The 72,089-nt window shown below is 44.1% G+C and overlaps 1 protein-coding gene across 1 annotated transcript; it reads right to left on the minus strand.

The window, feature by feature from the left end:
• Positions 1-21,599: 21,599 nt before the first annotated feature.
• SLC22A5 (solute carrier family 22 member 5) lies at positions 21,600-47,979 on the minus strand. Its single transcript, XM_061422843.1, has 10 exons — positions 47,310-47,979; positions 40,404-40,507; positions 32,867-33,021; positions 31,499-31,670; positions 30,250-30,376; positions 28,416-28,516; positions 26,360-26,574; positions 24,679-24,861; positions 23,408-23,543; positions 21,600-23,051 (listed from the first exon to the last, which is right to left on the minus strand). Exons 1-10 carry the CDS (start codon positions 47,700-47,702, stop codon positions 22,964-22,966), a joined length of 1,674 nt encoding a protein of 557 aa, XP_061278827.1. The 5' UTR covers positions 47,703-47,979; the 3' UTR covers positions 21,600-22,963.
• Positions 47,980-72,089: the final 24,110 nt, after the last annotated feature.

Raw genomic sequence — 72,089 nt, forward strand, 5'->3', positions numbered from 1 at the left:
TGGACAACTAACTGGTTTCTAACTTCATGATAACAGAAGTCAGACTGGGAGGAACAGCCCCATCTATAAGAAAACCTCCTCACTTAAAATCTGTGTCTGAAGCTCAGATTATTTCTTAGGGTCATGTTTCACACCTTTCAGCCATCCATACATCACTATTATTTTCCCATAATTAAATGTCATATATACTGTACTTAACATTCCTCTTTAAATCAATTCATTTCTACCCTTAAATAAATGTTTTAAAAGCAAACCTTATTTACTACTATAAATGGAAAGCCAGCATTAAATGTCATAAATGAAGACAGTCATAAGAATAAATACAATGGAAAACACAATGGTGTCATGAAAATATAGTTGATATTGCTATCCCTTTGCTCATCCTTTCATATCAAGTGGGATTAGGAAGGCTTAACATGGTGTTAAAGACATACTAGTCCCAAGCTGAGATTTTTCTCCTTCCCTTGATCAGAAGATTGGAAAGGAATCGACCAGAGGAATAACTTTCTCGCCATGGGAGTCAGTGTTATGTGATGCTGCAAATATACCCTACCTAGAATTACCCTGTACCACCTGAAAAAAGCCCAAAGGCAAACATGTTTTAGGATACATGCTGAAAGTAGAATTACTGGGATAAAAACATATGGATGCTTTAAGAAGGTTTTGATAAACTCCATCCAAGTTAGTTTTACCATAGTTTTACTATTAGAGTGCCTGATTTACTTCACCCTCAAATACTATCATAAACAAAAATGTTAAGCTTTGTAGTGTAAGATATTCAGCAGCTGAATTTTCAAAGCTATTTTCATATTCCTCTGGCCAGTTTCTGACGCTTCGGGGAAGGCAATTATATAAACCTTCAGCTAGTGATATTGCAAAACTGATATTGCACTTGGTTTAACCAAGCTAAAGTAAACTCAGTAAAATATGAGGAAGTGACTTTAGCATTTGCAAATATTTTAGAATGCTTTTGTTCTGGCAAAGGTCAAATAAGGATCAGAATAACATGGATTCACATAATACTTCTGAGAAATAGAGAGACCCAGAGAGGCACTACTGTTGAGACACAAATCACTAAAAATTTTCAGTATGTCAATCAAAACTCTAAAATAAATATATGGTCAAGCCTTCCTGTCTTGGTGTGATAGGTAATTGCAAATATGTTACAAATTAATGCAATTCTTAAGAAAAGACTTCTAAAATAGAAAAATAAAAATGTATTTTGAAGCATGAAGAGTTAATAACAATCAGAGGCTTCCAGATTATTTCAATAATTCTCAGGCAGACACACACATGTGCCTGTGGGAGAAGAAGAGAATTAAAAACATGCTAAAATGTTGCTTATGCTTGGGATGAAATTGCAGATTTTAATTAATTTTTAGCATTTGTAGGAAAATGTTTACCTACGCTTAGGGCTCCTAATAGGATACAGAATTCCAAGTCACTGAATGAAATGAAGGAAGGAAAGAATGGAGCCAAAGACACCTTGATGATTTCAGATGTCATAAGAAAAAAGAAATGATATATAAATAACACAACTCAGTAACAAAATACAATCAAATTTTCCAAACAGACATGAACAGACATTATTCCAAAGAAGATATACAAATGGTTAATAAGTACATTAAAAGATGCTCAATATCATTAGTCATCCAGGAAGTGCAAATTAAAACCACAATAAGCTAGAAATTTACACCTGCTAGGATGGCTATAATAAAAAATATACACAAGTGTTGGTGAGAATGCAAACAAATTGAAACACTCATGCACTGCTGGTAAGAATGTAAAATGTTGCAGCTACTTTGGAAAAGTATGGCAGCATGGCAGCCCCCTCCAGTATTCTTGCCTGGAGAATCCCATGGACAGAAGAGCCTGGCAGGCTACAGTCCATAGGGTCACAGAGAGTCAGACACGACTGAAGTGACTTTGCATGCATGAACCGGAAGTTTAAACACAGACATACCATATGATCCAGCAATTCCACTTTTATTAATAGGTATATACCCAAGAGATGGAGAAGGCAATGGCACCCCACTCCAGTACTCTTGCCTGGAAAATCCCATGGATGGAGGAACCTGATTGGATGCATGCAGTCCATGGGGTCGCTAAGAGTCGGACACGGCTGAGTGACTTCACCTTCACTTTTCACTTTCATGCATTGGAGAAGGAAATGGCAACCTGCTCCAGTGTTCTTGCCTGGAGAATCCCAGGGACGGGGAGCCTGGTGGGCTGCCGTCTATGGGGTTGCACAGAGTCGGACACGACTGAAGCGACTTAGCAGCACACCCAAGAGAAATGAAAATATATGCTTACACAAAAATTTGTATGTGGGTGTTCACGGAAACATTATTCATAATAGCCAGAAAGGAAAAACAATCTAAATGTCCACCAACTGATGAATGGATAAACAAAATGCAGTATAGCCACAGGATGGAATGTACTGGGCAGTAAAAAGGAACAAACTACTGATACATGCTATAATGTGGATAAACCTCCAAAAGATTACTCTAAGTGTACAAAGCCAGTCACAACAAACCACATATTGTACAATCTCATTTATACAAAATGCCTGAAAAAGGCAAGTATATAGAGGCAGAAAGTAGATTAGTGCTTGTCTAGGGCTGGAGAGGGGAATATTAAGGGCTGCTGGAGAGTGATTGCTAATGAAGTAATACAAATGTTCTAAAATTAGATTATGGAGATAGTTACACCCTCTGCAAATATATTATAAACCACTGAACTGTATCCTTTTAATGGGTGGATTTTATAGTATGTAAATTATATCTTAATAAAGGTGCTAATAATAAATGAAGACCATAAATGAAGTTAACAGATGGGTGACCAGACTAGGGGATGATTTATAACATTGCCATTCCATGAAGGATTAACAATTTAGTGAGCATACCTATATTTAAGGATCAAAATGACAACCAGACAGAAAAATATCAGAAACCTAAAGGAAGACAAACAGGCAATTCACAAATGGCAGAACACTATGATGTGATGCTCAACTAAAACAGAAATGGAGTTCTGCTTCAACCTACTAGTTTGACAAAAAAGTTAGTAAATTAGATAATAGTAAGTGCTGGCAGTGGAGAAGGCAATGGCACTCCACTCCAGTACTCTTGCCTGGAAAATCCCACGGACGGAGGAGCCTGGTAGGCTGCAGACCAGGGGTCGAGAAGAATCGGGCACGACTGAGCGACTTCACTTTCACTTTTCACTTTCATGCATTGGAGAAGGAAATGGCAACCCACTCCTGTGTTCTTGCCTGGAGAATCCCAGGGATGGGGAGCCAGGTGCGCTGCAGCCCATGGGGTCGCACAGAGTCGGACACGACTGCAGCGACTTAGCAGCAGCAGCAGCAAGTGCTGGCAGATGATGGAAAAGGGAGCCTACACGCACTCCTGATGGGAGAAAACTGATGAAGCCATTCTGCAGCACAAAGCAGCAGTTTTTAGTAAATGACATCATACACGTATTCCAAAATTAGCATCTATCTCTCCATCTATCTGTCTCAGAGAAGTTCTTGCTGGAGAACACATGGCTTTCTGGTGCAGCACTGTTTGTGGAAGCAAGGAGATGAAGATCACCTAACGTCTATTCCCAGGAGACTGGTTAAGAACTTGTGGTGTACACTCTTGATAGAAAAGTACACAACAGCCAGGACTAATGAATTAGACTCACATATATCAAGATGGTTTGACTTAAAAACATGGAAAAAAATCAACAGTATGAGGGAATTATAGCAGTCCAGTGGTTAGGACTTCTCGTTCTCACTGCCAAGGGTCTGGGTTCGATTCTTGGGAAGTAAAATCCCACAAGCCACACGTGTGGCCAAAGAAAAGAGAGAAACAGTATGAGATTTATAGCACGATGGCTTTTGTTCAGATAAGTACAACAAGAGCAAAACATGACATACCTTTCAAAGACACACATTTTCTGAGAAGATATAAGGAAAGATGTAAGAACAAATGTGTCACCATGCCTGCCCAAGTATGCAAGCATGGGAGGGAGGGTGTTGAGAAATGGAAGATAAAAGGAGGAAAGAAAATAAAACAAAATGACTCTAAACAGACCAAGGATTATAGTGTGCACCATTAACTGAAAAATATGAGCAATTTAGTTCTGAAGTCCTGACATCCTATGGAAAATAAAATCCCACGCTTTATTTTCTTCTGAAAAATGCAATGAAGTTCATCGCATACTAAACCAATGAGTAATAAAGCCAGGAGGAAAGAAGGCAGTGGGGAAGACAGAGGCTTGCCTGATCTTTAGTGGAGTCATTCAGTTTTCACCATCATGGAAGCAAGAACCTGGCATGGTGAAAATGCTGTGGATGGTGTCTACTACAACCCCCTCCCTCTCCAGCCACAGACAGAAGAGGAAAGGGAGAGAACCATGCATTACAGCTTAAATTTACTTAACAGGAGAGAGAGAGGAGAGAGAGACATTATGGAATTCCAAAGAAAAGGAACAGCTTGTTGAAAGTACATCGCACAAATCAAAGAATCTGATTTTCTGGCTCATGATAAAGGTGGTATTTTCTAAAAGGTGGTGAATTCTCACCACCATCCTGAAGCAGAGTACAAAAGAGGAACTCCATGTTTTAAAAATTAGGAAGGACCTATATCTGTTTTCAAAATTAAGGTTATTCAAGTTTTCTTTCAGTAATGGGTGTTATGATCAGATACATGTGATTAGACTAGACAGAAGTTGACTAAAATGGGGGTGGTGTTCTTGGTATTGCCTACAGAAACCATCTTCACTCAAATGTTAAATCAAGTGCCTACAGATTTAGTCACTTTACTCCTAACATTTAGTGTCTTCCCTCATCTACACAACTGGTTTTGCATATATATTTTGTCTTGCCAGGGAATGGGGGGCACCCAAAAGCAGAGACTGTCCCAACAGCCTTGAGGAGGAGTCCAATTCTGAGCGGGCATACAAGATCTGGGCGTTCATCTTTCACCCTTCTGCTGGCGGACTCTGCACAGAAAGCGTCCCTGTCTGGGATGCACTGACTTCCTCCGTGCACACATCCCTGACCGTTTCTGCCAGCCATGGATAGGGGCTCCTCTAGAGTCAGCCCCTGTTTTCACCTGGACAGAGCCTTGGGAAGTGGGTGGCATCCTGGCCTAGCTTCTCTCCATACCTACGACGAAAAGAGACTAGTCGCAAGCTTCCCGGTTCAGGGCACGCTTGCCAAGTGCGTGCAAGTGCACCAGATATGAAAAACTTGGCCAGACAAGCGAGGTTTGGGGCCGCGTGCGGAAACAGAGGAGTTTGATAGGTAATAAGGGGTAAACTATGAATTCCTCCCTGCTGGGCTCAGGTGAGACACTCTTCTCAGCATTTTATATACATCCTCCCACTTTGATTTTCATCGAAACTCTGTGGGGGTGGGGGTGGGGCGGGACGGGGGAGGGTCGGGGCGGCATTTTACAAAAAAGAAAATGTGTGCTGGGAGGGGTGGCCTGGCTTGCACCCGCCCCACCTCGACCTCAGGCTGCCGGATCCTTGGCACGTTAGTCCGAGGCTCGCCCAGGTCTTCCAGCCCGGCCTGGAGGACCAGAGCCCCGAAAGCCCCAGTGGTGCCGCATCTCAAGCCCTCCCAACCCCGCGGCAGGAACCCCCAGCCGGGCCCGCCACGTCCAACTGCCTCCTGGCGTCCCGCCCGCGCGGTCCGCAAGGAGGAGCCCGCGAGGCGACCGCGAAAGGGGCTGCGCTTACCTCGCCGGGTGCGGGCTGAGGCTCCGGCTCGCCCGCTCCAGGCTGGCCGCCCCGCACGGTGCGCCCCTCGCCCCGACGGCTGCCGCGCAGGCTCTGGACACTGCCACTTTCATTTTCCTCAACGCTCTCGGCAAGAAAGCGAAAGCGAAAACGGCCGAGAGGCGGGCCCGAGTGCGCGGAGAACGCGGAGCGCGGGCCGGCAGCCAGAAGCGGGGGCCCCAGGCCTCGGGTCTGCGTACGGCGGTCCCGGCGGCGTTCCGGCTGGAGCCGCGTCCACCTGAGACGCCGATAAGCCAGCCCATGGCGCTTGTCGCGGCGGCGCAGCGTGCCCTCGCCCGGCTACGCGGCCCGCGGCGCCTCGGTCCCCTGGCGCTGCTTCCCTCATCTGCCTTTCGTTTCAGCACCCGCCGGGGCCTCGCGGCTGCAGGCGGGCCCGAAACCTGACTGCCCGCGGCGCTTCGTGGGTTTCTGGCCTGAGCAGGCGGGTGCCGGCCTGTGTGGCCGGGAGCACGTCACTGAGGGGTCCCCGTGGGAGGCGCTCAGGGAACTGGGGCGGGTTTCGCTCGCAGACCCCAGGGGTCCGGCGCTCCCCAGCCCAGACATGCGCACTGGTCCCTCGGCCGAGCTGGGGGCACCAGCAGGGCTGACAGCCGGGTCCTGACCGTGAGGTACTAGGCTCTTCATCCTGGGTCAGCGGAGAACGAAAAGTCAGTGATGTCTGTGAAATGAGGGACGCTTCGTTTGATAAGGAAAACTGAAACCGCAAGTTTAAGGTTTGGACCCCCTGGCCTAAGTGGTGCCCATCAATACCCGAGGATTTAGAGATTCCAGGTTCTGTCAAGCACAGATTCTGGCACTTTTTGGCTGTGTGATTTGAAGCAAAATATGTACTCCTTTTAGCCTTAGTTTATTCTCCTGTAGGATGGGGATAAAAACCATACCTACCTCAGGGTTGTGGGAATTAAATTAAATGATATAAGGGAGAAAATACTTGGTATTTTCTATTAGGCCCTAGGTGGGTTCTGTGAGGGCAGCGATCAAGTTGTTTTTCTGGATGCTTGATAGACATTCTCTAATGGTCAGCTGAAAAGCGATCGTTTTCAAAGTTTGAACCGTGTTATCTTGACTTAGAAGAACTGAGGGGGAGGGGGAACACTGCAGTCTTTTTGGAGGGCACCTCACACTGAGCCTGCCAATTAGCCCCTGTAGTTATGCCACTGCTACAAAGTTTGACAGAAGTCTCTACAGCTTTGTCCAGCATCAGCCACTAACATCTGAAAAATAATTCTGTAGGCACTTCCATGACGGAGAAGGCAATGGCACCCCACTCCAGCACTCTTGCCTGGAAAATCCCATGGTCGGAGGAACCTGGTGGGCTGCAGTCCATGGGGTCGCTAAGAGTCGGACACGACTGAGCGACTTCACTTTCACTTTTCACTTTCATGCATTGGAGGAGGAAATGGCAACCCAGTCCAGTGTTCTTGCCTGGAGAATCCCAGGGATGGCAGAGCCTGGTGGGCTGCTGTCTTGGGGTCACATAGAATTGGACACGACTGAAGCAACTTAGCAGCAGCAGCAGGCACTTCCATAGAAACCAAAAAACACTGTCAAGACTCCATACTCTAAACACAATTTACCATGGGTTTCTTTGGTGTTTTTGTCACAGAGTGGTCTGATAACTGGAACAGAAAAACAAAACAAACTGCTTAATCTGCCAGAGTCACTTTGGTTTGCCTGTGTGTAATTTAGGCAGTTCCCTGCACGGAGGCCTTCATCTGTGACTGATGTTGTGGCTTTTTATGTGTCCTGGCAGTGTTTCCCTCAACAGCATGTGGGGAAGTGGGGCAGGCCAAATGATGACCTTAGAAAAACATACATCTGCCTCCAGAAGATGATGCTTTTGGTGTGTGCTGCTGCTAAGTCACTTCAGTCATGTCCGACTCTGTGCGACTCTGTGGACGGCAGCCCACCAGGCTCCCCTGTCCCTGGGATTCTCCAGGCAAGAACACTGGAGTGGGTTGCCATTTCCCTCTCCAATGCATGAAAGTGAAAAGTGAAAGTGAAGTCGTTCAGTCATGTCCGACTCTTAGTTACCCCATGGACTGGAGCCTACCAGGCTCCTCTGTCCATGGGATTTTCCAGGCAAGAGTACTGGAGTGGGGTGCCATTGCCTTTGGTGTGTAGTATGAAGCAAAAAGAAAAAAAAAAAAAAAACAGCCTCGGAGCCTCTCCCTTGTTAAAGGGCAATGATTCTTGACTCTGTAACAGCAAAGTAGACCTAAATCTTATTCTGCATAAGAAATATGTCTGGGAGATAGGGGTCAGGGAAAAGAGAAGAAAAGACACTCAGAGATCCTGGTTACCTTTTATAGATGTTACCCATGGAAACCGGGAGGTGCCAGGAGGTGAGGGCTAGCCTGGAGTCTTGGTGATTTCCCAAGGTCTAGATCTGGCCCTTGACCTTGTGGGATCAAAACTTTCATCTTTTCAGTGTTCCAGCTTTGATTAAAAATCAGTGAAGTATAAAATCAGAATGCAAACTTACTGATTTCATTAACTACTTGCTAGACACTTATGTTAAGTACATTACATCTATAGATGTAATGTATACATTACATTATACATTAATATAATGTATACTTATATATAGTATAATGTATAATTAAATGATTTAATTTAATTCTCTCTACAGTCATGTGGTACCTTGTGATCTTTTTTCATTTGGAGAAAAAAGATGAAGGAAATCCCCAAGATCCCATAGTTAGGGTGTATATAAGTGGTAGAGTCAGGGTTCAAATAAAGGTCATCTGATTCCAAAATCTGGAGCCTAACTGTTCCTGTAAGAAGCAAAGCTGTCCAGAGAACTGGACTCTGGAGTTTTCCTAATGAATGCATTATCTTCTCCTAAGTGTGCAATTTGGAGCCTAATCATTAGAAAGTGGGTTCGAGAGCTTGACAGAGAATCAGAAGAGTGAATTATCTGCCTTAAATGTTTGATGATAACAGCCTTGGGTAGTCTCCTATGTCTTCTTCCACACGAAAGATCATATGACCTGCTGGGAGGACTGGGCACTCATTCCTGCTGGCCTGGCTGGCCCTTCTCCTTGGGGTGGTGCCCGATTGACCCTCAAATTTTATTTATGCTTCATGGGCTGCTCCTTCGCAGATGCACACGTTCCTTTTTTAGATAAAATAAGGCCCTACTGAATAACAGTATTGGTAGGCCTTTTAGGTCCTGGAGTCCTCCTTTCTTTTTATGGAAGCGTATCTTTGCTCTGATTGACTTGACTTATAATCTAATTGTGTGTTCCAACTCTTTGGGGGTAACTCACTTTATTTTCTTACCCTCCCTGACCTTCTAAATCTAGAATAAAATATTATGCAATAGCAAGTTCTGTAATAAGCACTTTATCCAAGCCTGCAGTGCTCATCAATGAAGACCCAAAAATCTAAGTCCAAGGTGAGAGCTCAGAAATTTTATCATGGTCAGAGAGTAGGAATGGAAGTGGGGATGGAGATAATGCAATGTAGCTAGCTGCTACTGCTAAGTCGCTTCAGTCATGTCCGACTCTGTGCAAGCCCATAGACGGCAGCCCACCAGGCTCCCCTGTCCCTGGGATTCTCCAGGCAAGAACACTGGAGTGGGTTGCCATTTCCTTCTCCAATGCATGAAAGTGAAGTCGCTCAGTCATGTCCAACTCTTTTCGACTCCATGGACTGCAGCCTGCCAGGCTCCTCCGTCCATGGGATTTTCCAGGCAAGAGTACTGGAGTGGGGTGCCATTGCCTTCTCCATATGTAGCTAGAGAACAATATAAATGGAAATAGATGGTTAGAAAAGAAAATACCTGGTGTGTGATTCAAATAAAAAGTGAAAAAAAAATTTTTTAATCTTATAGATACTTCAGTCATTCAAAAAGTGTTTTGTGGCAACTACAAAATGCAGCCACTCTGCTAATCCTGGGGATTCAATAATGAGTGAAAATAGACAGTCTCTGCCCTCAGGAAACACAGTTTAGTGATGTAGTCAGACAATCAAATGGTCAGTCAATTATAGAACACTGTCCTAAATGTTACAAAGGGAATTTGATTCTATGAGTAGGATTTGAACTTCCCTAGGGGGAGGGAGAGAGTCAGAGAAGTTTGCTTAGATGAAGGGTTGTTTGAACTGGGAGGAAGAATGAGGATTAGTTAACTGTAAAGGGGGATGGGGTTGGAGAAGAGATAATCAGTGAAAGAAAGCATGTGCAAAGGTCCCAAGGCAGGAAAGAACCAACCTGGAGCATTTGAACCATTATCTATCTGATAGCCCAAAGAGTCAATTGAGCAGTTAGGAGAACCCAAGTCCCAGGAGGCTGGAGAGCAAGGCAGAAGCCGTATCAAGTAGAGCCTTGAAGGTCATGCTAAGGACTTAGGTCTTTATCCCATGAGCACTGATGTTGTTTAAGCAAGGAGTTATATCATCAGACTTGTGTTTTGGAAAGATTGTCTGCTGTGTGGTGAATGGGTTGAAAGATGGTCACCAGTTGGGAGCAAGATGATGGTGGTAGTGGTAGAGGAGATGGAGAGCAATAGACAGATGTGAGACCTGTTTAGTAGATAAAATGGTCTAGGAATATACCAATGGATTGGGTCACAGAGATAAGAGAGAAGGAGACACCAGGCATGATTCTCAGGTTGCATAATTAAATAAATGATTCTGGCAGCCATGTAAGTATTCAGCTCTCTCTTCAAGAGCCCCTTCTAGGGCTTCCCTGGTGGCTCAGTGGTAAGGAATCTGCTTGCCAGTGCAAGAGACATGGGTTTGATCCCTGATCCAGGAAGATCCCACATTCTGCAGAGCAACTAAGCCTGTGCTCTAGAACCCAGGACCCACAAATATACTGAGCCCACATGCCTCAGCTACTGAAGCTGGGTGCCCTAGAGCCTGTGCTTCGCATAAAGAGAAGCCACTGCAGTGAGAGTAGCCCCCGCCCTCTGTAACTAAAGAAAAGCCCTCTCAACAACAAAGACCCAGCACAATTAAAAATAAATTAAAAAAAAAAAAAAGCCCCCTTCTACGATAAACATAGCTGTGAGCCTGCAACCACTGCACCTTCAGATCCACTGAAGCGTTCACACAAGGCCTCACACTCTGGTTGCTATGCAGATGGTTCATTGCAGTCAGTGAACCATCACAGGGCGGGTTCCAGAGCCAGGCCATTTCTGCCCAAGGTGGGACTTCAACAACAAATCTGTATTCTGGGACTTCCCGTAAGTGTAGCCAACACTTTCCCAGAACTGCTTTGCAGTCTGAGGCTCTTTCTACCTAGTCCTCCTTCCTTTGTTCTCCTCTTTCATAAGGTGACATACCTGCATGTCATCTGAGTCTCTCTGCCTTTTCTTGCTCCCTCTCCTCTTAACCCTTCATGAGCACTTTCCCCGTTAAGCTTACATGTTTAATTCCATCTTGCCATCTGCTCTAGGAGGACTCAAACTGATACAACAGTGCCCTTCACTGAGCTGGAGAGTCTGGAAAAGGACCCTATTTTGGAGGACTTTGGTTCTGCCCATGTCCCGTGAGGTGTCAAGTGGGCAGGGGACCTCTCTCTCCACTTTTCCATTCATAAGATATATTTTACTCTACTATTAAACTATCAGCTGTGTCCTCTGTGTGAGCTGGTATCTTCTTTATAAAATGTTTATTCCATGGATAATCTCCAAACCTCAATTTAGAACTCAGTCCTGTAACTATTGGTCTCTACAGAAATCTGACCAACCAACAGCAAAAATATCTTTCAACCTTCTTGAGGAGGAGGCAAGAATCAAAAAATAGAAAGAAGTGAGCAATTAGTCTTGAACAATCTAAGGTAAATTGTTTTTCTATAGGTGACCCTGGTTTTCTGGGAAAAAGAAGTCTTTTTAATAAGTGTTCCCAAAGGGAAAGACATATATTTGGCAGTACAGATGGAAATCTCTCTCATTCTGTGCGAAAAATAAGTTAGCACACCAAAAGTCACTCTTGCTCTGATATCTTTCTCCCTGAGCAAGTTTCCCTTGGAGAGCTTGGTGGCATAGGATGACCTGGCCATTGAGAATGCCTGTTGGAGTGAATCACCTGTCAGAGGGCAGAGCTCTTTAGGTCCAGCACTGGCTTATCCTACTGAAGCAGGCTTGAACACAAATCATGACTACTACTGCACTTTCTCAAAGGACAAATAATTCCTTCACTAATCCCAGACCCCAGAAAAGCCATACCCATCTCACTGTGAAATGTGGAGGCTGACAGCAAATAAGTTTACATGTTTTGTTACCTAGCTTTTGAGAAGCCCAGATACCATTAGTCTGCTTGGACTAAAAAGAAAAAAGTCTGTGTGAAGTATATGTATTTCTTGAAATATATTTTCCTGAGAGGTCTGTCCCTCATTAAGGAATGAATGAATAAAAGTATTTGTTGAAAAACAACCAAATGTAAAGTGAATGTACTACTTAAGTACTTTAGGGTTAGAAGATTTGTCTTTTTCTCCCAAAGGTAGTTATAATTCCCTTCATGAAACCAAACAGAAAATAAAGATTATTTGTAGACTCAAAAATTACACTGGAGGGAGGAGAAATAGCAATATTGTTATCAGCACAAATTTAGTTCTGCTACTTACTTTACATGCATGATCCAGTTGAATCCTTATAAAAACCTAATGAGACAGGATAAATTGACTACCTATTCAAAAACTGGGGAAACTGAGTCTCAGAATGGTTAAGTGAGTTGCTCAAACTTACAGAACTAGTAAGTGGAGAGGCCTACTTTTGGATCTCAGGGACCACATATCTGCTCTGGTGTGGACACTTAGCTGTAGCTGTAGTGCCTCCCAGGAGAGGATGTGCTTTAAAGTAAACCTTGAACATGGGTGGAATTAGGATAATCAGAGAGGAAGGAGGACAATGTATACATGAAGGCAGGAGTGACAAAAAGAAATGTAAAACTGAAAGTGTCTCCTATCAGGAGTTGAAATACATTAAAATTTGTGGAAGCTTGGGAGTGGGTGGGAGGAATTCAAAAAATACTGAAAAGTACACAGAAGAAAATAATCCATCCTCATTTTCATCTTGCACATTTACTTCCAGTTTTGTTTTTTAACTAAAAGTACTTGAAAATTTGTACATGCTCGTTATAAGAAATATAAATGCTGTAGCAAATACAACAATAAATGTGTTAAAAGCTCCACAAATCCTTCTCTCTAAAAAGATTGCTTCTAATATTAGGAAAATATTATTAATTTTGCACTTATTCAGACAGAGGGACGAATGGACAGAATAGTTTTCATTTGTACTTCTCTTACTAGGAGAGAGGTACAGAATCTTCTCATAGGTGTAAAGTTATCTCTAGGGGCTTCCCAATGGCACTAGAGGTAAGGAACCTGCCTGCCAGTGCGGAAGACATGAGAGACTTAAGTTTGATTCCTGGGTCGGGAAGATTCCCTCTAGAAATGGCAACCCACTCCAGTATTCTTGCCAGAATCTCATGGACAGAAAAGTCTGGCAGGCTATAGCCCACAGTGTTGCAAAGAGTCAGATGCAGCTGGAGTAACTTAGCACACACTGGAGTAACTTAGCATCTGCCACAGTGGTAAAGAATCTGCCTGCCAATGCAGCTTTGATCCCTGATCCGGGAAGATCCCACATGCCACGGAGCAATGAAGCCCATGAACCACAACTACTGAGCCTGTGCTCTAGAGCCCGGGAGCTGCAATTACCGAAGCCTCAGTGCCCTCAAGCCAGTGCTCTGCTACAAGAGAGGCCACCACAATGGACACTGCAACTAGAGAAAAGCCTGACAGCATTGAAGACCCAGTACAGCCAAAAAATAAAAGTAAATGTCATCTGTATGTTAATACAGATTGTTTTTATTTCTTGAGCAATTTTCCATTGGGGTTGTTGATTTCTTATTTTTTATTCTATTATTGTAGTAGATCTTTCTATACTAGGTAAATTAGCTCTTTGTTATATGAGGTGCAGACATCCTGGAGAGTGAAGTCAAGTGAGTCTTAGGAAGCATTTCTATGAACAAAGCTAGTGGAGGGGATGAAATTCCAGCTGAGCTATTTCAAATCCTAAAAGATGATGCTGTGAAAGTGCTGCACTCAATATGCCAGCAAATTGGAAAACTCAGCAGTGACCACAGGACTGGAAAAGGTCAGTTTTCATTCCAATCCCAAAGAAAGGCAATGTTAAAGAAGGTTCAAACTACTGTCTACTTGTGCTCATTTCACATACTAGCAAGGTAATGCTCAAAATCCTTCAAGCTACGCTTCAGCAGTATGTGAACCAAGAAATTCCAGATTTACAAGCTGGATTAGAAAAGGCAAAGGAACCAGAGATCAAACTGCCAACATCTGTTGGATCGTAGAGATAGCAAGGGAATTCCAGAAAAGCATCTGCTTCATTGATATGCTAAAGCCTTGACTATGTGGATCATAGTAAACTGGGGGAAATTCCTAAAGAGATGAGAATGCCAAACCACTTTACCTGTCTCCTGAGAAACCAGTATGCAGGACAAGAAGCAACAAGAAGTTTGAACCGGACATGAAACAACAGACTGGTTCAAAATTGGGAAGGGAATATGTCAAGGCTGTATATTGTCACCCTGCTTATCTAAATTATATGCAGAGTACATCATGTGAAATGCCAGGCTGGATGAATCACAGGCTAGAATCAGGATTGCTGGGAGAAATATCAACAACCTCAGATATGCAGATGATACCACTCTAATGATAAAAAGTGAAGAGGAACTAAAGAGCCTGTTGGTGAAGGTGAAAGAGGAGAGTGAAAAAGCTGGCTTAAAACTCAGCATTCAAAAAACTATGATCAGAGCATCCCTTCCCATCACTTCATGGCAAAGAGATGGGGAAAAAGTGGAAACCGTCACAGATTTTATTTTCTTGGGCTCCAAAATCACTGTGGGTGGTGACTGCAGCCATGAAATTAAAAGACGCTTGCTGCTTGGAAGAAAAGCTATGACAAACCTAAACAGTGTATTAAAAAGCAGAGACATCATTTTGCTGACAAAGGTCCATATAGTCAAAGCTATGGTTTTTCCAGTAGTCATGTACAGATATGAGAGTTGGACCATAAAGAAGGCTGAGTGCTGAAGAATTGATGTTTTCAAATTGTGGTGCTGCAGAAGACTTTTGAGAGTCCCCTGGACTGTAAGGAGATCACACCAGTCAATCCTAAAGGAAATCAACCCTGAATATTCACTGGAAGGACTGATGCTGAAGCTGAAGCTCCAATAGCTCCAACAGCTTTGGACACCTATTGCAAAGAACTGACTCATTGGAAAAGACCCTGATGCTAGGAAAGATTGAAGGCAGGAGGAGAGGGGGCAACAGAGGACAAGATGGTTGGATGGCATCACCGACTCAATGGACATGAATGAGCAAGCTCCAGGAGTTGGTGATGGACAGGGAAGCCCGGTGTGCTGCAGTCCATGGGGTTGCAAAGATTTAGACACGACTGAGCAACTGAACCGAACTGATTCATTGGAAGGGCTGATGCTGAAGCTGAAGCTCCAGTACTTTGGCCACCTGATGTGGAGAGCCGACTCATTGGAAAAGTCCCTTATGCTGGGAAGATTGAGGGCAGGAGGAGAAGGAGATGACAGAGAATGAGATGTTTGGGTGGCATCACCACCTCAGTCGACATTAGTTTGAACAAACTCCAGGAGACAGGGAAGGACAGGGAAGGAAGGACTGGCGTGCTGCAGTCTATGGGGTTGCAAAGAGTCAGATATGACTTAGTGACTGAACAACAACAAAATATGAGTTGTAAGTGGATTCCTTTAGCAATGGGCTAGATTTAACTTTTAAATAATTTCCTTCAAAAAGGATTTATGGGTACTTTATTGCTTGAATTTTGTATTTGAGAATGTTTATTTCCATTATACTTGAACAATTCTTTTAAAATTAATTATTGTGGTAAAATATATGTAACATAAAATTTACCATGTTAACCATTTTTGAGTGTACAATCGGTGGCATTAAGTACATTCAAATTGTTGTGCAGTCAACACCACCATTCATCTCCAGAATGGTGATGGTGTTTTTATCATCTCAAGCTGAAACTATTTACCCATTAAATAGTATTTTCCATTACCTCTTCCTCCTCAGCCCATGGTCACCATTATTCTGTGTTTTGTCTCTATTAATTTGACTATTCTAGGTGCCTAGTATAATGAATTCATATAGTATTTGTCCTTTTGTACCTGCTCTATTTCACTTAACAGTGTTTCTATGGCTCAGCCAGGCTATAGCATGTCTCATAATTCCAGTCCTTCTTAAGGCTGAATAGTATTATGTTGTGTATACATACCACAGTTTGCTTATCCACCCATCTGGTAATGGAAACTTGGGTTGTTTCCACCTTTTGTCTATTGTAAATAAGGCTGCTATAAACATAGTTGTACGAATATGTTTAACTGTGCGCTCTCAATTTGTCTGGGCTTATACCTAGAAGTGGGCTTCCCTTGTGGCTTAGCTGGTAAAGAATCCACCTGCAATATGGGACAGCTGGGTTCGATCCCTGGGTTGGGAGGATCCTCTGGAGAAGGGAACACCTACCTACTCCAATATTCTGGCCTGGAAAATTCCGTGGACTGTATAGTCCATAGGGTTGCAAAGAGTCGGACGTGACTGAGCGACTCTCACTGTCACTTTCATACCTAGAAGTAGAGTTTCTGGATCATATGGTAATTCTGTTTGGGTTTTTTTTTTTTTTTAACAATGGCCATGTTGTTTTCCATAGTAGCTGTACTATTTTATATTCCCACTAGCAATGCACAAGGGTTCCAGTTTCCCCACTTGCTCACCAATGCTTAATATTTTCTGTTTTGTTTTTAATAATAGCCATCCTATTGGGTGTAGAGAAGGCAATGGCATCCCACTCCAGTACTCTTGCCTGGAAAATCCCATGGACGGAGGAGCCTGGTAGGCTGCAGTCCATGGGGTCGCTAAGAGTCGGACACGACTGAGCGACTTCACTTTCACTTTTCACTTTCATGCATTGGAGAAGGAAATGGCAACCCAGTCCAGTGTTCTTGCCTGGAGAATCCCAGGGACGGGGGAGCCTGGTGCGCTGCTGTTTATGGGGTCGCACAGAGTTGGACACAACTGAAGCGACTTAGCAGCAGCAGCAGCATCCTATTGGGTGTGAAGTGGTATCTTATTGTGGTTTTGATTTGCATTTCCCTAATGCAAATCTTTTCATGTGCTAACACATGTTTCATGCCTAACAGATCTTTTCTTGTGCTTATTGGCCATTTGTATATCTTGTTTGAAGAAATGTCTCCTCAAATCCTTTGCCCATTAAAAATTTTTTTTAGTTGTTGAGTTGTCGGAGTTCCTTATATATTTTGGATATTAACCCCTTATTAGATATATGATTTGCAAACATTTTTTCCCATTCTGTAGGTTGCCTTTTTATCTCTTGGTAATCTCATATACCAAGGACAAAATATTGGGCGATACACAAAACTTACCCTCCCCAACTTGATTGAAATATAATCAACATACAACAAAAGTTTTTCATTTTGATGAAGTCCAACTTATCTATTCTTTTGTTGCCCATACCATCAAATGTCAAGCTTCCCTGCTGACTCAGTGATAAAGAATCCACCTGTCAATGCAGGAGACCTGGGTTCAATCCCTGGGTCGGGAAGATCCCCTGGAGAAGGAAATGGTAACCCACTCTGGTACTCTTGCCTGGAAAATATCATGGGCGGAAAAGCCTGGTAGGCTACAGTCCATGGGGTAGCAAAGAGTTTGACATGACTGAACGACTTCACTTCACTAAGTTAACCCTACTGGCCAATGCAGGAGATGCAAGAAACACATGCTTAATCACTGGGTTGGGAAGATCCCCTAAGTAGGAAATGACAACCCACTCCAGTATCCCTGCCTGGAAAATTCCATGGACAGAGGGGCCTGGTGGACTACACAGCCCATGAGGTCACAGAGAATTGGACACAACTGAGCACACACCACACACACACACACACATCCAGTTTTGGAAGCACCATTGTTGAAAAGACTGTCCTTCCCCCTTTCAATGGTCTTGCCATCTTTTAAAAAAATCCTTTGACTATGTATGTGAACCTTTGTTTCGGGGCTCTCTATTCTGTTTCATTGGTCTATATATCTGTCTTTCTGCCCGTACCACAGTGTTTTCATTACTGTCAGTTCAGTCACCCAGTCATGTCCGACTCTTTGCGACCCCATGAATCTCAGCACTCCAGGCCTCCCTGTCCATCACCAACTCCTGGAGTTCACCCAGACTCACGTCCATCGAGTCAGTGATGCCATCCAGCCATCTCATCCTCTGTCGTCCCCTTCTCCTCCTGCCCCCAATCCCTCCCAGCATCAGAGTCTTTTCCAATGAGTCAACTCTTCGAATGAGGTAGCCAAAGTACTGGAGTTTCAGCTTTAGCATCATTCCTTCCAAAGAACATCCAGGACTGATCTCCTTTAGAATGGACTGGTTGGATCTCCTTGCAGTCCAAGGGACTCTCAAGAGTCTTCTCCAACACCACAGTTCAAAAGCATCAATTCTTCGGCGCTCAGATTTCTTCACAGTCCAATTCTCACATCCATACATGACCACTGGAAAAACCATACTGTAGCTTCATTTTATTCTTCTCACTTAGGCTACGTTTTATTTCTTCTTCTTGCCTAATTATTATTATGGTCAGAACTCCCTGCACAGTGTTGAACAGAAATGGCCAGATGAACATCCTTGTCGTGTTCCTGATCTTAGGGGATGAACTTTCAGTTTCACCATTGAGTATGGGATTAGCTATGGGGTTTTTATAGAGGTCATTTATCATACTGAGGGAGTTTTATTTCTAGTTTGTTGAGTGTTTTGTCCTTTTTTTGTCTGTGTGTCAAGAAAAGGTGTTGCATATTATCAAATGATTTGGGGTTTTTTCAGCTGTGTAGTTTGTGGGATCTTAGTTCCCTGACCAGGGATTGAACCTATGCCCCCTGCAGTGGAAGCACGGAGCCCTAACCACTGGATAGTCTGGGAATTCCCTGTTAAATGATTTTCTGCATCAATTTATATCATCATTTTTGAAAACCTTCATTCTATTAATGTGCTGTATTACATTGATTGATGTTTGTACATTAAACTACCCCTGTATTCCTGGGATAAATCCCACTTGGTCAAATATGTAATCCTCTTATTATACTGCAGAATTTGGTTTGCTGGTGTTGTGTAGAATATTTTACATCTATTTTCATAAGGGATATTGATCTATAGATTTCTTCTGATGCCTTTGTCAGGATTTGGTCTCAGAATAATGCTGGCCTCATAGAATGAATTAGGAAGTGTCTTCTACTTTAGGGAAGAAGTTGAGAAGGATTGGTGTTAATTCTTTAAATGCTTGGTAGATTCACCAGTGAAACCATCTGATCCTGGGCTTTTCTTTGTTGGGAGGCTGTTTATTAATTCACAGTCTGCTCCGATTTCTTCTTGAGACAATTTTCATAATCTGTGTGTTTGCAGGAATTTGTCCAGTTCATCTAGCTTATCTAATTTGTTTGCATATGATTGTTTATAGTATTCTCTTATTGGTAGTGATTTCCTCACTCTCATTAACACGGTCTTTTATATTTATTAGCTAGTTCCAGTTTATCTGTATTCTTTATTCTTTCACATGTTTTTGTGTTAGTGTTGTTCTTTCATTTCAGCCCGAAGGACTCCCTTTAGCATTTCTCATAGAACGGGTCTCACTTCTTTTTTTTTTTGACCATGCCTGGCAACATGCAGGATCTTAGTTCCTAACCAGGGGTCAAACCCACGTCCCCTGCCCTGGAACCACAAGGGAAGTCCCAAGCAGGTCTCACTTTTTTCAGTGATTAGCCTTGTTGTCCATCTTCTCCATTTCATCCATTTGTTTTCTATGGTAGTTGCCACAAATCTTTGAATAGAGAAGTAGAGACCTTCACCCAGTTTGCTATTTGTCAGATGTGGGAGTAAGTAGAGACTATTACAGATGTTGATGACTTTTTGTTCATAGTATGGCTGAAGAGTTGAGGGGCAATATTAGAATCTTCTATTTATTTCCTTCCACCAGTTTCTAAAGTGTATTAAGTTATGCTGCTTTCTTGTTTGGTTCATTTTGGTGAAAAAAAAAAAACCTCATAGGTTTTTACATTTTAATGCTGTTTTTGTTTCATCTAGGGGAAGGCAATTTTAAGATGACATTTCTTTCTTTTTTTTCAGAACTATTTTGCTCATAATCAAAGGTTACATGATTATGAATAAAATAGTTCTGAAGGCTCAGTAGATCAGCCTGGGAAATACTGATACCGCTGCATGCATTCAGCAAACTCTCCTTGATGTATAAGGTGTATTTCCACACCTTCCCTACGCATCCATGAAAAGAGTTTCTCATATGAGACTCCTGGGGTGAAGAATCAGTCCGGTTCTTGGTTCTTGGCTGTTGCTTTCTTGCTGGTCCAGCAGAGAGATGATGTCCCAATGTCTCTGGCAGCCTCTTGCACACCTGTGCTTGAAATGAAAAGAAAGTGAAAGTGAAGTTGCTCAGTCCTGTCGGACTCTTTGCGACCCTGTGGACTGTAGCCTACCAAGCTCCTCTGTCCATGGGATTCTCCAGGCAAGAATACTGGAGTGGGTTGCCATTTCCTCCTCGAGGGGATCTTCCAGACCCAGGAATCGAACCCAGGTCTCCCGCATTGCAGGCAGATGCTTTATCCTCTGAGCCACTAGAGAAGTGCTTAAAATGAGGCCCCTTCTTCCCAAAGTGAGACCTTCTGGGGTGGGTCTGCCTGAGACTCCAGGTAGCTATGATTTCTGCTGAGAAACCTCTGATGTGTCATCCTGGGCATCTTTTTTCAATCTCATAAGACTTTTATGAGAATCAAATGAAAACATAGATGTATTTTTCCAAAGTGCTTTTATAGCAATGGCACACAACATAAGGTATTGTTAGTTCTGAATTGCATCATGCCTCTTTCTGTCACCTTAAAAAGTCCTTTAGGTGGGGAACACATGAACACTCATGGCTGATTCATGTCAATGTATGGCAAAACCTACTACAATATTGTAAAGTAATTAGCCTCCAATTAAAATAAATATTTTACAAGTCCTTTAGGAAAATAAGTTAAATGACAAACACCCAGGAGAAAGATTTCTTGTGCTACTTACCACCTGACAGAGAAGATCCTCTGCCCAACATGTTCACCATCATTATTCTAGGTGTTAAGCAGACTAATTCTCTTTGGCAAATACTAGGCTTCTGGAATTTAGGAGAGTGTTTAGGGAAGTCTGGAGGCAGGAACTGTTTGCCAAGAATAGGAAAATATTACAGGGTACACTCCTGTTTTCACTTTGATCTGTGGTAGAAAACTTATTATTTTTAATATCTGAATTATTCCTCCACTTCCTTTGCTCTGTCTTTCGTATTTCTATGGGCTTCCCTGTGGTAAAGAATCTGCCTACAATGCAGGAGACCTGGGTTCAATCCCTGAGTCCAGAAGATACCCAGAAGGGAATGGCAACCCACTACAGTATTCTTGCCCGGAGAATTTCAAAGAGCTGGACATGACTGAGCAACTGAGCACACACACACACACAACTGCACAGAGGCGCTGGTCTTACGCTCCACTTGCAGGGGAACCCAAGTTAAGACATTTGTGCAAGAATTCTGGCTGAGTCCATAGTCAACAGAGCGAGGGTCTCTAGTACATGGGGATTAAATCTTAGCTTTAGAGACTAATTATAAACTTCTGTTAGAATTAGTCCAAGCTGACACAGAGAAAAGTCACATGAAGGTGTGGTATGACTTACCAGACTGAAAATAAAATTTGTGGGCAATTATTATTTTAAAAAATCATTTATTAAAACATCTTCATTTCCCAAGGCACTTCAGTAGCTTTCACAAAAATACCTTTTTTTTTTTTAAACCAGGTGAAGCATATGCTCTAGGAGTACCATGGTAACATATTCAGAAAAGAGAAGACAATTTTACATTGAACACAGAGTATCTCCCAGTGTTAAACCACTGAAGTGAGCAACTCTGAAAGACCGTGAGCACAACTTAACTTTCTTCTTTGTAATTTTTTCCCATGATTAAGTATCACAAAAGGAACACACACAATGACATCATTTTTGGCACTCAGAGAAGTGCTAGTATAGCTAAGGCTGGTGAGGCCTTGCAGAGGTGGCAACTGCAAAACATTGCCAGAGTGATTCTGGGTTGAAACGAACAAACCACGAAACAAAAGACAAAACCAGGAGGCTGAGGAACCAGCCTTTCCTACGTCTATTCTGAAGGGCAAATAACTTAAGGAGAAAAAAGACATAACAACAAACAAACAACGAACAAAACACAATCAATCAAAATCCACATTATAGTTTTGGGAGAAGAGACAAGTTTGCTTGTCTCTCTCACTGATTTACTTCCTTCAAACCATACGTCAGAGACCATAGTAGCTAGGAGACCTGACTCACACAGCAGTGGAAAACAAGTATAGTAGCTTCAGTGACGCATCTCTTGTGGGCCCAGACAAGCCCAGTGCTTTGATCAGATGTAAACAAGTCTACCCAGTAGCCACTCGGAGTGGTCCAAGTGCTCGTAAGTCAACGCACTTGTCTGTGTTCTGTATTTGCTCAGTTTCCTCCATATTAAATTCTTCTAGATTTCCCCAGACCTGTGTTCTCCTGCCCTGGGGAAGCAACAATATCCTTTGTATCTGAGAAAGTATGAGAAATCAAACTTCCTGTGAAATTACTTCTCTTCCTCTAAAGGGCACCATTAGAGGGAAATGGGGAAAACATGTTTTGTGGGGTGGGGGTTGGGGAGGGGAGGACTTAGACCTTCAGGTCTATCAGAGGCCTTTTTAGGTAGTCTGAAATTAAAATGTAAATTTAGCAAATGCCTCTCCTATTTTTTCCAAATCCTACTGGTTCCAGTTAGTGGTTAACTTCTTAGGAAGTGCCAAGTCCATCATTGTAATGGTTAGGATTTATCCAAAGTTGTCTGTCAGTAGCCAGAGTCCCTGGAGAAAGGTAGTGTCTAGGACCATAAGCAGCTGAGTTTGGATGTCCATCCACGAGCAAGGCAGACACGGAATCCATAGAATCAATAGCAAAGACCTTTGCCACTGAAGGACCAGTGTCTGCACAAGCCACTTCTGACAAGACAGTCTTTCCTCTTCACTTTCTCACTGGAGGCTGTGTTAGAAGGATGTGCTTTTAAGGACTGTGGGGCTTTCTTCACCATCCTTTAACATCCTTGTGTGGCTTGGAGTTTGCCTGTATTTTATTCTATAAAGACAAGTCAAACAAAAGTTAGTAACAAATCTTAGAAAGATTATCTACCAGTCTCAAAACAAACCTCACCCCCGCCACTGCCATAGCTGAAGTTATCTCACTAAAGGGGGGAAAAAAATCATACAGCAGATTCTGAAAGGTTTCTCCTTGTCTCTGTACTATCCCAGAGTTGCTGTTGCTGTGGAGAGGTGAGTGATGACCTGGTGGTCTGGGTCCAGCCAGAAAGAACAGGCGGTAAGCACCTGGCCACGTCTGATCCTCTTACGGCTAAACTAGTCCATGGCATTTCTGAGTTCGTGGGGAACTCTCTGCCAGGCGCATTAACTTTGTGAAGAAGGAGGCCTCCTTACCCTTTGACCCTTAGCATCTGGTCAATGGTGTCTGGGAGTGGAGTGCCGAAGGTCTCTGGGAGGAACAAGGTGAGGATGGCTGTCAGGATGGTCAGACTCCCCATGAGAATGTAGGGCAGGAAGCGGTCGTAGGCACCTGTGGCGAAGCAGACAGAGTCCCAAGCTGGGGGTGCTTAGACGTGGTCTCTCCCCCTCCTTTCATGTCCCTGGGACTCTAATGGGTATCACCTGGCTTCTCAGCCTCGGCATCTCCCAGTCTGAGCTGCCATATTGGAATGTGCCACCTAGGCAGGTCACAGAACCCAGAGTTGGCACAAACCAGCAGTACCTTGGTGTGGGGAAGGGTGTAGACTGGAAAGATGGGGCTGGGCCATTTCTATTTGTATTTCCTTTCTTTTTTGGCTACACCCTGTGGCGCGCGGGATCTCAGTTCCCTGACCAGGGATCAAACCCACGCCCTCTGCAGTGGAATTGCAGAGTCTTAACTACTGGGCCACCAGGGAAGTCCCTCCATTCCTATTTCTTAATGCTGGGTTTCCAAGGAACTTGAGGTACTTATCTAGGGACAGGAATAACTCCACCTCTCCAGATGTGTCACAACCCACTCAATTTGTCTTCAGGCCAGGTCAGGAGGTGTTTCTGCTTGTCAGATCTTTGCAGCATATTCACAAAGTGCTCCCAAGGTGGGGCCACCCCTCCCCAGAGATGTGTCAGCTAGGAATATGCAGGGGGACTGAAGCTGCTGTGAAGAAATAATTCTGAGAAAGATAAAACTGGGGCCCTGTCACGTAAAATGCCATAACGCAGATCTTTGCACAGTGTAGAACTGCTGCGTTGAGTGCTTCACGTTACAGAGGTTCTCTGTTCATCAGATCTCTTCAGTGGACATCTTTCCCTTCCTATTCCTTTTAAACTCCCTATTCCTATTCCTTTTAAATTCCAAGAAGGGATTTCCCCAATTAAGTACACTGGCTCCCCAAACACACTGCAAGTTCTTAGGACTGGGGAATTACGTTCTCTGACGGAAGGCCTAGGAAGGCTAACACAGGCACAAAACCCTCCGCTCTTGTCAATTTCTAGCTTGTCTACAGGTTGTTTTCCACAGGAGTGCTTCCACCACAGTGCACCTCCATAGGAACCTTCTCCAGGCATAGATCCAGTCTTGGCTGTGTGTACACTTGTTTTCCTGTTGAGCAGTCCCAGCCCACATTACAGCCAATCAGTGCTTCCACCCCAACCCTCCCGTGTGTGCTCTGCCCCAAGGGACTTACCAAGGTAAACGAAGTAGGGAGACAGGATGCTGCCCAGGCGGGACGCTGTGGAGCTGACTCCCACGCCCATGTTCCTGACCACTGTGGGGTACAGCTCGGCCGTGTACACGTAGACCATGGAAAAGGCGGCTGTGACTCCAAACTTACCCACCATCACCAGGACTGTAGCCAAGTAATACAGCTCTGGAGAGGCAAAGGGAGGCCAGTAGGAAGAGGCAACAACCCAAGGTACACTGCTGCTGAGAGTGGTTTTTTTTTTTTGCCTGAAACAGACATATTTTTCTCCCTTTCTTTCTGGAAAGGGATGGGGAGGGAAGTTTCTATAACTTCCTATTGTGGGATAAGGGACTTATGTCCCTCCAAGTTGCTTACTGAGAGGACGCTGGGACTGGCAGCTGTGTGAGGACATACTCTTCTCCTCAGCCTAGAGACCACCAGAGTGAGCCCCTTGATAATCCAAAGGAAACTTGCTCCCCAATCACAAAGTCACTAAAGACATGGAACCTCATGCTGCCAGCACTGTGGAATTAGCTAAGGATTTGTGTATAAATGGGAAGTTCAATCATAACTCACTTCACACTTTCACTCTACTCAACACTTCATAGACCAGCAGACCTTCAGGAATGACCCTCTGATCTCCCCTGCTTGCAGTGCCAATGAGGAGATGCTGCGAGTACCCTGCGGGTCTCCCTGAGCTCCGGTGTGAGCCTCCACATACACCCCTGGGCTCCCAGCCACACTATGCAGAGTGTTGCCAGCCCCAGGGACCCAGAGGTCCCCCGATCCATAACAACTCAGGGTACCACCATGGACATGAGGGTCCGTAAACCGTTTTGTGAGTTTTCAAAGACCTCACACCCTTCTGGAGGATACAAAGAAGGTTTTACAAATAAACTCCTGCAGCTGGCCTGTGAGAACCGTGCTGTGGACGGACCCTCCCATTTCCCTCCCCTCACCTCTTACCAAACAGTCCAGGCTCATTCCTCCTCAGGGTCTTGGCCTTTGCTTTTTTTTTTTTTTGGCCTGAAATGTTCTGCTTCTAGACTTTTTCGTGGGTTTCTCCATCATTTCATCTGTTGCTACTCAACTGTCCCCTCTTCAGGGACACTGTCTATGACCACTCTATATAAACCAGCTCTCCAATGTCCTTCATTGTCATTATAAAAGGTAACACTGTCTGTACTATACTAAGCATTTTATTTACTTGTTCACTGTCTGTCTTCCCAACTGGAACGTGAGCTCCAGGAAGACCTGGGGCCCTGCCCAACTAGTTTACTTCTGCTCGTTAGCCCCAAGCACAGTGCCTCTCCCACAGTTAACACTGCGCAGCTGCTTATTGAATGAATAAATGACAAAGACAGGGCCAGGTTGAAAAAACACAGGGATGGCTCTCTTCCCTCCCCCTCACTCTGCAAAAACAAACACGCACACATTAACTTGGGTAGAAGAGTACCATCAACTGCCAGCCCCACATGGCTGCTGTCCTTCCTGCCCCCAAAGCCAGGCCATGATGACTGTCTGGTCCCAAGAGATACTTTCTCCTGATTTGTTGGACGAGAACACAGATATGCAAGCAAGCTCTAACGGCATCACTTCATGCTCTTTACTAATTGGGTGAGACAGTCGTAGAAACTGAGTGACTCAGTGGATATCTCAGACCGCAGACACGTATGGGACCTACCTGGGGGCACGAGCTGCACAAAGAGAAGAACGCTGCCACCTAGGAAGAGGGCGGTGGCCATGGAGTATCGACGGGGCAGGTGCCGCAGCAGCAGCCAGGCCAACACGTACGCTGGGACTTCAACCACGGCCGAAAGGAAGCAGTTCAAATAGACGTCCCCATGCAAGTTAGGGGTGTCCAGGGAGAGCCCGAAGTAGCCCACTGATATGGTCAGCCTGAAACAGAGTGCCGAGGAAAGCTGGAGAAGCAGCATCCAGGTGTCTCCCTACCTGGGCGACTTTTAAAATATCATTACTGCAGGAAATTCAAAACTATCCTCACCAGGAGGGTAGCAGATTTAACCTTGAGTCCTGCTTCTTAGAAACAAAGATAACTTCCCCCAGACCAGGGTACCTTTTGAGTCAGAGCACTTTCAAAGTATTCCAAAGTGTCCCAGCAAAGACATATAATTCAGACAGATTTCCTGTGTTGGAAAAAAAACCAAGACCCAACAACCTGTCAACAGGCCTTTTGACTTTACAAATCCTAAGCTGTGTGTGCTCAGCAGTGTCTGACTCTTTGTGACCCCAGGGACTGTAGCCCACCAGGCTCCTCTGTCCATGGGATTCTCCAGGCAAGAATACTAGAATGGGTTGCCATGCCCTCCTCCAGGGGAACTTCCTGATCCAGGGATTGAACCAGTCTTCTGCGTCTTCTTCTTCTCCTGCGTCTTCTGCACTGGCAGGTAGATTCTTTACCACTGAGCCCCCCAGGAATCCTAAGCTGAAGCACTCACAAAAGCCTACCTCCCTACTCTCTGAACCTCCCAGATCCAGCAACTGCAGAAGGAGCTCAGGAATGAGTAAAGAGGCAGCTATTAAGTGGGGTATGGTAAGGTTGGTGACATAACATAAAATAAGGAACACTCACTGGTCAAACATTTAGAGAAAGATCCCTGGCAGACCCTTTGGGGCGATGAGCCAAGAGACTGGTCAGAAGCAGTTGATCCTAATCCCCCCAGACTTGTGAGGAGGAAAGGGAGCTCCCAGTGGGCCATTTGAGTGCCTGTCTCCAGCAGACATTCCTTCTGTTGACGGTCAGCACTTTTTGGCAAACCAGACCAACATGAATCAGATTCTTTCTAACTCATCTGCAGGTTGAAGCCACAGCCGCTATAATCAGGGAAGAGGGCTCATACAGGAGTCCCTGGGAAATCCAGAGCAGGCGGAGAGCCCGGGTGAACCTCAGGACGGGTGACTCACTGCAGGCTGGCAAGTCTGTGGCGCAGGCTGAAGGTTGGCTTTGTCCAAGGCCGACTCAGGGGCGTGTGCTGCCCCGAGGGATCCCGGGCCATTCCTTGGAAATGGGTGACTCACAGTACCCCCCAGGGAGCAACCCAGCGGGCTGCCAAGGCTTGTTGACTCCAGCAACAAGGATTCTGAGATGGAGCCTGCCTTCCTCCCCTACTGCAGGCTCAGGTAGTCACCTGTAATCTCAAGTGTCTGGCCACAGAGCAAACACTCTCTAGGCACTCAGATGTGTTCCTTCTTTCTGATAAGTCACAAATCCCTGCCTGACACACTTGGGGAGATGCCATGTGAGAAGGAACTTGAAGAGGACATGCAGGCCATGGCTCTGCCTCCAGGACAGTCTCCAAACATTCCAGAGGGAAGACGTCCTGCTTCCACATTTCCGGAATGTACATAGCAGCCTCTGTAACCGGTGGAGCCTTCACTTAGAACTTCTTAAAGCCCTTACCAGTCCTCCTGCACTGATGCACTGTCGACAGGAACAACTCAACTAGGGCCCCAACATGAGCAACTCTTCACCTTATGGCCCGGAGGGATCCCCAAAGACCCTGTATCTTCCTCAAGAGCCCCCACAACAGTTTTCGTAGTCCTGTTCTGAGATTCCGTTAAGAACCAGGACACGCCCACTTTATTGCAAGGCACATCTGTGCCACTTTCTGATGACACAGGCTTTCAATTCTGGTCTGAGACATGTCTGCAAACGTGAAGCCTGAGAGCTACTGCCAGAAGCTGCGTCTGGAGGCCCCGGGTAGGTCTCACTTACGCACCACAGAATTATGGACATGACGGTGATCATCCGGATGTTCCGGGTTCGGATCAGATCCAGGATGCTGTGGGACTGCTGCTTCTGGGAGCTTAGGTCTTGTAGCTGCGGACAACAGGGCAAGGGTATGGGAGGGAGAGAGTGTTGGAGACTTAGAGACCCCAGAACATCGAAACTCTGGCATCTTAGCTTTCTGTGTCTCTGACTTGGGGAGTGGTTTGTGTTTCTTGCTTGAAAAGAAAAGTAGGTATAGAGGCTGTGTCTTGGGCTGTAGAAGGCTTCACCAGGCCTTGTCGATAACAAATTTGTGAACAAGAAAGAGGAATAAAAGTAAGTGACCAGGCTGTAACACAATGCAGCCAAGGAGGAGGCCTAAGCTGATTGCTCTCTCTGAGCACCACCCCGAACCCTGTCAATGGCCACATTCCAGGGAGGCCTCTGAGCATTCCTTCCCAAGCCTGGCTCCCAGCCTTCTGGGTCAGAGAGAAACTGGCTGTGTAGTTTATTGATATGATATTTTTTAAAGAATTAATGTTTTTTGGTCCTCCTACCATGTAGTTACTGGTCTACTTCCAAGGAAAAAATTTCAGATAGAAAAACAGGAAAATTGACCTTGGCTTCACCCAGTGTAACTTCCTATGAAATTTGGCACGGTCAAGGACATTAATAAACCACACGTCTAAACACACTGATGTTGCTTTCTTAAGCAAACCCAGCTTTGGATTCTGTTTTTCCTGAGTTAGCAGTTCAACAAAAGGTCAACTTTTGACCTAACTGATCCCCTGAAATAGCCTCATTTCTATAAAAATGCCAGTGGATTCATGGGTTCACCAGACTGACCTCTGCAAAGCTCCCAAGGCTACCTCACTCAGAAGCCTTCCCTGCCATCTACCCCTTACTGAACTCTGACCGAGTCCTTTCTAGGACATCCTGAGTGGGAGCTAGTGCTGGGCCACTTCTTAACTGTGAGGCTGGCAGGGCTGTCAGTGGCCAGTGGCTTCTTTGCCACCTCTAGTAACTGGTCTCTCTTCCCCAACCCTGAACTCTGCATCGGAAGTCAGACTGGCTTGAACGTGCCTTTGCACACAGCAATATGCGCCTGCTGGCTCTTCTCACAGCCAGGCCCTCGTCTTTGTCAGAGAAGAGACACACTCCAGAATCCCATCAGCCAACAATGACAAGGTCTAAGCTCTTCTGGGAGCCACGGGACTGAGGAAAACTGCTTGTTACAGACAGGGTGGAAACAGAAAGAACAGCAAAGAGAAGCAAGATCCAGGAATCAGGCAGAGCCAGGAAATTACTCACTGCACGGGAGAACAGGGTTTGCAGAAAGGTGTGAGGTTGGGGGAGGGTGGATGTCAAAAAGGACCTGGCTCTAGGACGATACTCAACCACTCCCCATTGGTAGGCGGAAGGAGACAAGACAGTTTTAACTCCAAATCTATTTTTGTTTCATATTTTAGGCAGTGCATTTTTTTTTAATTAGAAACTGCCAAGGTATAAGAAACAATGATTTTCCAGAATGCCAACTTCATGGAAGACCTATTACACATAAAGAGTTTTTATTATGAAAAGTAATGGTTCAACTGTATGATCACCTAAAAGAGAAGATTTATACAAAGTATGAAAATCTAAAATCCACAGGGAAGGTAAAGGAATTGAGGCAGCTGGCACCTTCTCAACTTCTGAATTTTAACAGGACCTGCCTTGGGATCAGCTGGGGCTTAGGCATGGAGAGGGCTGGGCTGCTATGTAAAGGGAGGGTTTCGGGGCTGTGTGATGCTGCCCTAAAATTGTGGTCACCGGGACCCTCCCAGCAGCCCCTGCACAGCGCTCACCTCACTGGAGTCAAAGATGGTTGAAGGTGCAATGATCCCATTGGTTTTGGCAGCCCTACGGATGATCACCTCTGCCTCCTGAAATCGTCCCTGAGAGATGAGCCATCGGGGGGACTCAGGGATGAACCTGGAAGTACAAGAAGCAGTCTCACTGAGCCTTCTGTCCCTCAGACCAGGTGGAGCACACGTGGAGGTGGGAAATGGGGTTTCAGAACCAGAGCGAGGTTTGAGGAATGTTTGATACTTCCAAGCCAGAAGCCAAGAGATGCACTGTGCTGCAGCCAGTAAGTGTGAGCCTCTGATTACACTGGAGTACACAGAATTTACAGGCGCCGACACACCCTGATGGGTGGGATTCCTCCCTGGCTGGCCACTTCCCATTTCTGAGGAGTGGTGGTGCCACCTGCTGGACACCAAGTAGACAGGCACAACATGGGTTCCTGCAGCCTGGCTTCTGTCATGGGCTGAGCTGGGGCCGGGGAACACACCTCACCTTGCTGTACTCCCCTGCTTGTTCCTGGCATCCCCAGAAGCTTTTGCACTGACCTCTGACAGCCTCTAGTTTATCGTCATCCCTCCCTCCTTGATTTTTCCACTTGACTGTCTATAAGGCACTTGGGCGTTCTGAGACTTTGTGGACCTTATTTTCTACCTCACCAGCTGGCCTCTGCCCTTGGGTCCTAACCAGGACTCATCTGTCTCTTCTCCCACTGTGCTCTGCAATGTTCTCACATCCACGTGGGCCAGGGACCTCGCCATCCCTACGTGCAAAGTGGGGTTCCCGCCTCAGCTTCATTCTCTCTCTTAGTATGGAATAGCCTCCTCTCTGCTTGTCCAGCTCTATCTTGGAGGCTAAGATGGAGCCTGGCTTCCTCCATCCTGCTACCTGGAGGACTCTCACTCACAATGTGCTCCTTCTTCTCTCAGTTCTGTGGCACGAGGATGTAGCAACACGCAACCAGAGCCAGGGCCTCAGCTGTCTTGTCCTGCGGTCTGACAGCTTCCTGGAGGTCATGCTAGACTATCATCTCGCAGTTACTGCTTTTTCCTCTGTCTACACTCCGATCAACGCAGCACAGGGCTGAGAACAAGTCTGTTGATTTCCTGAAGTTGTTTTGTTTTTGGCTTTTCTGTGGATGGAAAAACATTCTGAAAGAACTTAGGATGTGTGGGTTGCTGCTGCCCCCTAGTGAAAGCCAGACAGAAGACACCCTGCTAGTGGGTACCACTAGGCACAGGGCACACTCACCACCACAGCGCTGCACACAGCACCCCCGGCACCGTCAGCGCCAGCAGCAGCATCCGCCAGTCTCTGATGAAGTAAGCAAACAGTGGCAGCAGCATGTAGCCAAACGCATAAAATATGCACACGCCTAACGTAGAGAATATAATACGAATTGACTTGCCAAGAATTTCTGTTCCTGTTCAAAACAAGGGAGGAGTCAGGTTAGTATTTTAATTCTGGTCATTTCCTTATTCATCTTCTTTTGTGTAATTTTCAACATACAGATAAGGGATCAGGAAGAATTATCTCAAAGTTTCCAAGCCTTTGGGAGGGACAGGATTCTGACCACTTGCTGCGGGTACCTCAGGGTTCTCTCCTGACACTGTCATCACTTTCTGAAACCCTATGCTAAAGATGCCATGTGGGGCCTCAAATTTAAATCTTCACTGAGGAAGGGTTCATTGAAGGCAATTTTGCTATTATAGCCACATGGGCTATTGCACTTTAAAAAAATTTTTTTTCTATTAAATGTGAAGAGAAACAAACAATCCTTTCAACGATCAAACCAAGGAACCTAATGACCCAAAAGCTAGAGTTAGAGTCCTCCAAACAGTGAAACTGGCAGCTTCTCAGTGAGAGCAGGCCAAAGCCCTGCACTGTGGATTATGAATTAAAACCCTGAAGGTCTCGTGACTAAAGCCCACCCCTATCAATTCATTCTTTTTTAAAAAAGATGTTTAAACAAATGTGGACCATTTTTAAAGTCTTTATTGAATTTTTTACAACACTGCTTCTGTTTTATGTTTGGGGTTTTTTTTTTTGCCCATAGGCATGTGACATCTTAGCTTCACAACCAGGAATTGAACTCTGACCCCCTGCACTGGAAGGCAAAGTCTTAACCACTGGACCTCCAAGAAGTCCCTCAATTCATTCTTGCCAGTCAATTTCACTAGCCACTGTGCGTTTCAGAAGAGGCAGTTTTCTTCCCTGGTGAGCCTGCCAATCATGGCCCTTGCTTCTCATGTCATGCCTTCCTCTTTCCTTAGCTACCCCAGCCCTGGGAAATGGCAGGCCCTATTTTTAACAGAAGATGTTTAGGTGAATTCTAGCAAAATGGCCATCAAGTACTAATGAGACCAAGGTGCCACAGGTCGGGGGCCAGAGAAGAACTGGAAATCAGCAGTTAGGCTATCGTGCTGCTGGGGACGCGAGGCTGGGTGGGCACTTGGAGGACTCAGCTTCCATGCCTACTAATTGGGTCCACCAAGGATCCCTGGTTGGCACTGCCAGAGACCACCTCCCCAAAGGGACATCACAGCTGTCCCCAGAAAGTGGGTGGTGGGATGATGGTGAAACAGAATCAAGTACTCAACTCCAAACTGATGGCCATACCCAGGACAAATGCTGCCACATAGTTGGAGATCTGGCCCATGCCTACAAGGAAAAACAGCACGGTAAACATCTCAAAGTTCTTCGAGAAGATCTGCAGGAAGCTGAAGCCTGTCTGCATGCCCATCGTCACAAACAGCACGTTCTTCCGACCAAACCTGGGAAGGAAAGGAGAGTGACAGAGAACCAGCTGGGAGAAGGCAGCATGAACGGGCCCCCCGAAGTGGGGGCTTTCCCCGGGGTCATTCAGGGAGGGGCTGCAGACAGTGCTGCCAGGGCACTTGGTGAGGGGGCCGTCCTGGTTTCTCGGTCCCTAGGCTGTTACTAATGCACAGCCTGGGCACCGGCGTTGCCCAAGAGGTAGTGCCAGAGTTAACACAATGATCACAAGGGACTGAAACACACTCATTATACTTAAGTTTATACATTCATAATTAATATTTTTCAAGAGTTGGTTTACTTTGGAGGATAATGGAGAAAGAATTCATTATAGATGAAAACTGTTTAAATAAAGGGGAAGACATTTGTCCTGACTTTTCTATGTAAACTATATGAACAGTAACCAGTAACAGATGAGGGAAAGATTCATTTCATAAAAGTATTCCAACTATTAAATGAAACTAAAGTGATACAATTAGAACATCATCCTTTTATGACTTCCAGTGAATGAGCAGATACGAGTATCATGTTTCAATGACTGCTAACATCATAAAAAGAGACACTTGAACACTGTATAACTCCTACAGTCTTGCCAAAGGGGCTGAATCTGATGAAGTCTCTGGATCTAGCTGCAATTTGCAAGAAATGCAGAGGAAAAAGCAATATGTTCAATTGCACTGTAAGTATACCCTCAGCAAAATTCAGACTGGGAAATTCTACAAGTAGAATAGCCCAGGCAAAGAAAAGGATGGAGAACCCCTAGGTTAAAGCAGACTAACAGACATATAAAAATTTTTAAGTGAGCAAGACTAAACTTGTGTTTAAGGATGCACATTTGGATGATAAAACTACCAAAAACCCACAGGGAAGTGATTATTATAAGTCAGGCTAGTGTTTACTGATAGGTGAGGGAGGCTATTGTCCTTGGGATGCGACAGATGAGTGGGGCTTCCTGGTGGCCAGCAAAGTTCTATTTCTTGGCTTGATATTTATATGGTTATTTCCCTGGAATAATTCATTAAACCTCACTTGTTCTGTGTGGTTTTCTATATCTATGTTCAATTTAAAATTTTTTTAAATGTTGTTTTTTGGATTTGTTTGGTTTCAAAGACAGTGCTACAACAAGTAGGAACAAGTCAACCTAGTTCATTCAACCTAGCAGATTCAGCTTGAGTCTGGCCAGGGCTAGCAGACACCCATTTTCATTCAATGAATATTTATTTGAACATCTATTATATACTAGTCACTATAAATGTATTTGAATAAGAAAAAAAGACATGGATTCTGCCCTCAAGGAGATTATAGTGTGTAGTAGAGACAGACAGTCATCATATTTTAATCACTCTGCTCAATGTACGATCACACAGTGAAACAAGAGCGCTGAAGGATCAGCATCCTGACCCACAAGGGACCCAACGAAGGAACCTATCCTGACTGCAGGTAGAGGCTGGGGACTTGGGCATTCAGGGGAGGTCTCCCTGAAGATGGGGCACCAAGATCAGACCCAAACGTAAAGTAGTTGTTGACAAGAGGGGGTAGGGGAGAGTGACCAAGCTTTTGATGATACAGTACAGTGGGGGAAGTCAACATTAATACTATGATAACATCTTTTATTTATTTCTGATAGGCAATGTGAAGGCAAGGCACAAGGAACCAGTGTAATAATGTAAACCAGACACCCTGAGGAGGTCACCTGTGTGGTCAAGGAAGGCCGTGGCATGGGGATGGGGGTCCGGGAATGTTTTGCTGTGACTATGAGAAGAGCACGTACAACTGTGGTTGGAGGGGCAAGACGAATGCACGCGAGGGGCAGCTGGTCAGGAGGAGACTGCTGAGGGTGCCAGGGGGCCAGTGCACAAGGCCTTCAGCCATGGTAGAGTTTGGTGCTTCTCCCCATTACAACAGGGGTTTGTTGTTTTTGATGATACTGGCATCTAGTAAATAGAGGCCAGAGATATTTTGAACATCTGAAAATACCCACGATAGTCTCCCACAACAAAGCAGTCTCTGGGGCAAAATGTCAACAGTGCCGAGCAACCCTGGCCTAAAAGGAGACTCCCCTGCATTGTTCGGAACAATAGCGCCGTGCATGCCAACCAAGGGGTGGGGCCTCCCTACCCTGCTCTCCCCTCCCAAGGGCTCCCTGGAGAGTAGTGAAGAGGACAACTCAGGGAGCCCTTCCACTGCAACAATCCTTGGCAATCTGGGTTTGGGGCTCAAAAGAGTCACTTTTTAAAAGAAACATTTGTCTATTTTTATTCTTTGATATTATATTTATGTGTACACAGCACATTTGTAAAATACAGAAAAGCACAGAGAAGAAAATAAAAATCAGCTATATTCTCTGACAGCCACTAACATTTTTTTTTTCTTTATTTTTCTAAATTGAAGTATAGCCAGTTTACAATGTTGGGCTAATTTCTGCTGTACAGCAAAGTGACTCAATTATACACATACAGACATTCTTTTTTCCTCTTCTTTTCCATTACGGTTTATCCCAGGAGATTGGATATAGTTTCTTGTGCTATACGGTATTCAATAGGATATTGTTGTTTATCCATTCAAAACATAATAGTTTGCATCTACCAACCGCAAACTCCCACCTCCCTCTCCCTTGGCGACCACGACTTTGCTCTCTCTGTCTGTGAGTCTGTTACTGTTTTGTAGACAGGCTCGCTTGTGTCATATTTTAGATTCCGCATATAAGTGATATTGTATGGTATTTGTCTTTCCTTTCTGACTTGTCATTTAATATGATAGTATCTAGTTTCATCCACGATGCTGCAAATGGCATTTGTCTCATTCTTTTTTTATGGCTGAGTAGAATTCCATTGTACAGATGCGCCACATCGTCTTTATTCTTTCGCCTGTCGATGACCATTTAGGTTGTTTCCATGTCTCTGCTATCGTGAACAGTGCTACTGTGAATACAGGGGTGTACGTACCTTTTTGAATTACGGTTTTGTCCAGGAGTGGGATTGTTGGTCATGTGGTAGTTCTATTTTTAGCTTTCTGAGAAACCTCCACACTGTTCTCCACAGTGTCTGCATCAACTTACATTCCTAGCAACAACGTAGGAGGGTTCCCTTTTCTCCACACCCCCTCCAGCATTTTTTTTTTTCCCTTTCCCAGCATTTGTTATTTGTAGACTTTTTAATGATGGCCTTCTGACTGGTATGAGGTGATACTTGTCACTGTAGTTTTGATTTGCAAGAAAGGCTCACTTTTAAAATCTGTCAACACAAGGTTAAACATACACATGTCCACAAAAATAAAAATATCAGCTACTTCTTCCCTAGGGTTGTGCCTCCCTTATAATTCTGCACTTAAAGGTAACTCAGTGACATCAGATAAAATGCTTTGGCAACCCAGGATTATGTTATTGCTCTTGACTTTTAGGCTTATTCATATTCCTGAAAGGAGTCCTATATAAAAAGTTACTGTTGATATCACAGACAACACTGGAGGGCATGAATGCACTGCTCTAAGGCAATCTGTTAGGCTAAGGTTTTTGACCTGGCTCACTTAGGAGAAATCTGTCCACCCCGCAGAGCCCTGGGGCCGCCCAACAGGGTGCAGACAAGCTTGGGTGGTACAAGGAGCTGAAGGCAGGTGCCACAGCCAGAACAGCCACATTTTTGGCTATTTCATTTACTGGACTTAAAGGATCCTACTTAAAAGAAGACGTCTGCTAGCAAAAAAAATTTTTTAAAGGTTTGAGAAGCACTGTACTAGCCCTTCTGAAGAATAAGGTAGCCTTCAACACAGTCACTAACTTTGTTTCTATTGTTTCCTTGGGAGCAGACCTTTTGAAACTTGAACACTTTCCTCAGATCATCATGGTGTTACGTGGTCATCAGGCTCCGAAGCTGACCCACAGTGATCTATCTATTCTATGACACAGCTGACCAGAGAAATGTGCTGGGTTTCAACTCTGAAACTAGGGTACTTCCTCCTAGTTTTTCACATCAAGGTAATTACTCTGAGTCTCAGCTGCCACCCCACCCTGTGAGGAGGAACTCCCACTTCCGCTCCAGGAGGCCCTCTAAGCTCAGTCCACGGCATGCCCTCCTCTCACTCTACACTGTTCCCATCCACTTTCCAGGCTTTGATGAGGGTTCTGTGAACTGACAATTCCCAAATGCGTTTCTCTAGCCCAAACCTCTCATGGAGCACCCTATCCATACATCCAACTCCATACTCAATTACTCCTATGAGACCTGAAGTCTCATAGTCACCCTGAATTAAGTATGTTCAAATGGAACTCAGTACCTTCTCCTACAAACTTTGTCCTCTTCCACAGGGCTTTGTCTTTGGGAAGGGCATCACCACCTGCACAGTTGTGCAGGCCAGGAGTCTCCCTCCCCTCACTTCCTGTGCACACAGAGCTAAGCCCTGTCGGTTCTACCTCCTTCCACTCCTCTCCGTGTCTACTGCCTTCAGCCTAGTCCAAGTCACCTTCATTTCCTGTATAAATTATTGTGATAACCTCTCACTTGGTCTTTCTGCCATCCCTCTTGCTTCCTTTCAATCCTTTCTCCACCAAGTTATCAAACAACTTTTTAAAAAATGCAAAGCTGATGATGTCACACTCTCAAAAGCTCCACCCTGCTACGTGCTGAAAGCCCAGACTCCTGTCACCTGCTAAGCCCGGCTGCTCTTCTGCTTGGGACTCAGCCTGCCTCACTGTGGTGTCTCTATTCCACTCTCCACACCACTCCAGAGCACTGTCTCCAAGCTCCTGCGGTGTACCATGCCTTTTCTTGAGTCTAGGCTTAAGCACTCTCAGCTTTCCTGCACAGAACACTCTTTCCTCTCTCCAGCCCTTTAGCTGGCTAATGCCTACTCATTTTTCAACCCCTAGCACATGGTTCATCATCTCAGGCCTCCTCTGTCATACCCTCTCTGAGTACCTTGTACTTCTCTGTATCACCTACCATCACAAAGGGTAATAAGTACTTCCCTCAATTCGTTGTTTAATACATTCTGCCTTGCTAGAAGGCAAGTTCTAGAAGAGTGGGCACCTGGAACGGTAGTTCACAGGAAACAGGATCAGGACTCTCTGGGCCCTAATCCTAGCTCTGCCACTTGCCAGCTGTGTGACTCTGGGCAAGTCATTTAATCCCTCTGGGCTTCATTTTTCCCATCTGTAAAATGAAAAGAATAATACTTCCTGTATCATAGGGTTACAAAGATCAAATTATTTGTTGTTTATTTGTACAGTACTTGTAAGAGTGAACGGCACATATTAGAAGCTCCGTATGTATGTATGTATTTATCTATTTATTCATTTACTTTGTGCTGTGCAGCTTATGGGATCTTAGTTCCCTGCCCCAACTAGGAACTGAACCTGTGACCTCGGCAATGAAAGTGCAGAGTCCTAACCACTGGGGAATTCTCAGATGCTCTGTGTTTATTAAGTAAATGTAAGTAACTAACTGATGCTTGCTATAGGTTAAGAGTTCTCTTGGGTGGGGTAGCTGAGTCATATAGTAAGTGTATATTCACCTTCAGTAAATACTGCTATGCTCTAAGTGTATTTATAAAGGATAAACAGGAAAAAAAGTTTCATTAAAATATGTATTTAAGTATGTAAATGTTGAGATATATTAGTTCCCCGCCCTCAGTAGGAACTGAACCTGTGAGCTTGGGAATGACAGCACAGAGTCCTAACCACTGGACTACCAAGGAATTCTCAGATCCTCTATGCTTGTTAAATAAATGTAAGTAACTAACTGATACTTGCTGCTAGGTTAAGAGTCTGGGGAAGCAAAGGCCTTTCCCCTAAAGGAGCAAGTTTCTCAGGCTCATCTAGAATCAACAGTCAGTGGTCACGGCCTACTGAACTCTTTAATACTTACAGGTGACTGTGGGAATTTGCCCCTTTCAAAAATCACTAGATGACACACTGGAAAAGACAAATCTAGTGAAAAACGCACATATTTCTTATGAGGAAAGACTCCTCAGGTAAAGATATTAATCCATAGATGCAATATGCCCGAACATCCCTCTGCATGAAAGCTACAGGGTACGATGGCTGTGTGCTCAAAGCAGGACGACATCCTCAGCTTGAACCTCTCTATGAGAGACTCCCCCTGCTGGGAGGATGCTGGGACTCCTCTCCACTGGGTGATCCGGTGTGGCCAAGGAGCTTGCTGAAGGCTATTCTCCTTGCCACAGGCTTCTCTCACAGACCCTGAAGTCCTGAGATAAAAAGACACAGTATCATAAACCCCTCTGTGAATATTGTGGTAACTCTGGAACTTTCTCCAGAAAAATGCTTGCATACAACCTCTAAAATTTTGTAGGTAATCTCCAGCGGAGATGAACTCCCTAAGCCCCAGACCTTGAGTCAAGAGCCCTGGAATTATACAAATCACCTGCTTATGGGTTGAAACAGCACACTTCCTGATTGCTGTGAAGTACGATAACCACAAGCCTGTTAGCTAAAGGGAATCAGCCCTGTGAGCATAAGAGTTCTGCCCGTCACACTGCCATCGGCTAGTGAGACCTCCTCTTACCTTGAGGAAACAGTGATGGTTTTTGGGAACACAGAGGCAACTGTCTATGGAACGCCCTAAGTCTAGCCAAGGCTATGGTTTTTCCAGTGGTCATGTATGGATGTGAGAGTTGGACTATAAAGAAAGCTGAGTGCTGAAGAATTGATGCTTTTGAACTGTGGTGTTGGAGAAGACTCTTGAGAGTCCCTTGGACTGCAAGGAGATCCAACCAGTCCATCCTAAAGGAGATCAGTCTTGGGTGTTCATTGGAAGGACTGATGTTGAAGCTGAAACTCCCATACTTTGGCCACCTGATATGAAGAGCTGACTCATTTGAAAAGACCCTGATGCTGGGAAAGATTGAGGGCAGGAGGAGAAGGGGACGACAGAGGATGAGATGGTTGGGTGGCATCACCGACTCAATGGACATAGGTTTGGGTGGACTCCAGGAGTTGGTGATGGACAGGGAGGCCTGGTGTGCTGTGGTTCATGGGGTCACAAAGAGTCAGACACGACTGAGCGACTGAACTGAACTGAACTGAAGATCTACAATACAGCTCATGTGCTTGTGTGTGGTGTCTCCCTCTCCTAATGTGTGAAGACACCAAAGGGTTATGCTTACCTAGGGAAGGCCAGCCAGGAGCCACAGAAGTGAATCAAGGCATATTTCCTGGTCAACTGGATCATGGATACACTCAGCTGAGGTTGCTTTGCTCAGCAAGCATCAGTGAGAGGAGGCTGCTGACTCTCCTTACTTGGAATGGAGTCTATAGTATTGATGTGCCTTCCCTCTTTTCAAACACACAGCCCAGGCTGAGAGGATACTACCTGGCTCTATGCTGGGGGCCCCAGCAGCTGCAGGAGACAGATACCCACCTTACCTGTCTGAGAGCTGCCCCGAAATGAAGGAGCCCATCAGCACACCCACGAAAAACAAGGAGATTGTGAGCGGGGCCTTCCAGTCGTCCTCACACACCAGGTTCCACTGAAAGAGGACAGAAGGATGTATTACTTCTTTTTCAAAGTGCTTTAAACGTTCAGCTTCTTGGAAAATGAAATCAGAACATCCCATATCCTTGCATGCTTTGTTTACATGACCGCAAGGGTGTGTGAGCTCACTAAGGCAGGTGACAGCCCACTGGGCAGCAAGGCATGGCACAGGTTTCCCCTCAATGGGGAGACTGGCCATCTTGTTTTTCATAGCTTTTAGCCTCATTGTTTTGTTATCAGTTTCAGGCAGGGAGCAGGTACTCTGCCCACATACCAACCAAAGAGGAAGGGCGAGCCTTCACATGGTCACTTCTAAGGATCTGGGCTGAGGCTGGGACTGTGAGTAGAGCAGGCAACCTCTCAGTGGGGTCCAGGCCATTGGCATGGATGGCATATGAGTGGTTCCGGAGCAGGGCTCTGCAGCTCCAAGGGTCAGGGCATCCAGCAAGGAGATGCAGCCAGAAGGCCTAGTATGCACCTTCTGGATCTGTTCCTTCAGCTCTGCTCAGGTCCTGACTCTGGGCCAATGACTCCTGGCTCCTGCTGACAGTTAGAGCTGGTATCCCTGATGCTGTGCCAACATAAGGCCCGAGTACAGCCAAGAGCACTGAGCTGGGAGCCAAGAAGCTGGGTTGTAACTCCTACTCTGTTAACTAGCTACCCAAGCCCATCGTGCCTTAATCTCCCCATTTATGAAACAGTGACTGGGGGTGGGAACAGGTTGCAGTGCTTGGTTCCCGGAACCTGGTGTAGAGTTTCACCCACAGTTGGCATGGGAAGAGATCTGCGGGCATAGGGAAGCACTGAACACTCACACATGAGATTGCTCCAGCCTAACAAGGGCCAAGAGAAGGATGAGAAACCAAAATAGGAAGCTTGCTGGTTCCCAGAAAAATGTTTCCCAAAACAGAGAGATGGTACTCTGTAATAACCAAGAAGGCCACCTTCCAGGGAATTCAGCCCCTTGCTTGCCTGGTGACAGGCTGCATGCCTGCCCTCCATGGATCCTGTTGGCTCCTGGGGAAGTACACGGCTTCCAAGAAGAAAGCATCTCTTCCAGGTCAAGGTCAGAGGGAAAAACAAGTCTGCTTCTCAGCCCTGCTGGGCAGTGCATGCAGAAAGCCTCCAGGCACCTCAGAATGGGTAGAAGGGCAGCCCTCAGGATGGATCGGAGAAGGCAATGGCACTCCACTCCAGTACTCTTGCCTGGAAAATCCCATGGATGGAGGAGCCTGGTAGGCTGCAGTCCATGGGGTCACTAAGAATCGGACACGACTGAGCGACTTCACTTTCACTTTTCACTTTCATGCACTGAAGAAGGAAATGGCAACCCACTCCAGTGTTCTTGCCTGGAGAATCCCAGGGACGGCGGAGCCTGGTGGGCTGCCGTCTATGGGGTCGCACAGAGTCGGACACGACTGAAGCGATTTAGCAGCAGCAGCAGGATGGATCAAGAACCCCTGCAGAAGATGATAAGGCTCACTCAGCCGCAAGCTAGCTCTCCACTCTGGAGCAAGCCTGTGCCTTGGATGGACTGAGAATGGGTGGTGATCCCCACTCCAGGGAAGAGTTGGGGGTCACCAACTCTTGAGTCTAGAGGAAGCCCAGACTAGCAGGGGACAAGCAAGGAGCACTAAGGCCCAAAGGTTCAGGCAATGGCAGCCTTCTCATCTCTGCAGTCTCAGTGGTGCCAGCACCCAGATACCATCTTCCTTCTAGGAGGGTGTGTGCTCCTAGGGCAGCTGCCATCCAGACACGGCTGCTGAAGTCAGAATAGGAGTGGCAGGGAGTTAGAGCTGAGGGACTCGGTGAGGGCGTGCCAGCCTCTGGGTGTTAGATTATGGTTATGGTCACAACTGAATATGATGGGATCTATTCCCAGCTAGCAGGCACTACTTTTGTAGTGACAGAGATTTTAAAAAAGACTGAATAGAGTCATTAGCTGCTTCTCAATAGGTCTCTCATGAGAGCTGGGGTCTGATACAGCTGAGCCAGACTAGAAGTCCAGAGGGGCATTTTCAATGAGTTCTGGAGTGGCACCTCTAAACCCCCACCTCATGTCGGGTCTCCCAGTATAGGCTTCTAGGGGCTTCTCGACTGGCAAGGCCAGATGTTACCTGAAACTAGGTCAAACAATGCTCTGTAGGAGATAAGGTGACTGAAGTGTTCATCAAGTGGATCCCCAGAGCATCTCTCCGGCTCCAGCAGCCTCAGCCCCTCCACTTGGTTCAGTGTCCTTACTCTGGGCAAGCATGTAACTACCTAAAGTAACTGGGCTCTCCATCTACTACCGACATGTCTTAACAATCCTCATGGCCTGGCTCTGGGCCCTCCAAAAGCAAGCAAGGGTTAGCAGTTCCTTCCTACTGGCCACAAGGGGCCTGTATATAGGGTCAGGAAAGGGACTAGGTTTCAACAAATGAACAGAAGGGCAAGCACGGACTGGGTTCCACCCAGCCAGCCCAACCCACCCACCTGGCAACCACCAGATGGACTGCAGCGGGCTCTAGGACTTGGCCTGACCCCCCTAAGGAGGGGTGGGATGAGAAGCCCATAGAGTCCAGGTTATGACCCAAGGTTTGCTGTCTTTACAGCAAAAGGAATCTAGTATTTCTATACTGAGTTCCTGGCTTGGCAGCCGTGACTAAGGCAGCTACAGATCAGCTCACTGAAGACGCCACCTGGTATGAAGGATGAACTGTATTGGCTGATGATAATAGGTATTAACCTTAGAACTAAATGTGTAGGTTTAAGATTTATGTCATGAGTCTAGCATCATTACCCCTCAGCTGGGTGAGCTATAAAAGCAGAAGCAAACTTAGAAAAAAAAAAATCTGAGAGTAACCCTGGCAAAGGGCCTAGGCTTGCTACCCTTCCTGGTTAGAAATGTGCCTTTCTAGCGGTGATGGCTTCTTGGAGATAGCTTATATATATAAAGCTTTTTAAATTACATACTTTAGTTAGGCACAGTTTGTTTTATGTAATTTATACCTCAATAAAGCTGTTTAAATTTTTAAAAAGAAAGAGAACTGTGTCTCTTGAACACAGCATGTAGTTGGTGCTACTTCTCAGTTATGGGAAGTACAGAGATGATGTAGTTCCCTGGGACTAAATGTTCTTACCTGTGAGTTGACTGGGAGAAAAAAGTGAGAGAGCCTGTGCCCACAGGGCAGAAGCTCTTTCCTAAGATGCACCCAGCCTGACCGCATCAGTGGTCAAACACACTGGTAAGCACTACCTGTTACTGAAGGCCATGCAGTCCTACACACGTTTCATCCTGCCTCCTGTTGCAGTTAATGGTGAATCCTTGACCCAAGGCTGTCAGGGCAAGGAGAACAATTTGCGACCACATCCTCTAAAAGCCTGGCAGAGCCCTGCAGCAGAGAGACTCAGTACCTGTTTGATACCTAGGTGAGTGAGTGACTCGATGGATAAAGGACTGTTAACCTTCCAAACCATACTATCCCTTGGGTTTCGTCCTTGGGCTTGGCTGCCCAAAGCCCAGATGAACCCTGAACTTCATTCTCAAGAACAGATTATTTTCCTTTCTCCCTCATCCCTTCTCTGGGTCCACTGTCAGAACTTTGACCCAGGGTGTTGGTTCTCAGCTAGCTAGAGTCTCAATCTGACCGCTCATGGTCAGATGGGTCTGCTGTGACTGTATGTACACAGGGGCCCTCAGGGATTTGCCATGAGCTGCAGGGGCAGGGAAAAGGGTCCGCACTTCCCTAGAGTGAGGGGAGTCAGAAAGGCAGAGCAGTGAGGCCCTGGCTCCAGGTCTTTTTGGTCTCCCCACCCCTTTAGTCAGCCCAGGGCCTGCCTCCCCAGTTGATGCAGCTTTTTCTTTGGGTGGATGCGGAGATAACAGTGGGTGCTCTCCTATTTTCTAAGACTATGCACTTACGAGATAAGGCTGATGGAAAAGCTGGTCGAGAAAAAGAGGCTTTCCAGGACAACAGGGAGTGAGTAAGAGTGTTGCCAAGGGCCAGGGCAGGGGGCTTCTGGGAAGCAGAGGAAAAGGGGACACAGAGAACTGCTGGATTTTTGGCTGAAGAGACCCTAACTCATGAGTGCTGGAGTAGCTAGACATTTCCAAAGGAAAACTCTACAGCCACAGGCTGTGTTATGGCAACACCAAAAAGCAGGTGACCCAGGCAGCCTGAAAATCACCCATGTTCCCAGAGAAGGAGGCAGCGCTGGGCCAAGAAACACTCAGGGATTGGAGCGCCACTGCATAGTGGAGTGGCTGATGCCCCCGCACCCCTGGGGTGGCGGAAGGGCTACAGAAGGGTTCAGCCTAGAAGCTCATGAACCACCTATTCCAGAAACATGGGAGAACAACCTCTTTCACCTCATAAACAGTGTCCCCTTCTTTCTGCCAATCCCAACACCTTGTTGCAGATCCACATGGGCACAAGCCCCAGTCTCTGGAGTGGGGGGTTACATTTACTTTGAAATATTCCACTTAATGCTTTTTGACCATCCCTGAGTTTCTCTTCTATGAGTTAAACCTGTCCTTTTCTTCTTCAGTTCTCCCACGGTGGAGAAGATTTCAAAATATTCATTAATCCATTCAACAAAAATGCTCCTGAGTACTCAATCTGCAACCAGCATCAATGTCAGGACTTGCAAGATATAAGTACACCACAAAGTTTAGTACTCTGTGTGCACTCAACTCCACAAAGAAAAAAAAATCAAACAGGAAACCGGGGGTTTTCATCTTCTGCTGAAAACCATGAATAGGAATTCCATACCAGTGTACTTACAAATACCTCTAGGCATGATTTGGGGCAGAGGGCGGGCTTGAAGTCATTTAACAGGCACAGGACTAGCTGCAGTGGTCAGCCGGGCAGGTCAGATTGAAAGAAAACGGGCCTTAGAAAAATGGAGCCATCAGAATGTTAATGTAACAGCTTCCAACAGTGACTGTTCACCAGAAAAGAATGAGCAGCCTTGAACCTAAAAGTCTGGCATACCAGCATCCTCAAACAAAGAGCTAAGTAATGTATTAATCTTGCCTCCCTGCAAAGACTGACAACCTGGAAGTAGGTGAAAGGGCACAGAGCTCTTACGAAACTGTTTAGACAGCTAAAGAAACAGCCTAAATATACAAAAGGAAAGGCTGATATTGGTAGCAACATAGCTCAAGGACCCTTCTGGAACAGTCTGCCTTTGGGAGCTCATCAATGCCATCACTGCTCTCATCCAAAGGCAGGATGGGGACAGCAAAGAAAGAGCAAATGATTAGAGTAAGCCATAAACATAGGGGTTAGGGCAAAGTCTTAAGAAATGCCACGAGCTGCTCCTGACTTCACTGCCTTCTCCTTCCCCAGGCAGCCAGATGCAGAATTTGCAGGGACTTCTAGGTCATGGAGTATGGCTTCCCCTCCGTGGTCTTTGCCTGCAATCTGAGGGACAGCCTCTACTTTCACAATGCTCACTGGCTTCCAGGAGGGTGACAGACTCGCTCGGGAGGCTGGCATAGAGGATTTGTGATGACTGTAAGTTTTAATACTCCGTGCACGCTTCGGCCACAGATCACAGTCAACTACCTCCAACCAGCGCCTCTCCTCTCACGCAGCAGTGCCTGAGGACACCGGAATGCTGTCACTCGCTGAGATCCCAGTGGGGCTCTTCTCACACTCCTACTACACACATGTGGAGTAAGGAGGCACAGATGCTGGGGACATCAAATGTCCAAATATACAAAAAACAACACACACACACACGTTTGTTGCGGCAGCACTCAGACTACCTTGAAGGGTGACAACTCCCAGAAGCAACATACACACACAGTCTCCAGAACCCATGTAAGCCTCCTTGAGGCTCCAGTAGGGTTTGATGCCATAACAGGAACTATGGACCATTCCCTTCAGCCTCTTCCCTGTGAATCCTGACCTTATGCCAGGTTGTGTCTTACTGTTCCAGACTTTGTCTCTGTTGAGCTATACACCCCAGACTCATCGACAATCCTCCTTCTCCAAGAAGCCTTCCCTACTCCTCAAACCCCTGTTCCTGACACACAGTGAACCTGGGCACCCGAGAGTCTTTCCAGAAGTGCTCTTTTTAATGTCCTGCTTGCTCAGTTTTGCTGAGACTACACAGAGTCAGAGTGCCAGAGCTGGAGTAAGATGCAAAGCAGAACCGCATGCATCCATAAATACCACATCATACATCCAGCTTTAATAATTACAAGGTCACCGGGGATAGAAAAGGCCACCCAAAAGGAAAATCCAAGGGGCTGGGGAATGAGAAAGGTTTTCCCCCTGCTTCTGATGAACTAAGGCTGTATGCTTTAACTAAATCTGGCTAAAGACATTTCCTTAGAATACCCTAAAACATTCCAGGTCAAGAAGTCACTCCAAATGGATCTTCAGATGCACAGAATCCTAAAAGACTAATGATAACTGACCATGAGTAAAAAGTAAACAATTTTTTATGGGGAATGACTTTGACTTTTTATGGGGAAAGACTTTGACTTTTTATGGGGAAAGTAAATGAGTATTTACAAGGAATTGCTAGAGCCTTCTTGGCTTCCTCTCCAAGGTAGCTAACAAGGAGGGGTGGCAAGACTGACAACCGTGCTGCGATGGCCACGATCTCTCTGGAAGTCACCACGAAAAGGGCTCCCGAGCCACCTGGCTGGAGGATGTCCATCACCAGTATGTAGTGAGTCCGCGGCGAGGGAGTGACAGTAGCCAGCACGCACCTTGGCGGGTGGAGTGCGCGACTTAAAAGACAGTGAAGGTCCTGCCTACGTCTAGGTCTCAGGCCCTGGGCGCGGACCTGGTACCCACCTCGGTGACGATGGTGGACAGGTAGATGTCCTGGCTGAACTCCCAGCCATCCAGGCAGCCCTCCTGCTCCAGCTGCTCCAGGTCCACATCGCGCCCCGGCTCCAGCCCGAGCTCCGAGAAGTTGACCATCATAGCGAGTCGGTAGCGGCGGCAGCTCTGAGGCACCTCGCGGCCGTCCTGCAGCCGCATGGGGACACTGTGGTTGCGCCACGCGCTGCTCAGGTTCGCGGTGTCCGGCACCCGGCAGTGGTGTTCCGGGGTGGCCGTAAAGAACACGGACGACAGGCCATTGAAGCCGTTGGGGATGATGCTGGCGCTGAGCAGGAAGAAGATGAGGCGCTGAAAGGGCCCCCACTCGCCTAGGAAGGCGGTCACTTCGTCGTAGTCCTGCATGCTGCCTTCAGCTGCCCGCGCGCGGCGCGCGGCCCGCGGCCGGGGGTCGGAGGACGCGGCGGCGCGCGGGGGCGGAGCGTGGCGAGCCTGCGCGCCTGCGCGGCGGATCCCCACAATGCGACCGAGCAAGGGTCTTGGGGACGGCCAGCTGACTGAACAGGTTCGCAAGCTCCTGCCGCCGCCGCGGCCGAAGCGACTGGCCTTACATAGTGCGCGAGGCCGGGGCGGGCTCTGAGCCTGAGCCGCCAAGCCCGCCCAGCCCGCCGGTGGCGCGGCGCGGACGGGGGTGGAGCTGGACCGCGCGTGACGGCGGTGGGCGGGCTTGGGCCGCCGGCGCACCTGGGGCTCCGGCTGGTCGCTGCCCCCGGGCGCTCTCGGTCTCCGCTGGCCTCTGTAGGCCAAGCCCTGAGGTTACAGCCGAAGGAGCCCTGGCTGAGCGGAGGAAGGCCGCGAGAATTGTGACCTCGCCGGCGTCTGAGGCCAAGCTCGCTGGCCCAGCGCGGAGCCCGGGGAGCGCCCGAGTGGGCGAGCCGGCTGATAGGCTCAGGCTCAGGTATTAAAAATACTGCAACGTCCCTTCTCCCCACCCCTCCCTTTACAGAGGTCTAAAGGGGTAGGTGACTAGCCCAGGGTCTCGTAGTTAGTATACTGCCCTTGACACCGCCCATTTTTGTAAAAGAGACCGTGATTATTTTGAAACCGGAACCGTTAACTACCCCAATGGAGAGACTGGGAACAAGGACTTAATTCTAATCCACATGCGCTTTTCACACTGTGGTCTGTAACAAGCCCTTTTTGTTGTCCTTTAACTTGTTCAAGCAAATGTAAAATTTTAACTTCAGTGTTATTGACGATCTCCGTCTAGGATTAAATGTTCCTCAGATCAGTTATTTCTGCAGAGTTAAGAGTTGGAGGGTAATTTTAAAAAGCAACTACGTGATTCTAAAGCTTCGCTGTCCGATAGAATAAGTAGCTACATTTGTAATTTAAAGTTTTCTAGTAGTCATTTTAATTAAGTTACCAGATCTAGCAGGTAAAAGTGTAGGACACCCAGTTAAAATTTGAATTTCTTATATACAAGAAATTTTTTTTGACCAAACCGTGAAGCCTGTGGAATCTCAGTTCCGGATCAGGGAATTGAACCTCTGGCTACGGCAGTAAAAGCTGGAAATCCTAAGCTTTGGACCACTAGAGAACTCGCAAACAATGAATAATTTTATACTAATGAAATGTGCACAGGGACATATGAAATTCAAATGTATTGTGTAGAGCAAACCTCCATAATGAAGTCAAAAGAAATGGGTGAAATTAACTTTAATAACATTTATTTAATCCAATATACCCATATTTCATCATGTAATCTGCTGGGGTCCAGCCCCGGCTGATCCAGGGTATTCGAAGGAGAGACGGCTTCGGTGACCTATTTATTTATTTATTTATCAAAGATATAAAGAGTAATAGAATAAGGATAGCTCAGTAGGAAAATTCAGTGGAGAAAAGAAGCTGAGTAGCTTGGTTAACGCAGAAAATCAATATAACCCGTGACACCAGGTTAGCTCTGACCACGGAGGCCGCAGGTGCCCTCTCGAATAGCGGAAGGTGCCCCACCTTAGACACCTTCTCGAGTGGGTCTTAGAAGCCCAGGCAAATAAATGGTCGCAGAGGATATCCACGCTCCAGATGGAGACTCAGCTGGAAGTTAAGAGGGAGAATGACATGGGGAGACCAAACGTTGGTGAGCAAGGCCCGTAGCTTTATTTTCACCAGGGGTTTTTATACCCTAAGGTACACATAGAGGATAATAGGGGATGCAAAGTCAGCAGTCTTTGATCCTTATCAAAAACCAGGGTTTCTTTCCTGCAAATTTATCATATACAAATGGTTTAGGTGATTTACATCATCTTCTGGCCAGAAGGCTTATTAACATTTTATGACTCTTGACAAGGACTTATCAACAAAGACTTATTTTCTCTACGAGTAATTATTTTAAGGTTTGGTGCCATCTTCCGAAGATAAAATTGCATTCCTATAGGGCGGATGTGTAATGGGTTTACAACAAAGGAAAGAATTTATTACCTTAAGGGTCTAAAGTTACTAACACCAAGGCCACTACTTATTTTTTCTATATACCAACTATTAATTAATACATATTCAAGGATACAATTCAGGGGATGTGAAAACTTGGCAGCAAGCATTGGTTCATCAATGAAATCTTTTACTAGTTTTATTCTGACAGTTTCTAACTCTCTGAGAAGCTCTAAGCTATTTGAATATCTTAAGCTTCCCGTGCCTCTCAAGGCTGGGAGACTGTAAACAATCGTATGCATAGCTGCAGGAGTCCGGGTAAACTTGTCAGGCGAGTTAGAGAGCCATCTGAGGGGTTTGGATTTAAACACTCCTAATTGCCCAGGAACTTTATTAATTGGAGCTGTAAGTTAACTCTTTGACAGAGAGAGCGAGATGGTGGTAGGGGACAGCCCCCAGTAAAGTCAGAGGTGAGAGCACAAAGCAATAAAGTAGGCAGACTCTGGTTTTTGGGGGGTAGATGCTCGAGAATATCCAGGGGGACTCCTGAGGCTCAATCCCGCCTTTGCGTATGCCGAGCCTCCTTCCTCATGACCTTTGTCACGAGTGGAATGTCTCTCGCCGGCTCCCGGCAGTAGTCAATATAGAAATTATTGTAATAATTTACATTTTTACATAAGATATTATATTTTTATAATTTTCATACTAAATCATAAGAATCTAGTATGTAATTTTATAGCACATTTCAGTATGGATTAGCCACACTTTAAGAGCTCAGTAGCCACATGTAGCTTGTGGGCTATTTTATTGGACAGAGCTGTTCTAAGGCCTTTAAGAATTAGGGTTGTTAAATTTAACATTGGGGCATTTTCCTTTTTGTAATAATAGTGGCTTAGTGATAGAGAACTAAACTTGCACTTTTAAATATAACCTGTTGGATAAACCAATTGTGATGGATTCTACATTGAAAATAAAAATAGAGGAGAAGCTATCCTTGACAGGATGTTTTACACAAAGAAATAAACATTTCCATAAAATGCAAGGATTTTTTTAAAAATTAGGCTCAAATTCTTAATACAGGTTTTAGTCTTACTAAACAGGTCTTGCTTGTTTACACCGACTGGTAACCTACTACTGTTATTGCCTCCTGAAGATGCCTGGCTAGGATTAAATGTACTTAATCCTTTCATGGAGGAGCCTGGTTGGCTGTAGTCCATGGGGTCACTAAGAATCGGACACGACTGAGCGACTTCACTTTCACTTTTCACTTTCCTGCATTGGAGAAGGAAATGGCAACCCACTCCAGTGTTCTTGCCTGGAGAACCCCAGGGACAGGGGAGCCTGGTGGGCTGCCGTCTATGGGATCGCACAGAGTCGAACTCGACTGAAGTGACTTAGCAGCAGCATCTTATCTCAAGTAACAGTCCTTTGCTGGAACTAACAGAAAGGAAAACGATGCTTCTTGAACATAAACTTTTTTTAATCAACTTTCAGAATTGTTTTAATATTGCAAAATAAATGAAAGCTTCTGTGAGAAAAATGCTGACCTGTGTCCAGACCAAAGGAGGTGAAAAAGTCTTATTTAAGAAATAATCAGTTGGGCATCAGAAAACAGACCTGAAAGGGTTTAGAAACAATTCAATAGGCTACCAAAGAGGTTGCAGATCTTGAAAAGAAAAACCATTTCTTGTGTATGGCTTATCCAAATGCACAAAGCCAAGAGCAACTCAGGGCCTTCCAGTTCTTGGTGGGGCAGGGATTACTCTCTGAATGTTATTATTATTTGAATTGCATCTTTTCAAAAGAGATTGAACTCTGAATCAGTTACCTGAGTTCCTTTAACCCTCAAGATTCTGAATTAGGATGTTCTTACTTTATAAATAAAAGAAAATAAAACTGATATTTCTGATAGATAGCAGATTCAGGATTAGAACCCTATATTAAATGGATTAAAATGTTAGCAGATGTGGTAGTTGGTCTCCAGGATAGTACACAATGATTGTTGTGTCCTGTGTTATTACAAAACAAAAATCAAAACAGAGTCAGTATTGCTAAGAGAGCTTTATAAATTGAATCAGAGGCCATTAAAGAAGTGTGATTTATGAACGTCTTAATCTGAGTGGAATCTGACCTTTTGACCTGATGAAGTCATCCAAAACACCTACCAGAAACTCAAGCTGATTTGGGGACCCTTCAGTTGAGTTGAGTTCAGTTCAGTCACTCAGTTGTATCCGACTCTTTGTGACCCCATGGACTGTGGCATGCCAGGCTTCCCTGTCCGTCACCAACTCCTGCAACTTGCTCAAACTCGTGTCCGTTGGGTCAGTGATGCCATCCAACCATCTCATCCTCTGTCATCCCCTTCTCCTCCTACCTTCAATCTTTCCCAGCATCAAGGTCCTTTCCAATGTGTCAGTTCTTCACATCAGGTGGCCAAAGTATTGCAGCTTCAGCTTCAGCATCAGTCCTTCCAATGAATATTTAAGACTGATCTCCTTCAGGATGGACTGCTTGGATCTCCTTGCAGTCCAAGGGACTCTCAAGAGTCTTCTCCAACACCACAGTTCAAAAGCATCAATTCTTCAGTGCTCGGCTTTCTTTATGGTCCAACTCTCACATCCACACATGACTGCTGGAAAAAACATAGCTTTGATTATTCAGACCTTTGTTGGCAAAGTAATGTCTCTGTTTTTTAATATGCTCATAACTTTTCTTCCAAGGAGCAAGCATCTTTTAATTTCATGAGTGCAGTCACCATCTGCAGTGATTTTGGAGCCCCCCAAAAATAAAGTCTCTCACTGTTTCCATTGTTTCCCCATCTATTTACCAAGAAGTGATGAGACTGGATGCCATGATCTTTGTTTTCTGAATGTTGAGTTTTAAGCCAACTTTTTCACTCTCCACTTTCACTTTCATCAAGAGGCTCTTTAGTTCTCCTTCACTTTCTGCCATAAGGGTGTCTCTTCTACATATCTGAGGTTATTGATATTTCTCCCACAATCTTGATTCCAGCTTGTGCTTCATCCAGCCCGGCATTTCCCATGATGTACTGTGCATGTAAGTTAATTAAGCATGGTGACAGTATACAGCCTTGACGTACTCCTTTCCCAATGTGGAACCAGTCTGCTGTTCCGTGTCCTGTTTTAACTGTTGCTTTGTAACCTGCATACAGATTTCTCAGGAGGCAGGTCAGGTGGTCTGGTATTTCCATCTCTTTCAGAATTTTCCACAGTTTGTTGTGATCCACACAGTCAATGGCTTTGGTGTAATCAATGAAACAGAAGTAGGTGTTTTTCTGGAATTCTCTTGCTTTTTCGATGATCCAGCAGATGTTGGCAATTTGATCTCTGGTTCCTCTGCCTTTTCTAAATCCAGCTTGAACATCTGGAAGTTCACCATTCATGTATGTTGAAGCCTAGCTTGGAGGTTTTTGAGCATTACTTTGCTAGTGTGTGAGATGAGTGCAATTGTGCAGTAGTTTGAACATTCTTTTGCATTACCTTTCTTTGGGATTGAAATGAAAACGGACCTTTTCCAGTCCTGTGACCACTGCTGAGTTTTCCAAATTTGCAGGCATATTGAGTGCAGCACTTTCACAGCATCATCTTGTAGGATTTGAAATAGCTCAACTGGAATTCCATCACCTCCACTAGCTTTGTAGTGATGCTTCCTAAGGCCCACCTGACTTTGCATTCCAGGGTGTCTGGCTCTAGGTGAGTGATCACGCCATCATGGTTATCTAGGTCATGAAGATCTTTTTTGTATAGTTCTGTGTATTCTTGCCACCTCTTCTTAATATCTTCTGCTTCTGTTAGAGCCATGCCATTTCTGTCCTTTATTGTGCCCGTCTTTGCATGAAATGTTCCCTTGGTATCTCTAACTATCTTGAAGAGATCTCTAGTCTTTCCCATTCTGTTGTTTCCCTCTATTTCTTTGCATTGATCACCCAGGAAGGCTTTCTTATCTCTCCGTGCTATTCTTTGGAACTCTGCATTCAAATGGGTATATCTTTCCTTTTTTCCTTTGCCTTTAACTTCTCTTATTTTCTCAACTATTGTTAAGGCCTACTCAGACAACCATTTTGCTATTTTGCATTTCTTTCTCTTGAGGATGGTCTTGATCACTACCTCCTGTACAATGTCACGAACCTCTGTCCATAGTTCTTCAGGCACTCTGTCTATCAGATCTAATCCTTTGAATCTATTTGTCACTTCCAGTGTATAATCATAAGGGATTTGATTTTGGTCATACCTGAATGGTCTAGTGGTTTTCCCTACTTTCTTCAATTTAAGTCTGAATTTGGCAATAAGGAGTTCATGATCTGAGCCACAGTAAGCTTTCAGTCTCTTTTTTGCTGACTGTGTAGAGCTTTTCCATCTTCAGCTATAAAGAATATACTCAATCTGATTTTGGTATTGACCATCTGGTGATATCCATGTGTACAGTCTTTTCTTGTGTTGTTGGAAGAGGGTGTTTGCTATGACCAGTGTGTTCTCTTGGCAAAACTCCGTTAGCCTTTGCCCTGTTTCATTCCATATTCCAAGGCCAAATTTGCCTGTTACCCCAGGTATCTCTTGGCTTCCTACTTTTGCATTCCAGTCCCCTATAATGAAAAGGACATCTTTTTGGGGTGTTAGTTCTAGAAGGTCTCGTAGGTCTTCATAGCACCGTTCAACCTCAGCTTCTTCAGCATTACTTGGTTGGAGCATAGATTTGGATTACTGTGATATTGAATGGTTTGCCTTGGAAACAGACAGAGATCATTCTTTTGTTTTTGAGATTGCGCCCAAGTACTGCATTCGGACTCTTATTGACTGTGAGGGCTACTCCATTTCTTCAAGGGATTCTCGCCCACAGTAGTAGATATAATGGTCATCTGAGTTAAATTCACCCATTCCAGTCCATTTTAGTTCATTGATTCCTAAAATGTCTAAGTTCACTCTTGCCGTCTCCTGTTTGACCACTTGCAATTTGCCTTGATTCATGGATACATACCTTGACACATGCAATTTACCTAACACTCCAGGTTCCTATGCAATATTGTTCTTTGCAGCATCGGGCTTTACTTTCATCACCAGACACATCCACAGCTAGGTGTTGTTTTTGCTTTGGCTTCATCTCTTCATTCTTTCTGGAGTTATGTCTCCACTCTTCTCCAGTAGCATATTGGGCACTTACCGACCTGGGAAGTTCATCTTTCAGTGTCATATCTTTTTGCCTTTTCATACTGTTCATGGGGTTCTCAAGGCAAGAATACTGAAGTAGTTTGCCATTCCCTTCTCCAGTGGACCACACTTTGTCAGAACTCTCCACCATGACCCGTCCATCTTGGGTGTCCCTACATGGCATGGCTCATAGTTTCATTGAATTAGGCAAGGCTGTGGTCCATGTGATCGGTTTGGGACCCTTACTCTGATTTAACTTGTAATAAGCTATCTACTTTTCAGACTCCTACCCTAAAACAGCTCATGGTTCCTTAAAGGCAATTGCTTTCTGACTTGCATCAGAGTCAGTTACAACTTTTGCCAGGCAACTTTTAACAACTTCCATGCCTTTTTATCTTTATAAGTCCCTGACTCTTTCTCTTCCATGGAACACTCCTTCAGGGTAACCGTAATCTGTGTCTCCTGAATTGTAATTCTTAAGACCCAGGTAAACTATATTCTTATTTATAGCCTCCTCTAATTTTTTGTTGTTGTTGTTGACAGTATTCATATTCTTGTGTAGGCTTCTCCCACTTAGTACCAGGATTGGTCTTTGTGACCAACAGCATATAGCACATGTGATATTTCATCACTTCAGTGATTACATTTTAAAGTGATCTCCCTCCTAGATACCCCTCCCACCCTTTTCTCTGTCTGTCTTTTTCTTTGGGAGAAGCAAGCTTTCTGCCATGTTGTAAACAGCCCTTTGACTGTCCCAAGTGATGGCAAAGAATGAAGACTCCTGCCAAGAGCCAATGAGGAACCAAGGCACTCTGACCTGATATAAGTGAGCTTGTGAGGGGCAACTTCAGCATCAGTTGAATCTTTAGATGACTGCTGCCCTAACCAATAGCTTGACTGCAACCTCATGAGAAACTGTGAGCTAGCACCACCCAGCTAAGGTAGCTCCCAGATTCCTGAGCCTCATCAATTGTAAGAGATAAAAGTTCATTGTCTTAAGCTGCTAAATTTTGAGGTACTTGTTATGCAGCAATATATAACTAATACATAGATTATTGAACAATATGTTGACTTAAAATACGGAAGAATAAACATCTGTAACTCCTTGATTTGTTTTACCTTCTAAATGACAGAATAGAATTTTACAGATAAGCTTTATAATTTATTTCCCTGATAAGAGATAGCATAGTGTATTGGTTAAAAGCATAACCTCTGAATAAAGATCAGTATTCAACTGCTGACTCCTTCAAGTATTAGCTTAGCAAGTTTTTAAAGCTTTCCAAGCCTCAGTTTCCCAGATGATAGTGCTCAACTCCGGGCAGTGCTTAACTCAGCGCCTAGGACCCATTAAGTGTGAGATAAATATTAGCCATAACTAATGGTTTTATTTTGGTTACTGACTTTAAAGAAACACCTTTGGATGTGTCTGTGGGTTGTGTGGGATGAAGCAGTCAGTACTTACTTGCCTGAGGAAGAGGAAAGCTCTAAAGAACTCCTTTGAGAAAAAACGGAGTAGAGGGTCCAGGCTTAGACGAATATTAGAGCTTCTGCATCAGAATAGAGGAGGATGCAGAAGGTCTGTCCAGCCTCTTCAGGTGATCCCCTAGACTGTGTATGGATTTTATAGAAAGGGGACCATGAGTAAAATTTTATATAGCTATTTTTTGCCCAAGATCTCTGTGAGACATTGTTTGCCTTGGCCTCAAAACACCAGAGTGTGACTCGAGTGAAGGAACAGGACTCTATCCACATCATCAGACACCATCCCAAGTGGCATGTCATCACCTATGTATATCAGCATTTGGGGCACAGTAGAGCAGCTGCAGCTGAGCTTGGCATGCAGGACTTCAGCTGTCAGTGGGTATCAGCACTTTTGTGCTGTTATCCAGGTGTCTACTACAGACACATCTCAGGAAAAAAAGAAAAGAGAAGTCTATGTTCATGAGCCCAACTGTGGTTGGATATTGGAGTTTCACAAATAGAAGGGCCAGAGAAATCACATTTGTGCTAGACTATTTTGTCCTGGACAGATAGGTAGCTAATCATGAAGAGAATGGACCTTGAAACATTCTGCAGACAAAAAAATTATATAATCAAATACTTTGAACAGTTTTCAAAGGACGTATCAGATATCCAGACTTTTTTTTTAATGAGTGTAATTTCCAATACAAAACCCCACAATCTAGCTTCAAGAAACACAAGAGAGTTTAAAAATTTCACTGCCACAAAAGTGGGGGTAGAAATATAAACTTTTCCCCTTCAGGTACACGTACAGAGAATGAGATGTGAAATCGGTTGCTTGCATTTTAAAGGCTGGTTAGCACATTCTAGACTAGATGGAAGAGACCTTGGTGACAGCTAATATTAGAAATACAAATTTACCCCAAAGGATTTTATGAGCATCTGGGACATAGAAAGAAAATTGGATTGTTAATGTTATTTACTTCTTCATTCATTCAGCAAATTAGGTTATATGCCCAACCTTGTTCTGGAATTGAGAAAGACACTGTTCTCAGGGAGCTCAGATAGTGAGATAATTGGAGGATGGTGAAACCAACTGTAAACTTGTGAAAATAAGTATGAATGTCAAATAGTGATTAAGTGCCAAGTAGAGATAAAAGAGCATAAGGGTGTAAAGAGTGACAGTCAGTGGGTGGCTACTTTAGACTGAATGGTGAGTGAATATTTTTCTAAGAAGGTGATATCTGAGCTGAGACGCAGGGGTGAGAAGGAGTCTATCATGTGAGGAACTGGAAGACAGTTTTCCAAGCAGAGGAACAAGTGCAGAGGCTGTGAGGTAAGGACCTGCACTTAGGGTGTTTGAGCAACAGAGGGAAGGTCAGCATAGGAAGTTCCAGTAACCTATGTTACTGGAACATAGTGATCAAAGTGAGTACTGATGAGACATATGGTCAGAGACATTGGCAAGAGGCCAGACCATCTAGTGCTTTGTAGACGGTGTCAAGGAGTTTGAATTTTATACTTGGTGCAATGAGAAACCATCAGAGTATTTTTAAGCAGAGAAAGGATAAGGCATGGTTTCTATCCTAAAAAGAGTACTCTGGCTGCTATGTGGAGAACTGACCATAGAAGACAAGAATGAAAACAGGTCGACTGGTTAGGAAACTTTTGGAGCATCACAGGCAAGAGTGGAGGATGGCCTGAAGTGGAGTGGTATCTGTGGAAGAGATAAGTGGGTGAATTCAGAATACAATTTGGAAGCAAAAGGTTACGTGACTTACTAACTATTGGATATGGGCACAAGAGGAGGAATTAAGAATGACTCAGACCACCTGACCTGCCTCCTGAGAAATCTGTACGCAGGTCAGGAAGCAACAGTTAGAACTAGACATGGATCAACAGACTGGTTCCAAATAGGAAAAGGAGTACATCAGGGCTGTATATTGTCACCCTGCTTACTTAACTTATACGCAGAGTACATCATGAGAAATGCTGGACTGGAAGAAACACAAGCTGGAATTAAGCTTGCCGGGAGAAATATCAATAACCTCAGATATGCAGATGACACCACCCTTATCAGAAAGTGAAGAGGAACTAAAAAGCCTCTTGATAAAAGTGAAAGTGGAGAGTGAAAAAGTTGGCTTAAAACTCAACATTTAGAAAACAAAGATCATGGCATCCGGTCCCATCACTTCATGGGAAATAGATGGGGGAAACGGTGGGAACAGTGTCAGACTCTGTTTTTTTGGGCTCCCAAATCACTGCAGATGGTGACTGCAGCCATTAAATTAAAAGACGCTTACTCCTTGGAAGGAAAGTTATGACCAACCTAGATAGCATATTCAAAAGCAGAGACATTACTTTGCCAACAAAGGTCCGTCTAGTCAAGGCTATGGTTTTTCCTGTGGTCATGTATGGATGTGAGAGTTGGACTGTGAAGAAGGCTGAGCGCCAAGGAATTGATACTTTTGAAGTGTGGTGTTGGAGAAGACTCTTGAGAGTCCCTTGGACTGCAAGGAGATCCAACCAGTCCATTCTGAAGGAGATCAGCCCTGGGATTTCTTTGGAAGGAATGATGCTAAAGCTGAAACTCCAGTACTTTGGCCACCTCATGCAAAGAGTTGACTCATTGGAAAAGACTCTGATGCTGGGAGGGATTGGGGGCAAGAGGAGAAGTGGTCGACAGAGGATGAGATGGCTGGATGGCAACCCTGACTCGATGGACGTGAGTCTCAGTGAACTCCGGGAGTTGGTGATGGACAGGGAGGCCTGGCGTGCTGCGATTCATGGGGTTGCAAAGAGTCGGACATGACTGAGCGACTGAACTGAACTGAACTGAACCTGGTGCCAGTTTTTGGAATGAGGAAATTTGGTGGGGTGGGAGACTTGTGAAATTAAGAATTTACTTTAATTAAAAATTTTATTGTGATAAAATACACATAATGTAAAATTTATCATCGTGACTCTAAGTGTACAGTTTAGTGGCATTAAGTATATTCATGATGTTTTACAACCATCACCAACTCTTTCCATCTTGCAGAATTGAAACTCTGTGTCCATTAAGCAATAACTGGCCATTCCCCACCCTCTTCAGCCCCTGCTGCTGCTGCTGCTGCTAAGTCACTTCAGTCGTGTCCGACTCTGTGTGACCCCATAGACGGCCTCCCACCAGGCTCCCCAGTCCCTGGGATTCTCAGCCCCTAGTAAGCACCTTTCTACTTTCTGTCTCTGTGAATCTGGCCATTCTATATACCTCATTTACATGGAATCATATGGTATTTGTTCTTTGTGACTGCTCATTTCAGTAAGCATAATGTCCTCAAGGTTCATCTGTGCTAAAGCGTGTGTCAGAATTTTCTTCCTTTTTAAGACTGAATAATGTTCCGTTGTTTGTATGATATTCTATAGTTTGTTTTTCCATTCATCTGTCAGTGGACATTTAGGTTGCTTCCATCTTTTGGCTGTCGTGTATTGTGTGAATATAGGTGTATAAATATCTCTTCAAGTCCATGCTTTCAATTCTTTGAGTGTATATCCAGAATGGAGTTTCTGGATTATATGGTAACTCTATTTTTAATTTTTGGAGGAACTGCCATACTGTTTTCCATAGGGACCGCGCCATTTTACATTTCCATCAACAGTGCAACAAGATCCTCCTTGACTTGTTACTTTCCCCTTTTCTAAAAATAGTAGCTATTCTATTAATAATAAGGTACAAAGTGATATCTCATTGCGATTTGTGGTGGTTAGTAATGTTGAGCATCATTTCATATGCTTATTGGTCATTTGTGTGTTTTCTTTGAAGAAATGTCTATACAAATTCTTTGCCAGTTTTAATTGGGTGATTTTTTTGTCATTGTGATGTAGGAGTTCTTTTTATGTTCTATGTATTAACCCCTTATAAGATGTATAGTTCCCAAATATTTTCTCCCATTCTATGGGTTACCTTTTTACTCTGTTGATTAGATCCCTTTATGTTAAGAAGTTTTAAGTTTTGATGGAGTTCAATTTTATCTATATTTTATTTTGTTGCCTGTGCAAAAGAGTTTTATTTTAAATATAAAAGTAAACTAATATTTAAGTGTAAAATTTGAAGATAGTTGGACATATGAGTCTGAAGATCATAGGAGAGGTCTGAATGAGGTATAGAATTATCCATGTATGGATGGTATTTATAACCATGGGTCTATATGAGACCAACCAGAAGAGAAGATACATAGGAACACATAGGTCTCCTAATAGGATACAGTCATACTGAAGTCAGGTTTCATAGGAAAATATCAGAAAGTTTTGACTGAGTTAAATTTGAGTAATATGAGTTTATTGAAGATCTTAATCTTCTGAGCTAGATGCCTGGTTAGAAATTAGAAACTCCTGGAAAAGTATCAACCCTCTTTGCTATTGTATTATTACAATAATAATACTAACAATAGCCCAAGGTATCATTTAGTCCTTACAGTGACTGCTTAAGATATTCTTATTGTCCCCACGTTACAGATAAAGAAATCAAAGTGAGTAATTCACCTAGTTATTACAGTTAGTTAAGTGGCAGGGCCAAATTAAAACTCTGGTTGGTCTACCTCAAGTCTACACTATTAATTATTAATCATATTATTTTGAAAAATGAGATCTATCCCCCGCCCTTTACCAACTGACTGCATTCAGTCTCCTTAGGTTTCATATCACCATAGTCACATCTCTGTTGGTGGTGAATGGTCCAGGCAAGGTGGACCCAATCCTGACAACTTAGTTAGGCTGATCTGCAGGGTCTTCTTTTGAACACTCTGGATCTTAAAACTGTGCCAGGTTCTCATACACCAAAAAGAAAAGAAAAAAACCTGACGGACACAGCACACTAGAAACAACAGAAGTTGTCACATTTTTACTCCCTTTCATCTTCTACCTAGATATTATGGTCCTTTGCTTCAAAAGTGCTTCCCTGATAGCTCAGTTGGTAAAGAATCTGCCTGCAATGCGGGAGACCTGGGTTTGATCCCTGGGTTGGGAGGATCCCCTGGAGAAGGGAAAGGCTACCCACTCCCGTATTCTAGCCTAGAGAATTCCATGGACTGTATAGTCCATGGGATCACAAAGAGTCGGACACGACTAAGCGACTTTCACTCTCACTCGCTCACTTTGCTTCAGTCTCAGTTCCTCCACTGTCTTGTCATTCTCCTCTCCTGTACTGCAAAACCCTCAATCCAGCCCTTTGTGTATTTCATTCCTACCCTGGGACAGTAGAGAAGATCACACAACTATGTGAATTGGTGTCTCTACAAATTTACTGTTTCAATCACAGGTGGACTTTTGCCCCACTTGTTATTCTTCCAGCCCACATGTTCCTCCAGTCCATCAGGGACCCCCCCCCTCCCCTTCTTCATCTTGATTCAGGAGCAGATTGAGAGTGAAGAGTAAAATGGTTTTGATTTATCTTGGGCTTAGATTTTTCGAGATGGGTAAACAGTATGTCTTGGGTAGCAGTGTGAGTATAATGAAGGGATCATGAGGTATAAACTGGAAGGGAAAGGAACGGATGTCAAGGTCAGAGCTGAACAGTTGCGAAGAAAATAAAAGGTCCTGGAATGAGGTGGAGTTGTTGTGACTGATGATGGGGCCCAGGGTGTGTCCTTGTCAGGGAGGGATTATAGAACTGTAAAGAACTGTAAACATCAAGTTAGTATGAGGATGTGGTGTAGGATTACTCATTACCTGAGCACAAAAGTCATCAGTACCTCAGGTTGGATTCCAGACAACTCACAGAATGTGGATAAACAACTGGCACGTTGTTGGTAACAGCAAACAGAAGGTCAGAGCATAAACCTTGAAGGAAACACTTTATATATGTGAAGGTGAGGGAGTTATGGTGGAGAACAAGGGGAGTCCTGACATCTTACCTGGCTCTGAAGTTCACAGGAGGTTGAAAAGAAAGAGCCTCCATATGAAAGACAGGAGCATGAGGAAGTGGAGTGCTCAGGGGAAGCTGGAGCTCTGTCAAGGCGAGGATGTGGAGAGAGCAACCAGGGATTTTCTTGATGGAGGAAAGCTGCCTATCCACAGTGGAGCAGGGTTTCAGAGGACACAGTAGCAGGGAAGGGGACAGTGGGAGCGGGAGACGGTGGGCTATGCAGGGACAGGGAGCAGCCAGAGGGGAGCCAGAATGAGAGTATTCAATGAAAGGGATTAAATTTGCAGCGCTGGTTTCAAGGTTCTAAAAATCAGGTTTCAGACATTTTTGTTCTAACTCAGAGACACTGAGTGATAGTTCAGATCTTCATAATTTTTTATGACTCATTCATCAGTCTGTTAAATATGACCTCACGATAAGGTAATTTACCTCAGCAGAGCAAGTTTGACTTGATCTAAATCAGGGTAGAGATGACTGCTGCTTAAGCAGAGGGAGAGGAGAGATAAAAATGCCAGGTTGGGATGGGAGAAAATGACTTTGACCTGGGTTTCAACTCCACAGAGCTCAGGTTCAGGTTGGGGCACTGGCCTAGTAACTGAGGCCAAAAAGAAGGAGTTTATGATCTGGCTAGACTGTGTCCATGGAAAGCTCCAGTTTTATATTCTTTATGTTTTTCATCTTTGCTCCCCAGGACTTTGTACTTTATAAGCATATAGAAATTAAAAAAGAAAAACTTTGCTTAAGATAATAATAACATGAAAGTAAAAAATAAAAATTTAATTTTTTAACTTCTATATGATTATAAAAATATGTTATTTGTAAGCAATTATAAAGTATGGAAGACTGCAGAAAAGAAACTAAAATAGAAGTCATCTATAATCCCCCATCCAAAGATACCTACTGTTAATACCTTGAGATATTTCCTTCAAGTTATTTTTTTCATGTTTTTTAAACATAATTTATTCATTCATGAATTAATTAATTGGTCAGTACTACTGTATACGTTTAAAAATACTTGCCCTATATCACAAGTATTGTATCATGTTACTAAAAATAATTCTTAAACAATATTTTTGAAGGCTGAATAGCATTCTTTCATAAAAACACAATATTATTAATTTAACTATTTCCATACTGAGTTTTAAAAATTGTAATTAAAAAAATTTAAACTTACCATCTTACCTATTTTTATGAGTACAGCTCTGTAGTACCAAATATATATACATTGTTGTGCACAGATCTCTAGAACTTTTTCATCTTGCAAAACCAAAATGTACCAAGCACTAATTCCTCTTCATCTATTTTTCTCTCTTTCCCCCTGACTTGGTAACTGTCTTTCTAATTTCTATGATTTTGACTGTTTTAGATACTTCTTATGAGTGGAATCATACAGAATTTGTCCTTTTGTGACTGGCTTATTTCACTTAGCATAGTATCTTGAGGTTCATCTGTTTTTAAGGCTTTATAACATTCCATTGTATGTATAAGCAACATTATCTTTATCCACTAATTTGTAGATGGACATTTGGGCTGCTTCCAGCTCTTTGCTATTGTGAATAATGCTGTGATGAACATGGGTGTGCAAAACAGCTCTTTGAGATCCTGCTTTGAATCATTTTAGATATATACCCAGAATTGGGATTGATAGATGATATGATAATTCTATTTTTAATTTTTTGAGGAAACTCTATAATCTGTGTGTTATGGAAAATTTCTGTTTTCCATAATGGCTGTACCATCATACATTCTCACCAGTGGTGTACAAGGATTCCAGTTTCTCTACATCCTTACCCATACGTCTCTTCTGTTCTGTTGATAATGGCTATACTAATGAATATGAGGTAGTATCTCATTATGGTTTCAATTTCCATTTGCATTTCTTTAATGATGAAAACAATGGGAAAGACTAGAGATCTCTTCAAGAAAATTAGAGATACCAACATTTCAGGCAAAGATGGGCTCAATAAAGGACAGAAATGGTATGGACCTAACAGAAGCAGAAGATATTAAGAGATGGCAAGAATATACAGAGAAACTATACAAAGGGATTTTCACAGCCCAGATGATCATGATGGTGTGATCACTCACCTAGAAACAGACGTCCTGGAATGTGAAGTCAAGTGAGCCTTAGGAAGCATCACTACAAACAAAGCTAGTGGAGGTGATGGAATTCCAGTTGAGCTATTTCAAATCCTAAAAGATGATGCTGTGAAAGTGCTGCACTCGATATGCCAGCAAGTTTGGAAAACTCAGCAGTGGCCACAGGACTGGAAAAGGTCAGTTTCCATTCCAATCCCAAAGAAAGGCAATGCCAAAGAATGCTCAAACTACCGCACAATTGCACTCATCTCACATGCTAGCAAAGTAATGCTCAAAATTCTCCAAGCCAGGCTTCAGCAATACATGAACCGTGAACTTTCAGATGTTCAAGCTGATTTTAGAAAAGGCAGAGGAACCAGAGATAAAATTGCCAACATCTGTAGGATCATGGAAAAAGCAAGAGAGTTCCAGAAAAACATCTATTTCTGCTTTATTGACTATGCCAAAGCCTTTGACTGTGTAGATCGCAATAAACTGTGGAAAATTCTGAAAGAGATGGGAATACCAGACCACCTGACCTGCCTCTTGAGAAATCTGTATGCAGGTCGGGAAGCAACAGTTAGAACTGGACATGGAACAACAGACTGGTTCCAAATAGGAAAAGGAGTATGTCAAGGCTGTATATTGTCACCCTGCTTATTTAACTTATATGCAGAGTACATCATGAGAAACGCTGGGCTGGATAAAGCACAAGTTGGAATCAAGATTGCCAGGAGAAATATCAATAACCTCATATATGCAGATGACACCACTCTTAAGGCAGAAAGTGAAGAGGAACTAAAAAGCCTCTTGATAAAAGTGAAAGAGGAGAGTGAAAAGTTGGCTTAAAACTCAACATTCAGAAAACTAAGATCATGTCATCTGGTCCCATCACTTCATGGCAAATAGATGGGGAAGTAGTGGAAACAGTGGCAGACTTTATTTTTTGGGACTCCAAAATCACTGCAGACGGTGACTGCAGCCGTTAAATTAAAAGATGCTTACTCCTTGGAAGCAAAGTTATGACTAACCTAGACAGTATATTAAAAAGCAGAGACATTACTTTGCCAACAAAGGTCTGTCTCGTCAAGGCTATGGTTTTTCCAGTAGTCATGTATGGATGTGAGAGTTGGACTATTAAAGAAAGCTGAGCACTGAAAAATTGATGCTTTTGATCTGTGGTGTTGGAGAAGACTCTTGAGAGTCCCTTGAACTGCAAGGACATCCTAAAGGAAATTAGTCCCGAATATCCATTGGAAGGACTGATTTTGAAGCTGAAACTCCAATACTTTGGCCACCTGATGCGAAGAACTGACTCATTTGGAAAAGACCCTGATGCTGGGAAAGACTGAAGGCAAGAGGTGAAGGGGACGACAGTGGATGAGATGTTTGGATGGCATCACCAACTTGATGGACATGAGTTTGAGTAAACTCAGGGAATTGGTGATGGACAGGGAGGCCTGGCGTGCTGCTGTCCATGGGGTTGCGAAGAGTCAGACACAAATGAGCGACTGAACTGAACTGAACTGAATGATGAGTGATGTTGAGCATCATTTCTTACAAACGCCTGCCATTTTCATATCTTCTTTGGGCAACTGTTTAGTTCCTTTGCTCATTTTAAAATCAGGTTATTTGCTTTTTTGTTGTTGAGTTGTATGAGTTCTTTTTGTATTCTAGGTATTAAACCTTTAGCAGATATATGATTTGCAAATACTTGCCCTCATTTCCTAGGTTGCCTTTTTGTTCTGGTGTATCCTTTGACACTCAGAAGTTTTAAATTATGATACAATCCCGTCTGTCTGTTTTTGCTTTTGTTGCCAGTGCTTCAATGTCATAGCCAAGAAATCATTGCCAAATTCAAAGTCCTGAAGCTTTTCTTCTCAGAGTTTATAGTTTTAGGTCTTACAGTTAAGTCTGTTTTGAGCTCATTTTTATATATGATGTAAGGTATGGGTCCAATTTCATTGTTTTGCACATGAATGTACAGTTTTTTTTAAAAATACGTTGACGGGATTGTCCTTTTACCATTGTGAGGTCATGGCATGCTTGTGAAAATCGTTTGGCTGTATGTGCAAGAGTTGTTTCTGGTATCTCTACTCTGTTCCATTGGTTCATATATCTTGCTTTATTCCAGTATCAAACTATCTTGATTGCTGTTGCTCTTTAGTATTACTTTTGAAAATGGGAAGTGAGAGGCCTCTAATTCTTTTCTTCTGTTTCAAAATTGTTTTGGCTCTTCAGAGTTCCTTAAGATTCCACATGAATTTTAGGATGATTCTTCTTCCTAGTTCTGCAAAAATGCCATTGAGATTATGATAATGTTGACATTGAATCTGTAGATCAGTTTGGTTAGTATGGACATTTCACTGGTATCTGAGACTTCCAGTCCATATGCACAGCATGTCTTTCCGTCTGTTTCTAACTTCTCTTAGCAGTGCTTCATATTTTCAGTGCACAAGTCTTTTACCTCCTTTGCTAGGCCATGTTGTTGCTATTTAGTCACTAAATCGTGTCTGACACTCTTGCGACCTCATGAACTGTAGCCTGCCAGGCTCCTCTATCCATGGGATTTCCCAGGCAAGAATACTGGCGTGGGTTGCCATGTCCTTCTTCAGGGGATCTTCCCAACCCAGAGATTGAACCTATATCTCCCACATTGGCAGGCCAATTCCTTACCACTGAGCCACCAGGAAAGTCCCTTATTAGGCCATACTCAATTTTTTAAGATTGCAAATAATGCTTTGATAAACATCTATGTTCATAAATATTTCATGTATCTGATTATTTCTTAGTTGTTGAGTTACTATATAAAAAAAAAAAAACAGGCATTTTAAGACTCGATACACTTTCCCATTTTCTTTCTAGAAAAAATAAACCAGTTTACATTTCCACCAGAAGAGTATGAATGTGTATCTCATCATACTCAATATTGACACAGTCGTTTTGTAATCTTTGTTAAAGTGTTACATGGAAAATGGAATCACATTGTCACTTCACTTGTGAAGCAGGAACACCTTTTTTTTTTCTTTAAGGCATATGAAATCTTAGTTCCCCAATCAGGGATTGAACCTGGCCCCTGGGCAGTGAAAGCTCAGAGTCCTAACCACAAGACCACTGGATCAGTGGGGAATTCCCAAGCACACTTTTTTTTTTTTTTGGTATATTTATTGGCCAGCCAATGTTTTCTTCTTTGAAAATTAATAATTTCTTTTATCCATTTAACTATAATAATGATAACAGTAACACATGCATTCACAAACATTTATTGAGCACTACTCTTTGGAAGGAATGATGCTAAAGCTGAAACTCCAGTACTTTGGCCACCTCATGCAAAGAGTTGACTCATTGGAAAAGACTCTGATGCTGGGAGGGATTGGGGGCAGGAGGAGAAGGGGATGACAGAGGATGAGATGGCTGGATGGCATCACCGACTCGATGGACATGAGTCTGGGTGAACTCTGGGAGTTGGTGATGGACAGGGAGGCCTGGTGTGCTGGGATTCATGGGGTTGCAGAGTCGGACACGACTGAGCAACTGAACTGAACTATGTGCTAAGCACTATTTTAACTGCTGAGGAGACAAACGTATTCCTCATGGGATGTAAGTTCCATGAGAAAAGAGAAGAATGCAAAGTGAAGAAGAAGTAAATAATTAGGATGTCAGGGAGTGATATGGAGAAACATGAAGCAGGAACAGATAAGTTTAGATGAAGAGAGAACAGGCTATAATTTTAAATAGGGTCTTCAAGGAAGGATTGATTAGGCAGGTGACATTTGAGCAAAGACATAAAGGAAATAGGGACCCAGCCACGTAGATACCTGGGAAGAGCATTCCCAAGAAGAGGGAATATGCAGAAGCACACGTTATAAACAACAAGGTCCTACTGTACAGCACAGGGAACTAGAATCAGTATCCTGTGAGAAACCACAATGGAAAAGAACATGAAAAAGGGTGTGTGTATATATACACAACTGAGTCACTTTGCTGTATAGCAGAGATTAAACATAACATTGTAAATTAACTATATTTCAGTAAAATGAAGAAGCATGTTCAAAGAAGAACAAGGCCTGAGTAACCTGAATAAAGACAGCAAAGAAGAGAGTAATAGGAGATGAAGTCAGGGAACTGAAGTGGGGACACATGGAGGAGGGTCCTACAATTTGCGTGACCATATACAATTTATTATCCAAGTTGGGACATTTTTAGAGGGAAAGGTGGGAGGTATTAGTAGGTATTGCTAAGTGTGTGAAAGTGTTAGTCGCTCAGTTGTGTTTGACTCTTTGCAACCCCATGGACTGTAGCCCACCAGGCTCCTCTGTCCATGGGATCTTCCAGGTAAGAATACTGTAGTGAGTTGCCATTTCCTTCTCCAGGGAATCTTCCTGACCCAGGCATCAAGCCTGGGTCTCTTGCATTGCAGGCAGATTCTTTACTGTCTGAGCCACCGGGGAGGGCTATTAATAGGTATTACACTTCTATAGATAGAAGCTGCAAGTGTCCTGGGAAAACTGGGACATGGGATCATCCTACTTATAGACAACTGTAAAGACTTTAGCTTTTAAGAACTCTGACTGAGGTGGAAATCTACAGAAAGATTTTGAGCATAAACAAGATATGATCTGATTTAGATAACTCATATTGCTATGCTAAGAACAGACTGAGGGAAAGCAGGAGCAGGATTAAGGAGGGGGGACCAGTTAGGAAGCTAACAGAAGCTAGATTCTAGGTCTTAAAACTCAGCATTCAAAAAACTAAGATCACAGCATCCGGTCCCATCACTTCATGGCAAATAGATGGGGAAACAATGAAAACAGTGAGAGTCTTTATTTTCTTGGGGTTCCAGAATCATGGCAGATGGTGACTGCAGCCATGAAATTAAAAGATGCTTGCTTTTTGGAAGAAAAGCTATGACAAACCTAGACAGCATAGTAACAAGTAGAGACATTACTTTGCCAACAACGGTCTGAATCGTTAAAGCTATGGTTTTTCCAGTGGTCATGTATGGATGTGAGAGTTGGACCGTAAAGAAAGCTGAGTGCCCGAAGAATTGATGCTTTTGAACTGTGGTGTTGGAGAAGACTCCTGAAAGTCCCTTGGACTGCAAGGAGATCAAACCAATCAATCCTAAAGGAAATCAGTCCTGAATATTTATTGGAATGACTTGATGCTGAAGCTGAAGCTCCAATTCTTTGGACACCTGATGCGAAGAACTGACTCATGGAAAAGACCCTGATGCTGGGAAAGATTGAAGGCAGGAGAAGAAGCAGACGACAGAGGATGAGATGTTCAGATGGCATCACTGACTGGATGGACATGAGACTCCCGAGCAAGCTCTGGGAGTTGGTAGAAAAGACAGGGAGGCCTTGTGTGCTGCAGTCCATGGGGTTGCAGAGAGTCAGACACGACTGAGTGACTAAACTGAACTGAGAACTGTGTAGGGAGTTTTGACCATAATAGTAATTAGGCAAGAAGAAGAAATAAAAAGTAACCAAATTGAGAAGAATAAAATGAAGCTACAGTAATGAAAACACTGTGGTACTGGCAGAAAGACAGATATACAGACCAATGAGACAGAACAGGAAAAGCAGATTTGGGACGGAAGTGGGGGACAGTAAGAGTACAAAATAAACTGGGGCGTGTTGAGTTTAAGATTCCCATTAGACATCTGTGAGGATAGAGAATTGGTGTGTGAGCCTGACGTTAAGTTCCCTCTGTGTTTGGTGGTTGTTAATATAGAAGTGGTATTTAAAACTGTAAGACTGGTTTTTTAGAAAAGGAAGAAGACCAAAGACTAAGTTCTGGGCGCAATAATGGTTAGCAGTAGAGGAGATGAGAAAGGACCAGTGAAGGAAATGGTGAAGGAACAGTCAACAAAGCAAGAGGAAAACCAAGCAAATGTGATATCCAGAAAACGTTTCAAGGAGAGAGAAATCAGTTTGTCTGATCCCTTCAGAGGGGCGATAAGATAAGGACTATGAATTGACCATTCAGTTCAGAAACATATAGGCCATTGGGGACCTTGAAGGTTGCTCTGGTGAAGAGTTGGGGGCTAAAACTTAATTGTAGTGGGCTCAAGAGAAAACTGGAAGGAAAAACCTGGAAGTAGCAAATATAGAGCTATCTATATCTATTGAGAAGTTATGCTGTAAAGGGATAGGGAGAGACGGGGCAGTAGTTGAAGGCAGAAGTGGGGTCAAGGGAGAGCTTTTTCAGTATCGTAGAAATAATAACGTTTGCATGCTGAATGATAAAGATCCAGTAGGGAGAGAAAAGATTGATAGATCAATCATAGAGCAGACAGGATAATTAACTGCTGGGGCAATGTCCTTGAGTAGGTAAGGAGGGGATGGGGGCACCAGGTACAGAAACACACGCATACAGAGGGAGAGAGAGAGAGAGAATTCTCCGCTAGGAGCAGAGACCATTTATCTCAAATAATAGAAAAGACAGAGTGTGTGGATACAAATGCAGTTAGCTTGGTAGATTAAGACATAAGAGCTTAAGTGAAATAGGAAGAAAAGGCACAGCTGAGGGTGAGCATGGGGGAGGAGATATTAGAGTTCCGAAGACAAAGGTCATTGAGGATAGAGAATGGACCAGGGCAGTGGAGCATGACTGTCAGTCAGCATTAAAGTTCCTCTTGATGACTGATGATTAATTTTAAATGAAACCAGTCAGCATGTTTGCATATTTTTTTCCCCAGCGGTGTCTAGCTGTGCAGGTGCTGGTGGAAGGAGGAGGGGGGCTGGATTTAACCAGATTGCAGTTTGCCCAGGAGAGTAAGGTGGATTAAGAAAGGGGCAAGGAAGTTGATTATAATGATTAACTGTTGAGTACAGTGAGATGTGAGATAGAGGAAAACATCTAAGTTTGCTAGGTAAGGGGCTAAATATGTGCATTATCTCATGTACTCCTCAGAGTCACCCCATGGAACTGCTTGGCTTCCTTCAGAGATGAAGAGGCTGAGATTTAGGAAGACTCAAGAATATCAGAGATATCAAGCATATCTCAGAGATACTGCAAGTCCAGTTCCAGACCACCATCATATCACAATAAAGTGAGCCACATGAATCTTTTAGTTTCCCAGTGCACACAAAAATTATGTTTACACCATACCACAGTCTGTTAAGTGTGTAATAGCATGGTGTCTTAAAAAAATGTTCAAACCTTAATTTAAAAATACTTTATTGCTAAAAAATGCTAACCATCATCTGAAAATGTAAGGTTGCACAAAACTTTGTAAAAAAAAAATGCAGTATCAGTGAAGCACAATAAAGCAAAGCACAATAAAATGAGGTGTTCCTGTATAACTTGCTCAAGGCTACCCAACCAGTAAATGACAGACCCTGCGCTAGGCCCAGGAACACCAGTCTCCAAAGATGCACTTAACCTTCCTACTATTTGCTTCAACTAGAGTATTAGCTGGTGCTTTTAAATTGATGAATGAACAGAAAGGACTTTGTCCAATATATTTTTGTTAACATTTTTCAAATTTGAGTTAATTTTAAGATTTTTGGTGTACAGAAAATTTTTAAAGTTTATAGCAAAATCTGTTTATTTTACCTTATTTTTAATTCCTTATCCATCCTGAGAGTAAACAATCACCTGTATTTTCTTTCATCTTATTTATTACTTTTGAATCTTTAATCCGTCAAGAATTAATTTGGTATGTGTTTTATGGTAAGATGCTGTTTTTCCCACAGCTTGTCTGTTGTCTCAGAACTAGTTTTGAATAGTTTATCTTTTTCTTGA

The sequence above is a fragment of the Bos javanicus genome, chromosome 7 (genome assembly GCF_032452875.1).
Source record: "Bos javanicus breed banteng chromosome 7, ARS-OSU_banteng_1.0, whole genome shotgun sequence".
Taxonomy (NCBI): Eukaryota; Metazoa; Chordata; class Mammalia; order Artiodactyla; family Bovidae; genus Bos; species Bos javanicus.

Excerpts from the sequence above, each read along its gene's own strand:
- SLC22A5 (XM_061422843.1), bottom strand. The coding sequence starts at position 47,702 with ATGCAGGACTACGACGAAGTGACCGCCTTCCTAGGCGAGTGGGGGCCC. Across the intron at positions 31,671-32,866 it reads TGTGGCAGCATTTGTCCTGG|GAACAGAAATTCTTGGCAAG; the intron begins GTATGGCCATCA and ends TGTTTTGAACAG. Across the intron at positions 26,575-28,415 it reads GTCATGTCCATAATTCTGTG|GCTGACCATATCAGTGGGCT; the intron begins GTGCGTAAGTGA and ends ACTCTGTTTCAG.